We start from the raw sequence: 64,676 nt of genomic DNA on the forward strand, positions 1-64,676 counted from the left end.
AACCGGTCGATTTAATTAATTAATTTAATTTCGGTTAAGGTTAAACCGGGTGGTCCAATTGAAATCGATTTAGGTCAGAGTAAACCGGTCGGTTAGGCTTAATTGATTTCTGGTCAAGGTTTGACCGGGTTGACCTTTGACCAGCGGGTTGACTTTTCCTTAGACACCCGTTTTCACCCGTTCGAAGGGCGTTCTGATTCAGAATTTCGATCTGATTTCAGATTTGGAGCCTATTTGAGCAGCTGGAGTTCATAGACATCACTTCTCTTCATTTGCTAAGGTGAGGGCTACTCCGTTTAAATCCCGAGCTAGTTTAGTACTGCTATTATGAGAAGTTTAGTTTCGAAACATGATAGTCTCTGTGAATCGAGTCTGTTTGAGAGTCTTGCGTGTTCATAATTGTTATTGATTGTTAAACCGGAAATAGGATAATAGAGGGTTCAACGATTGTGTGAAATGTTTGATGCTGAGAACTGTTATATATATATATATATATATATATATATATATGTATATACATAGTTATGAGTAGGGACTATGTGATGGGCGTGAGTTCGGAGATGTCCGAGATTCGACGCTACGGTGTGATATGGGCGTGAGTTCAGAGACGTTTGAGCTTCGACGCTACTGTTTGGGGGCGTGGTGCAGAGACGTTTGCATTCGACGCTACGGTGGGCGGGGGTACAGAGACAGACTGTACTAGCGACGCTTCGAGTATATGTTTATATCCTTATAAGGGAATGCGTGGTGCAGAGATTAGCTGTGTGCTATTAGCGCATTATTTGTCGTTATGTGTGGTGTACTAGACGCCGTGTTTGTTTCATGCTAGAGCTAAGCCTACATAGTTGCAGTGCTATAAACTGAGTCAGTGGTTTGCGGTTTAGCATTCCATACCTCACTGAGCGACTCCCCTGTTGCTCACCCCTCTTTCTTTCCCCTTTCAGGTGAGACCGATGAGCAGGAGTGATCATATCGGACTAGTGCTACTATTTGGGCTCGTGGGCTTTATTGTTTATCGTTTTATCTTTTATCGTTATTGGGCCTTCAGGCCTTTGGACTTCTATCGTTTATGTTATTTCTTATTTCAGCCTTCGGGCTTATATTGTTATTTGTATTTCGGATGTTTATTTTCGGATTTGACTTTATGATATGACGTGGATTTTATTATCCGTATTAATATTATTATTTCTGCTGCGCTATTATTTTATCGTTACTTTATCTCGAATTATTTTATCATATTCGAAAGTGGCGGTCGCCACAATTTTGGTATCAGAGCCGTGTTCCGTCCCGGCTCCGACCCGGGATGGCGATCTTTGGAGACTCAGTTTTTATTCGGTTTTAATCGGTTTTCAAATGTTTATTGGGATATGGGGATTTTTGAAAATAAAATAAAATAGCACCTTTCCGTTCGATATCACTCCTTTAATTGTTGGATTTAGTCAGAAGTTAACTCGTTTGCCTTAATTTCAGATGCCGCCGAGGAGAGCTACACGTGCTCAGATCGCTAGAGATGCTAGAGAGGCTCAGGATGAGCATGTTCAGCCCGCAGTTCCGCAGCCCGATGTTCCTCAGGTTGACCAGGAGGCTATGAGACAGATGGTTCAGGATGCTGCTAGACAGGCTGCTCAGGAAGCAGTTCAACAGATTGCCCAAGAGGCAGCCAGGCAAGCCGCTCAAGAGGATGCCCGAGTAGCTGCTCAGGAAGTTGCTCGACAGATGGCTGCAGCTCAGCATGTTCCGCAGGGTCCTCAGATTCATGTGCAGCAGGGTCCGCAAATTCATATGCAGCAGGTTCCGCCAGTTCAGGTTCAGCAAGATCATCAGGCTCCAGCTCAGCAGGCCCCAGCGCCACAGTATCCGCAGGTTCCTATTCAGCCAGTTCCAGGTGTCTTTCAGGTTCCGCCGCCGCCACCCGTCATTCCAATGCATGTGCCCAAGGTTGATGAAACATTTATCAGGGTGTTGTAACAGATGAAGTATGTGAACTTGGAGCATTTCAGTGGTACCACGGACTCTACACTTGCTCACGATTGGAGGCACAGTTTGGCTAAGTGTTTGAACACTAAAGAAGATAATGATGGGCCGTGATAGGCCCATCACGAGTTCAAAGCCTAAAGAGAGCTAAGCTAGAGACGAAGGCTGAAAGCTAAGGATCCTAACTAAAGAGGTCACGACGAAGAGGAAGCTCACGTCATAACAAGAAGAAGCGCAGGACCCGGTCAAGGGGAAGCTGTTGCGGATTCCACCTCAAGCGGAGAAGATCGCGGAGATCAGTTGAAGACAACCTAAAGAAGTCCAAGGCTATTTAAAGAGAAGGTCGAGGACTAAGAAAGGGGACCTGACGAAAATCATATTTTACTCAACATTCATCGAAAACATTCTTCTTGTAACAATCTTATAATCTTTGTAATCATCGAGAGAACATCTTTTATAACCATTCTTTTACCACATTATCAATACAAATCCAATTCATTCTACAAGTCATTACGGGATTCAGCCCACGTTATCTTTCCCTAACCTTTTCTAAACACTAAACCTGATCTAAAATCTAGGTGTGAGTTTAACCCCTCACAATTGGCGCCGTCTGTGGGGAAGAAACAATCGAATCCCTTACTCTAACTTAAGGATGAATCCTACTGATCAGACAACAAACCCGTCTGACCTTAACCTCCCAATTCAGAGCGATGGCTCACCGAATGACGGAGGCTCTAGTCCTGTAATCACAGAGCCTCGACGTGGCGACCACCGATCTGGGCAACAGCTTCCGGCTGGCGCTCGAACGAGCCAAACTACAACCGGGGGTATTAACCCGAGATCATCAAGTGGAACCACCTCCGGGCTCCCGATCACCGAAAATCCTCAGCAGCAAGCCATTCCGAATCAAACGGAGGCACAACTCTCTGAGATTCGCCAGATGATGATGCAGTTAGTGGACAAAGCTCAGGAAAGTGAGCGCACGATGCATCAGCTGACTGTTCGTCAGCAACAATTCGAAGAGATAACTAGATCTCTAAACTCAACAACCCAACCATCGCAACGTCAAGCTCCGGGGGCCATTTTTCATGATCGATTAACCGATCCCTCATTCCCCCGAGGACGTTTAAACTTTTCCCCTGATAGCACTGCTCCGGAAGGATGCGGATCTGCTTTCCAGACACCTCATACTGGGACAGCCCCCATGTTTAATCCACCTTACACCAGTGCTATGGGAAGTAACATAGCGACAACTAGTTCCACACCCGGTCAGGTTACTGACAGGACTACTCGCTTACCTCCTCCGCCGCCTGATCTTAGGACCGGAGAAGGAATATCCTTCCCATCTGGGGGCAGAGCGTCAGCTTCGGTTTATCAAACCAGAAGCTCGATCCCGAATGGGGACAGCTATCAAAGGATAGATTCCGATAACCCTAGAGCTGGTGAGCGATCTAGCCCTCCAACCGCATGGGAGGATGAGCCAACACGATTCCGCCAGGAACCTGCCCGTCGGGTACCTGCTAACGACCCAAACGTCCTTCCTTTAGAAGGACCTGAAGCTATCCGTAGATATATGGAACGAACTCACGCAGCTCTCCAAAAATTGAGAGCCCAAGTCCATAAAGCTACGAGCTCAGCTCCCGAAATCGATAGCTTGATCGAGGAAACCCGTGGAACTCCATTCACGGACAGAATTGCCAGTTCTCACATAAGAGATACCCAAAAATCAGAATTCCCGAGTATGATGGTACCTCTGACCCGAAGGCCTATTTGAGAGCTTTCCGATTGGCAATCGTTAAAGCCCATTTCACGCAGAAAGAGTGTGAAGCAGGTTACTGCAGGACATTCGCCGAAAATTTGGTCGGAACAGCCCTTGAGTGGTTCTCCGCTCTCGAACCAGCCTCGATAGACAATTTCGATCAATTAACTAACGCCTTCATGAAGCAGTACTCGACCCATATCCTGAAGCAAGCCTCTGAGACCGACCTTTGGAAGGTCAGTCAAGGAATGGGGGACTCGCTACGAGTCTACATCGAGAAATTCAGGGCAATAAGAACTAAGCTCTCGAATCCTAACGACCTAGTCGCCATCGAGGCTCTTAGGAGAGGTCTGATCTATAAATCGAAATTCTGGTTAGAGCTAACACTCAATACTCCTCCAACTATCGATGACGCTCTTCATAGGGCCACCAGATATATTACTCTGGAGGAGGAGACAGCTGCACTGGATAAACTCCACAAGAAACCTCAGAGTCACTCGAAAAGCGAATCCTCTGAGCCTAAGGGACCTCATAAAAAGGGTAACCCCCGAAACAACCAGACTCAGGGAGAACATTCCTACACAATTGAGGAAGACAAGGAGGAGAAGTCTGTTGCAGCAGCAAACAAAACTCCCTGGTCAAAAGGCTTTGATAAAGGCAAACGTTGCTCTTATCACGATCGCGAAGGACACTCAACCGAGGAATGTTGGGACCTCTAACGACAACTGGCAGCTAAATTTGCAGCTGGAGAAATAAAGGGCGTGGACCTTAAAAAGCCATCACCTTATCAGAAAAGAGGTTCCAGGGACACTTCCCCGAAACGCGAGAGGTCACCTGAGAAGGAGACCGATTCGCCACCTCCAGCTCCCAAGAAAAGAGTCGACATGATTCTTGGGAAATTCCCCCAAGGAAAAAGTTTACAAGTCGAAGCTCTCTTGAGCAAACCGTCCCCTCAATCGAGCCCCGACTCGAGGGTGGACTGTATCCTTGGAGGATCGGACATATGTCAAGACTCCGTCAATTCCATTAAGAATCACGTGCGGAAGGCTATATCCAACACTGGACCTAAGCCTCCTAACCCTGAATCCAATACTAAGATTTCTTTCTGGGAGAGCGAGACCTCAAACCTTGACAGACCTCATGATGACGCGTTGATTGTCACCCTGAACATCGCAGGATATGAGGTCCCTAATCTCATGATAGACACAGGAAGCTCTGTCGATCTCATTTTCTATAACACCCTGAAAGGGATGAAAATAGACGGCTACAAAATTATTGCCCAAAAAGCTAACCTCGTAGGCTTCTCCGGAGAAACAGCTACCTCATTGGGAACTATCAAGCTCCCAGTCATAGCTGGCGGAATAATGAAAATGACCAACCTAGTAGTCATCGACAGACCTTCCCCGTTCCATGCGATCCTGGGAAGACCCTGGATTCACAAAATGAAGGCAGTAGCCTCAACGTACCATCAATGCGTAAAATTCCCAACACCCGAAGGGATAGCTACCATACACGGTAGCCAGAAGATATCCAGGATCTGCTATCTGGGAGGATTCGAAATCCTCAAAAAATCCCCCCAATAGCAATTACAGATCCAGGAGGGTCGCGAAATGCAACAAAATATCCGAGGTCCCCCCAAGAACCTCACTGAAAAAGTTTGCATCGATGACTCAGATCCTGAAAGACAGGTGAGCATCGGATCCGAGCTACCTCCTGAAACAAAAAAGGAGCTCATTGATTTTCTGAAAAGCAACGTCAAAACCTTTGCATGGTCCACCAGCGACATGAAGGGCATAGATCCGAACGTCACCACCCATAAGCTAAAAGTAGACCCTACTTTCAAACCGATCAAACAAAAGCGTCGCAAGCTAGGCCTCGAGAAGGCTCAAGCTGTTAACGATGAAGTTGACCGACTTACGAAAGCTGGGTCCATTCGAGAAGTACATTACCCCGACTGGTTAGCTAACCCAGTAGTGGTAAAGAAGAAAAACGGGAAATGGAGAATCTGTGTAGACTTCACAGACCTGAACAAAGCTTGTCCTAAAGACAGCTTCCCGTTACCTCACATCGACCGCCTGGTTGAAGCAACAGCTGGCCATCGACTCCTATCCTTTATGGATGCCTTCTCAGGATACAACCAAATCATGATGGATCCTGATGACCAGGAGAAAACTGCATTCATAACCGAACGAGGAACCTATTGTTACAAGGTTATGCCATTCGGATTAAAGAACGCGGGAGCTACCTACCAGAGGCTAGTAAATAAGATGTTTGCCCGGCAGCTTGGAAAAACCATGGAGGTCTATATTGACGATATGCTAGTCAAGTCCTCAGCTGGAGAAGACCATATCGCCCATTTAAGAGAATGCTTCGATATCCTTAACAAGTACGATATGAAGCTCAATCCCACTAAATGTACCTTTGGGGTACCCTCGGGCGAGTTCCTAGGCTACCTCGTAACCGAAAGAGGCATCGAAGCCAATCCGCAGCAGATAGCAACCTTCCTAGAAATGCCGTCACCTAGGACAACTAGAGAGGTACAGAGATTGACTGGACGAATCGCGGCATTAAATCGATTCATATCCAAGTCCACCGATAAGTGTCTCCCGTTCTACAAGCTTCTAAGAAATAATAAGTTCTTATGGGACGAGAAATGCGAGGAAGCCTTCAAGCAATTGAAAGCTTACCTCTCAGAACCTCCGATCCTATCTAAACCAGTAGTAGGAGAGCCACTGTACCTGTACCTCGCTGTGTCGACTGCTGCAGTTAGCGGCGTTCTGGTACGAGAGGAACAAAACGAACAAAGACCTGTCTATTACACCAGTAAGAGTTTGATAGATGCCGAAACAAGGTACCCTGCAATGGAAAAGCTAGCTCTAGCAGTCGTAACAGCTGCTAGAAAGCTGCGACCTTACTTCCAATCGCATTCAATCGTCGTAATGACCTCACAACCATTACGAATGATATTGCACAGCCCTAGCCAGTCCGGGCGATTGGCCAAATGGGCCATCGAGCTCAGTGAATATGATATTGAGTACAGACCTCGAGCAGCAGCGAAAGCTCAGGTCCTTGCCGACTTCATCATTGAACTAGCATCCGAGCAATTAGACTCCGAAATGGAATCTCCGAGGTGGAGCCTGTATGTCGACGGAGCCTCGTCAAAACAGGGCTCCGGCGTCGGTCTAAGGCTAACTTCTTCAGCAGGAGAAACCATTGAGCAGTCCTATAGGCTCGGATTCAGCGCCTCAAACAACGAAGCTGAATATGAAGCACTAATCGCAGGGTTGAAACTCGCCCTAAGTCTCGGAATTCGGGAACTAAACGCTTATAGTGATTCACAGCTAGTAGCTAGCCAGTTTCACGGAGAGTATGAAACGAGGGACGAAAGAATGGGGGCATATCTCGAAGTCGTCCAGAACCTCACCAAACAGTTCGACAAATTCGAGCTAACAAGGATCCCACGAGGAGAGAACTCCTCAGCAGATGCGTTGGCTGCTTTAGCTTCCACGTCAGACCCCCTCGTAAAACGGATCATACCCGTAGAAGGAATCGAAAAACCAAGCATCGACATAGCTACTAAAGCTGAAAAAAAGAGCAAACTAACAGAGCAACCCGAGGGTACCTGCCCTGAAACGGTAGCTACCCAAGTTTTCACAACATTTTGGTTCCCAAAAACCAAAATACGTAGCTCTAAAAAGCATACCTCCGGGAACACAATCCAAATCACGGAAGGTATTCCTCGAATTTCAGGCTCCCTGGACCCTGATCTCCAGAATACCCCCGGGGGCACCAACTCAGACCCACTCGTCTGCAGAGTTAAAACCAGAAGCCGTTCAGCTCTCCAAAATTCATCTGGAGGTATTCCTCGGAATTCAGACTCCCTGGAGCCCAATCCTACCAATACCTCCGGGGGCACCACGACACCAGGTCCCGAACAGGATCCTCCCTCATCTCTTCATAACAAAGTCATAGGAAGAGAGGATTGGAGAATTCCAATCACGCAATACATCTTAGAAAGAAAGACTCCACCCAATAAATGGGAGGCTCGAAAGCTCAAAGCATTAAGCGCGAGATATTGCGTAACTGAATCTGTCCTCCTCAAACGAAGCATTTCCGGACCTTACCTAAAATGCGTCCATGGCCTCGTTGCTATGAGACTCATGAAAGAAATGCACAATGGTTCCTGCGGGAACCACTCTGGAGGAAGAGCTCTAGCCATCAGAATCAAAAGACAGGGATATTTCTGGCCTACCATTATTGCGGATTGTGAGGCCTATTCCTCTTCATGCGACAAATGCCAGAGGCATGCACCGATTATACACCAACCTGCGGAAAAGCTGTCTAACATATCCGCCCCTTATCCATTTATGAGATGGTCCATGGATATCGTGGGACCACTCGTAGCATCAGGAAGTGGAAAGAAGAAGCTACGCTTCCTCTTAGTCCTAACAGACTACTTCACGAAATGGATAGAGGCTGAGGCTTTCCAGCAGGTAACCAGGGTCGAGGTCGAGCAATTTGTGTGGAAAGAAATCGTGTGTAGACACGGCGTCCCATACGAAATCGTAACTGATAATGGAGGACAATTCATATCCCACGATTTCAAAATATTTTGTGACAAGTGGAATATTCGCCTGACCTTCTCATCACCTCGCCGACCTCAAGGAAACGGACAGGCGGAGGCGGCTAATAAATCAGTATTAGCAAACCTCAAGAAACGCCTCGGAACCCAGAAAGAACTCTGGTCAGAAAAATTACTTGAAGTACTCTGGGCATGTCGAACCACCCCACGAAAAGCTACAGAAGAAACTCCTTTCTCCTTAGCATATGGGATGGAAGCTGTCGTTCCAGCTGAAACCATTGCTGGTAGCCTCCGCCGGGAACTCTGTACGTCCAATCCCGCAGCTAATGATCAGCTCCTAACTGACAGCCTCGATCTAATCGAGGAAAGACGGGACCGAGCTCTGATTCACATTCAGAACTATCAGCAAGCTATGGCACGACAATATAATTCCAAAGTCAGGCTCCGACAGTTTGCTGTAGGTGACCTAGTACTTAGGAAAGTTTTCGAAGGAACCAAGGAACCAGATGATGGGAAGTTAGGAACCAACTGGGAAGGTCCCTACCAGATCATCCACGTGGTACGACCTGGCGTTTACAAGCTCCGAAAGGTGCGAACCGGGGTACCTGAAATCAGATCGTGGAACGCCATGAATCTTAAGAGATATTATCATTAGGTACCTAAAATTCCTGAACTACGTTAGGCTTGATCCCTTGACTGGGTACGTAGGCAACTCCGTCATGAGTGCAGCCCCAACCTCATTTCAACACTTCGTTCACCACAATCAAAGGGGGCATATGTCTGATTAAAATCACATAGCCCACACAGCAAATGTATGATCATTATAATACAGCAATTGTATGATTACTATGATATCATGTATCCAATCATCAATAAAGAAATTATTCTCGATATCTCAATTCTGTAACAAAACAGGTCCCTGCAAACATGGACCTAGGGTCCTAAAAACCCTTCGGATTAGTTCAGGTCTCAACAAACCTGGACCTAAGGTCTTAAAATCCTTGTCAAATCTCCAAGGTCTTAAAATCCTTATCAAATCTCCAAGGTCTTAAAATCCTTCAAGCAATATCAGGTCTCGACGAACCTGGACCTAAGGTCTTAAAATCCTTACCAAATCTCCAAGGTCTTAAAATCCTTGTCAAATCTCCAAGGTCTTAAAATCCTTATCAAATCTCCAAGGTCTTAAAATCCTTATCAAATCTTCAAGGTCTTAAAATCCTCATCAAATCACAAAGGTCTTAAAATCCTTAGCAAATCTCAATAGGTCCTAAAATCCTAAGCAAGTCTCAACGGGTCTTAAAATCCCACAAACAAATTCAGGTTCCCGAGAACCCCCACCTAAGGTGTCCAGATTAAACTTAGGTTCATAAAAACCTTGAGCTAATCCCGATACTCCAAGAATTCCTCTTAAGGAACTAAAAACGACCAAAGTCTTCCAGACTTATCATAAAATTCGATCATGATCAAGTTGTCATATTTTACGACTAAAGCCAAAGACTCAAAATGAAACGAAAACCAAGTTTGAAATTAAACAGGGGTTTAAAAGCCTCCCCAGGCTAACAAAGATTCGAAGTGTAAACAGATAAAGGTTTAAAAGCCTCCTCAGGCTATAAGTCTTAGAAACAAATGACACAAAGCCCATCGGGCAGAAATCCTAGAAAGCATGAAAGAGCCTCAGCTCTTAAACTTCCTTGTCATCCGAGCTCTTCTCAGCTCCCTTACCAGCTGGATCGTCCTCCTCAGGAACCTCCTCCTCCATCTCCTTGTCACTACCTCCAGAGGCGGTTTCGACTGGGGCTGAGTAAGAACCCACCAATCCCAAATTAGAACCAAACTCTACAGAAAAGGAGAGATTAAACATATTAACCTCAAAAGTACCTGAGCTCTCAGAGAGTTGGGGAAGAGGGAGCTTGCCGATCGAGAAGTTCGAGACCTGAGCCTTCTCGTATGCCGCAACAGCTTCCGGCATTATTGCACCAAGCGATCATACTCATCTTGAGTACTCTTAATCTCGCCATCCAGCATGTCTTTCAGGAGCTCGGTGTTGGCTTGAATCTCTTGAGCATGAACCAGGAGGTCGACTTCGTCCTTCTTCTTGGAGAATTTCTCCTTGACAACAACCAGAATTTTGTTGTAGGCTTTGGCTACCTCCTTCTTTCCTCTCCGGACGGCTAGCCTGACCTCAGCTTCCTTGTTCTTCTGGCTGCTCTGAGATGTGGCAATCAGCTCCTTGACTTGATACTCGGCTATCTTCCGAGCAGCATCCAACTCCCCAATCTTCCTATTTTTCACCTGGAGGTCAATCAGCTGGCTCTCGATCGTCCCCTGCTGAGCATCACATTTGGAGCCAAGTCTCTTTACCTCAGCTTGGAGATCCGAGATCAGAGCCCGAGTCTGATTAAGTTCAGTCTTGTTGGCCTTGACCAATTTAGTGACCTGGGCTAATTCCTCGGCACTGGGAGCATTGTGTACAGCGTCCTCAAATTTGAACTGAGCCCTGTTGATAGCACCAGCCAGCTACAGAAAACGGAAAACGATTTAGTAAAAATCGTCCAAATAAAAAGTTAAAAGATGAAATAGACTTCATACCTGACCCATGTGATGAGCAATATCGACGTACTCATCCTTGTGCGTGAGATTGGAGATCGAGGGGAGGGAACACCCGGGACTCTTCATATGCCTCATCAGAGTAGCCAAACCCCACGGATCGTCCAAAACCGACCCAGGCTTCGAATGAGCAAAGTTCCAGCCAACGGTTCCCCCTCTGGAGGAGGAGGAGGAAGACCTCGAAGGTCTGTCAACCTGGTCAGTTCGGGACCTCTTGCTCCTCGGGGGCTCAAACTCCGGAGGATCCCTCACCATTTGAGGATCAGCCTCAGTCATCGGGACCTCGGAGGGAAGACCTACTTCCTGAACCTTAGGCTCCGAAGAGCCAGCACCTTTAGCAGGAGCAGAGCCTCCTTCGTCAAGAGCCTCCTTCACAGAGTCAAGGAAGGATCCTCCCTGGTTCTTGTCACTCCCTCTAGAGGAGCTGGCAGCCTTGGTCGATCTACCCCTGGAACGGAAGGAAGGTTGAATTGGCATCTTCTGTGATTGAGTCTTCGAGGAAGTACTTGCTCCGGAGGAAACTTCGAGAACTGAATCACCCTCAGAAACTAAAACATAAAAAAATTTCATTAATCACACGAGACAAATTCGGATGGTAAAAATCATGAATTAAGAATAAAAGATTACCTTCTAAACCGGCAACCGTCACTGAATCAGGGAAGGACGCCTGGTATCGTTCAGGAAACCTAGCTGATCCGACTCTCGAAGTGGTGTAAGCCACCCAAGTGTTAGGACTATGCTGTAGCTTCCTGTAGAGAGCTCTAGTGAGTTTGCTAGACAACTTGACAGGATCTTTGATTTCTGCAAAAAGAGTCAAAAGACAATTAGCGCAACATGACAAACAAAGATAAACATGCGAATATATCCCTAAAATCCTAACCGGAAATATCAGACCATGAGTTCCTGAGGTCACGGCCTACAGGAACCGTCAAGGGGTCAATCTTGACATAAAAATACTTCTTGCGCCAGTCATCATCGCTGGCCGAGAACTTGAATGCGCCTAGCCCTGGACGACAGGGGAGATAGTAGGTACCGCTCCCGCCATCCTTGGAAGTGCTCTCCTTTATCGAGAAGAGACTCATTAGCTCAGATAGCCCAACGATAACCCCTTCCTCCTTGGCTCTAGTGATGAACCCGTTTATCACTCGGATGACCGATGGGCAAAGTTGAGGAAGAGCTAGCTGGTAATGATCTAAGAGATCCAGCAAAAGGGTGGGAAGAGGAAATCTGAGGTGGCACTTGGAGATATATTTCTCATGAACACAGAACCAACCCTCCGGAACGGTCTCGGGGGTCTCATCTTCAGCACAAGCTCTAACTAGATCACTCTTGCCGTGAGCTTGAACGGCAAGATTGACGACGTCCTGACCCTTCAAGAGGGAAGGAAAGTGAGGACCAGAGGAGGCGCTCTTGCCGCCTTTCTTCTTCATCCTCTTAACTCTTGCTCCGATCGAGTCCTTAACCTTTTTCTTCTTGGCTTCCGTCATCTTCTCACCAGCTTCCCGTTTGACCTTCATAATACGGGCGCCGGAGGCTGAGATCTGAACTTTGCCGGAACCTTCTTTTCGACTCATGATAGTGAAAGAAAAGGAAAATAGGAAGCAAAAGAAGAGAATCGATCTAAGGCAGAATCTCAGAGAGAAGTTCAAGATGGAGAACTAGATTGATCAAGAAGCGGATAGAAAAAAAAATGACGAAAAACAGTAAAATAAAGGAAAGAGGTGAATTACCTTGGAAACCGTCGAGAGGCGTGGAGGAAGTGGAGAGACAAGTAGTTAATTCTCTCAGCTTTATATCCCATCACGTCTCGAAAGTCGGAAATTGAATTTCAAACTCGTTTTAATCTAAACCGTCGATTTAATTAAAGAGAGATTATAGCCGTTCGATCAGATAAAAATGAATACGGTTGAGATAGCTAGTAATCATGATCTCAACAAGAGAATCTAGCTTGGGCGGCTAGGTCTAGCTCCCGAGAATAACGAAACCTCATCTCGAGAGCTGGGGGCAACTGTTGGGCCCGAATATGGCCCGGTAGCTGATTGTCAAAATAATGGAAGATAATGATGGGCCGCGATAGGCCCATCACGAGTTCAAAGCCTAAAGAGAGCTAAGCTAGAGCCGAAGGCTGAAAGCTAAGGATCCTAACTAAAGAAGTCACGACGAAGAGGAAGCTCACGTCATAACAAGAAGAAGCGCAGGACCCGGTCAAGGGAAAGCTGTTGCGGATTCCACCTCAAGCGGAGAAGATCGCGGAGATCAGTTGAAGACAACCTAAAGAAGTCCAAGGCTATTTAAAGAGAAGGTCGAGGACTAAGAAAGGGGACCTGACGAAAATCATATTTTACTCAACATTCATCGAAAACATTCTTCTTGTAACAATCTTATAATCTTTGTAATCATCGAGAGAACATCTTTTGTAACCATTCTTTTACCACATTATCAATACAAATCCAATTCATTCTACAAGTCATTACGGGATTCAGCCCACATTATCTTTCCCTAACCTTTTCTAAACACTAAACCTGATCTAAAATCTAGGTGTGAGTTTAACCCCTCACAATGCCCACCAAGGCACAAGCTTAGGATTGCTGAGTTGTATTTACGCGGAGATGCAGCAGTGTGGTGGGATGGAGTGCGAGTGATGCACCGTGGCGAGATGACTTATGAGGATTTCATGTATGCATTCAACAAGAAGTATTTTCCAAGAGAAGCTTTGGATGAGAAGAAGAACGATTTTGAGAGTTTGAGGCAGGGTGGAAAGTTTGTCAGAGAGTATGAGCATGAGTTTCGCCAGCTTCACCGATTTGCGGGTAATGGTATGGATGAGGAGGATCTTATCAGGAGGTTCTTAAAAGGGATGCGAGTAGAACTTCACGGTAGGTGCAGTATGGTCACCTATACCAGTTTGGAGGATCTGGTTGAGAAGGCCGTTGTGCAAGAGAAATGTATTGCAGCGGAGCAGAAGTTCATCAAGGCAGCTCAGCCAAAGACCGGAGGGACTTCCGGGTCGCAGAAGACGACCTTGGATCAGTCAGGCATCCAGTGCTTTCATTGCGGGAAGTTTGGACATAAGAGTAGGGTTTGTCGAAGCAGGTTAGCCGGTGCCCGTGTTGCACCGCCAGTAGCAGTGGCAGCAGCCCCAGCAGTTGCAGTTGGGAAATGTTTTGGCTGTAACCAGCCGGGTCACATAATCAGGGATTGCCCGAGGAGGGGCAATGCAGCGCTTCCACCACCACCGAAGCGTCTAGCCATCGCTCCACGTGTGTTTACAGTTGGAGATGCCCAGGGAGCCGAGCCGATAGCAGGTATGCATCTTATTCATACTTGTTGTGTTTGAATATTTTGGTTTGTGGTTATCATGTGTAGTTAGTAAAAATCTTGTGTAGGATTGGTTTCGGTTGGAGGTGAGTCAGCTCACACCTTATTCGACTCGGGAGCTTCTCACAGTTTTGTGAGTCCGCGTTTGGTCAAGTCTTGGTCTTTCCGGGGTGTCTTCGAACCGAAGGCTAAACAGATTCAGACTGCCGGCACCGAGAGATTGGGAGCGATTGGAGTTCATCGTGATGTACCAGTTATGCTTGGAGGAGTTGATTTGCTCGGAGGTTTGACAGAGATGGAGATGAGCTTCTACGACGTCATACTTGGGATGGATTGGTTGACGCGACATCGAATTGTATTAGATTGCCCGGAGGCAAGAGTTAATATCCCGAGAGCGGAAGGGAAAATCACATTTGAGGGAATCCAGTCACACCAGGGAATTCCTATTATCTCCATGTTGCGTGCGGAAGAATTATTGGAGAGTGGAGCAGAGGGGTTTTTGGCGACCATTTCAATGGTTAATGATGAGGATCAGCAGGAGTTGCATGATATTCCCGTGGTTGCTGCGTACGAGGATGTTTTTGAGGCCTTAAAAGGGCCACCGCCAGCTAGAAGTGATGTTCTTACGATCGAGGTGGAACCAGGGGCAGCACCGGTTTCACGAGCTCCTTACCGTTTAGCTCCCACAGAGATGGCTGAGTTGAAGAAGCAGTTGGGGGAACTATTAGATAAAGGTTTTATCAGGCCGAGCACTTCACCGTGGGGAGCACCAGTTTTGTTTGTGAAAAAGAAGGATGGAAGTTTCAGACTTTGTATCGACTACAGAGGTTTGAACAAAGTCACCATCAAAAATAAGTATCCGCTTCCGCGTATCGACGAGTTGTTGGATCAGTTGCAAGAAGCTTCATGGTTTTCTAAGATTGATTTAGCATCAGGATACCATCAGATTGCCATAGCAGAGGGAGATGTAAGGAAGACGGCTTTCCGCACACGTTATGGACATTATGAGTTTGTTGTGATGCCATTTGGATTGACGAACGCACCAGCAGCATTCATGAAGCTAATGAATGATGTGTTCCGCGAGCATTTGGATAAGTGTGTGATCGTTTTCATCGACAATATCTTGGTTTATTCTCGGAGTAGAGAAGAGCATGCTGAACACCTACGGATTGTGTTGGGGAAGCTTAGAGAACATCAGTTGTTTGCTAAGTTGAGTAAGTGCAGCTTCTGGCAGAGAAAGATTGGATTTTTGGGTCACGTGGTTTCTGAAGCGGGAGTTGCTGTAGATCCAGAAAAGATTAAAGCTATTTCAGAGTGGCCGACACCTAAGAGCGCGACGGAGATCCGCAGTTTTCTCGGTTTAGCAGGATACTATAGGAATTTCGTCAAGGGTTTTGCTAGCATTGCAAAGCCAATGACAAAGTTAACGGGCAAGGACGTCAAGTTTGATTGGACAGATGAGTGCTCGGATAGTTTCGCAGAGTTGAAGCGACATCTGACACAGACGCCAGTTTTGGTACTCTCGAGGCCAGGGATACCATATGAGGTTTATACTGATGCATCAGGCACTGGATTGGGATGTGTATTGATGCAAGAGGGTAAGGTCATTGCTTATGCATCACGTCAGTTGAGACCTCACGAGGCTAATTATCCTACACACGACTTGGAGTTAGCAGCAGTTGTCTTTGCATTGAAGATTTGGAGGTCGTATTTGTATGGAGAGAAGGTGAAGATCCTCACAGATCACAAGAGTCTGAAGTACATCTTTACTCAGACGGACTTGAACTTAAGACAGCGTAGATGGGTGGAGTTGTTAGCAGACTACAACTTGGAGATTTCTTATCATCCGGGAAAAGCTAATCAAGTGGCAGATGCCTTGAGTAGGCGAAGAAGCGATGTTTCAGGAACCAAGGAGGTTCAGGAGTGTATGGGGACACTTGCTAGCCTCAGATTATGCGCCACTACCATTGACGGAGAGACTGTTGGCCTCGAGGCTGTAGATTAGGCAGATTTGCTATGGAGGATACGCAAAGCTCAGGATGTCGACGAGGCCTTGCGTAAGCAGATTGAGATTGAGAGTGTTGGATATCATACAGCATCGAGCGGAATGTTCATGTACCGGAACCGGGTTTGTGTGCCCAGTGATGAGATGTTAAGAAAGGAGATTTTACGGCAATCACACCACTCGCGTTTCTCTATTCACCCGGGTAATACCAAGATGTATAGAGACTTGAAGCGTTATTATCATTGGCCGGGTATGAAGAAGGATGTTGCTACATTTGTATCGCAGTGTCAGACATGTCAGATGGTTAAGGCTGAGCACCAGGTTCCTAGCGGGTTATTGCAAAACCTACCATTACCGGAGTGGAAATGAGACATGGTGACTATGGATTTTGTATTGGGGTTACCGACTACTTCAGGAGGGAAGAATGCCATATGGGTAATTGTGGACAGACTTACCAAGTCAGCCCATTTCCTAGCGATTAAGACGACCGACGGAGCGAGTCAGTTGGCGCAGATTTACATCGATGAGATTGTGAGATTGCATGGAGTTCCAGTGAGCATTGTATCGGATCGAGACGTAAAGTTTTCATCTATATTTTGGGGAGCTTTTCAGAAGGCACTTGGGACAAAGGTCCATATGAGCACAGCTTATTACCCGCAGACCGACGGTGAGTCAGAGAGGACTATTCAGACCTTAGAGGATATGTTGAGAGCTTGCGTTCTAGATTGGGGAGGAAGTTGGGCAAAGTATTTACCCTTAGCGGAGTTTGCCTACAACAACAGTTATCACTCGAGCATTAAGATGGCACCGTATGAAGCTCTTTACGGTAGGCCTTGTCGCACACCGCTTTGTTGGACAGAAGTGGGAGAGCGACGTGAGATTGAACCTGCAATGGTTCAAGAGACGGTAGAACAGGTTGAGATGCTCAAGAGTCGGCTTAAGGAAGCCCACGATCGACAGAAGAGTTATGCAGATAAGCGCCGCAAGGATTTGCAGTTTGAGGTTGGCGACCTGGTATACCTGAAAATGAGGACATTTCAGGGAGAACCTAAGACTCGGAAGCTAAAGAAGCTTAAACCGAGATATATGGGACCATTTCCTATTTTGGAGCGGATTGGAGCAGTTGCATACCGATTGAAGTTATCGGCAGAATTATCAGACTTCCATGACGTGTTTCATGTTTCCGTTTTGAGGAAAGTCGTTAGAGAGCCAGAGCTCATTTTGCAGCAGCCACCAAGTGATCTTGGCAAAGATTTATGTGCGCCGTATACGCCAGTGGAGATTTTGGATCGCCAAATGAAAACAGATAAGGGAATGATGACCATGTTGGTCAAGGTTCGTTGGGAGAGAGACGAAATCCAGGAGGAGACATGGGAGCCCGAGTTACAGATGAGGATTGACCATCCAGAGTTGTTTCAGGATGTTATGGAACAGTCAGTTGCTGACTCGAATTCGGGGTCGAATTCCTTATTAGTGGGGGAGAATTGTAATGACCCAGTTTCTGGCCCAACAATTTCAAACCCGCCAGGCCAAGCCCACTCGAAATTACCCAAGGTAATTCTATAAAAAGCCCTCTCTACTTTGGTTTCTCCACCATTTGCAACAACAAAGAAAAAAAAAAGATTAAAGAGTTTGAGAGAGAGTGAGCTAAGGAAGTGTGATCATTTTGTAGAAAGAGGGTCGCCGGAGCTCGTCGCCGGAGCCACCACGTCCAGTGATCGCGTTCAGTTCACCACCACCGATCATCCCCCTAGGTAACCCCCAGAAGCCACATGCATTTTAAATTTAGTTTCGGCCGCTTTAGTAAATCGACCATAACTTCCTAACCGTTGCGTATTTCGTGCATGCAAGACCACCATCGCGTTCCTCTCGACGAGGCGAATCCATAGCCACCGAAATCGTCGAAATCGGAGCTCAGACGAAGCCGTACGCACCTCCGGAAGATCAGCCCGCGCGCGCGCGTGAATCGCACGCTCCGCCGTCTCCGACCACCGTTCGCCGGAGCCGCCGCACTCGGCCGCCGTCAGTTCGCCGCCGGGAATCCGCCGCCGCGTCACCACCGCACGCCGCCGCCGCCGGTGACTTTTCCGGTAAGCCACCATCCTCCGCCGCCGCCGCCGGTGACTCGCCGGCAACTCGCCAACTCGGCTGAGTCGACTCGGTGAGTCAACTCGGTGACTCGGTCAACCGGTTGGTTTGACTGGTTTAAATTAATTGCGAATCGGTTAGGGTAAACCGGTTGGTTAAAATTAATTAGATTTCGGTTAGGATAAACCGGTCGATTTAATTAATTAATTAATTTAATTTCGGTTAAGGTTAAACCGGGCGGTCCAATTGAAATCGATTTAGGTCAGAGTAAGCCGGTCGGTTAGGCTTAATTGATTTCTGGTCAAGGTTTGACCGGGTTGACCTTTGACCACTGTGTTGACTTTTCCTTAGACACCCGTTTTCACCCGTTCGAAGGGCGTTCTGACTCGGAATTTCGGTCTGATTTCAGATTTGGAGCCTATTTGAGCAGGTGGAGTTCATAGACATCACTTCTCTTCATTTGCTAAGGTGAGGGCTACTCCGTTTAAATCCCGAGCTAGTTTAGTACTGCTATTATGAGAAGTTTAGTTTCGAAACATGATAGTCTCTGTGAATCGAGTCTGTTTGAGAGTCTTGCGTGTTCATAATTGTTATTGATTGTTAAACCGGAAATAGGATAATAGAGGGTTCAACGATTGTGTGAAATGTTTGATGATGAGAACTGTTATATATATATATATATGTATATACATATTTATGAGTAGGGACTATGTGATGGGCGTGAGTTCGGAGATGTCCGAGATTCGACGCTACGGTGTGATATGGGCGTGAGTTCAGAGACGTTTGAGCTTCGACGCTACTGTTTGGGGCGTGGTGCAGAGACGTTTGCATTCGACGCTACGGTGGGCGGGGGTACAGAGACAGACTGTACTAGCGACGCTTCGAGTATATGTTTATATCCTTATAAGGAAATGCGTGGTGCAGAGATTAGCTGTGTGCTATTAGCGCATTATTTGTTGTTATGTGTGGTGTACTAGACGTCGTGTTTGTTTCATGCTAGAGCTAAGCCTACATAGTTGTAGTGCTATGAACTGAGTCAGTGGTTTGCGGTTTAGCATCCCATACCTCACTGAGCGACTCCCCTGTTGCTCACCCCTCTTTCTTTCTCCTTTCAGGTTAGACCGATGAGCAGGAGTGATCATATCGGACTAGTGCTACTATTTGGGCTCGTGGGCTTTATCGTTTATCGTTTTATCTTTTATCGTTATTGGCCCTTCAGGCCTTTGGACTTCTATCGTTTATGTTATTTCTTATTTCAGCCTTCGGGCTTATGTTGTTATTTGTATTTCGGATGTTTATTTTCGGATTTGACTTTATGATATGACGTGTATTTTATTATCCGTATTAATATTATTATTTATGCTGTGCTATTATTTTATCGTTACTTTATCTCGAATTATTTTATCATATTCGAAAGTGGCGGTCGCCACAAAAATATTAGACAATCCTTGTTCAAGATGCAACATTCCGGCATTCTCCAAAACCTGTCACCGTCCTACGGCATAATCAATCATATCTGAGTGTCAACCACACAAACTTCAAGACAAAAATAGAAAGAAAAAAATGGAAATTTTATATCAATATACGAGAGCAGAAGATAACCTTTGATGTGCAGATTACTTCACGAATATAAATGTTCATCCACGTATCACAATTTACTAAATGCCCACTGTAGGTCTCTCCATTCTTGAGATCGACAAGCTACCAAAAAGGACACGATCATCAAAAAAGAAGTAAAGTTTAAGACAACACATAACTTTCATATAGACTAGTCCTAACACAACATCTCAAACAAAAATAGTGCTTCCATATATTATAATCAAGCGTCGCTTACCATGGGATGATCTTGGAGTTATCTCCACTAACTATCTCCTCTGTTTCAGACATACAAAAAGATTGGTTTTTTTGTTATTTTTTTGTACTTGTCAAAGCTTTGAATAACAGAAAATAGAAAGGGGATGTGTGTACCTGAAGAAGAAAGAAGCTTCGGAGTAGAAGCCAGGATTGAAAGGAACGTTCTTGAAGATAACTCATACATGGCAGCACCAGCCATACCATCCGCAACAACGACAGGTCCTGAAACCTGCATCGCAAAAACTTGTATACATTACCAGTCTCATCAGGAACAAAATGTCAAACCACTGAGCATTATCAGATCAGATCAGAAATTGGCATACGAGTTACTGAGACAATCTAACCAAAAATGATATCAGATCATGATCGTACCTTGCGAGCGTAACCATACTCGCTCTCCTTAAGGTCATGAGCTTCCCTGTAAACCGGTGGAATTTTCGCAGCAAATACGATCCAATCAAATACAGTCAATCAGAAACGGTCAAAACCTCTAAGCGAGAGATAGGAGATCAAGGAAGAAGAAGATAACATTTCCGATTCAAAATCAGAGAGAGATAGAGAGAGAGAAAGAGAAAGAGAGAGAGAGAGAGAGAAAGAGAGAGAGATCGCCGATGGCCGAGCTGAAAGATAACGTCGATGACATAGCTGAAGGAGATCGTCGATGGCTGGCGGAGCTGACGACGACGATGGAGATGAGACGACGACAAAGATTTCAAATCGCGAGTCTCAATTTTTTTTTAATTTAATCAATCAAAAAGATTTAAAGAAATGGCATAAAGGTAAATGACACACTTAATAAAATCTATTTTGGTGATTTTTGACCTTGAGTGCTCTTTTGAAGATAAAAACTTGGATTAGTGCTACTTGAGTCATTTTCTCAATTTTCAAGAAGTATTTTCTAAATATTTTAATTACTATCCTAACATTTTATTTTTAATTAAATATTAAATTTTCAGGAAGCATTTCCTAAATATTTTATTTGCTATCATAACATTTTTATTTTTTAATTAAATATTAAATTTTCAGGAAACCCTTCCTAAATATTTTAATTGCTATTCTAACATTTTTTAGTTAAATATATATATTTAGAAAATTCTTCCTAAATATTTAAGATACAAAAAATTATAATTAAACATTAGTCAAGAAAAATCATTAATTTAAAGAAATATTATGTTTGATATGTGCTCTCTATTTTGTAGACAATGAACTCTATTTGGTGATTTCTATAACCAATGAATTTTCTTATAGATTTTGATTATTATTTTTTTTTTTGGAAGATTAAGTCCCAATTTAGGATAGCCATCCTGGATTGTCTAACTTTCCTTACATACTTTTGATTCTCTTCGAAAACAGACTTATGCAAGAAGATATACTTTTTTTTGGAAACCCATCCTGAAAGTAACAAAAGTTATCATATACCACATTTAACACTTTCTTGATATAATTATTGAAAATGCTTCAATCATCATATTTTAGCGTTCTCTCTTTGATATGTGTTCTCTATGTTATAGACAATGAACTCTATTTGGTGATTTCTATAGCCAATGAATTTTCTTATTGATTTTGATTATATTATTTTTTTTGTTTTGGAAGATTAAGTCTCAATTTAGGATAGCCATCTTGAACAAGGATTGTCTAACATTCCTTACACACTTTTGATTCTCTTCGAAAACAGACTTATGCAAGAAAACACACAATTTTTTTTTGGAAACCCATACTCAAAGTGCCAAAAGTTATCATATACCACATTTAACACTTTCTTGATACACTTATAGAAAATGCTTCAAGTTATCATATTTAATGTTCTCTGTTTGATATGTATTTTCTATGTTATTTTACTTCTTATCCTAACATTTTATTTTAATTATAAATTTTCAGGAAGTCCTTCCTGAATATTTTACTTGCTATCATGTTTCATCGTAGTTTAAAGACTAAATCAATATTCTTACTATATCCAGAATCCAATATGTTCGGCGCTCATTTTCCTTTGAAATCCAAACATTTTCATTTAACTAAATGTTAATTTTTCTGGAAACTCTTCCTAAAATGTTACTTGCTTTCCTAGATATAATATAGGGTCAATTAGGAAAATGGGCAACTTTTAAGTTTGAATTAGGAAAATGGGCAAGCCCAAGTTTTTATTAGGAGATTGGGCAACCTAGTAGAGAGAGAATAAATTTATGACATTTTTAATTTTTTTTCCTATTAAACTTGGCAAGTTGGAAAAGTAATTCGTGGGACCCAAAATCCACTTTGCCTATAAAAAATAATTTTTTTCCCACTAACTTTTAACAACTGACTTTTGTGGACCCCATAAATATTTTTTTATTCATTAAACTTGTGGACCAAATTTAATATTTAAAGATCAATTATGAACAACTATTTTTAATATAATACATGTTTTTTCATATATAAAGTCAACATAAAATCTATACGAATTAATATAAAATCGATGTAAACTCTAAAATTTATGAAAGTTACCCATTAAATTATATATTTTGATCCATAAAAGAAACTTTCATATTTATGAAATCTACCCAAATAAATGATAATTCATAAAATTATGTAAATTTATGGATAATTATCATAAATCTGAGTAAATTTAATAAACTTGGAAACCTTCATAGATCCTTCATTTTTTACCAAAATGGTAGGAAAATAAATTTGTCTACACTTACTTTTAATATATTTGGGTAAATTTAATAAATTTGGAAACTTACGTGAATCTTACATTTTTTTGGTCAAAATTGATCTCACATTTTTTGTTTTTGCCAAAAATAAAAACACTCACGAAATGCTACATTTTTCCCAAAAATAAAATGACAAATTGGGATCTGGCAGCAAAGTGCATTCGTTATAATTTTTATGTTTATAAAATGACAAAAATTGTTAATGAAATGACAAATTTTGTTAATAAAATGACAAACCCTACACCTTTCACGACGAAGTGATCTTATAGCTTTAATTTTCAATGATCATATCTACTTGCTAGAACCAATATAATCTCATATTGAGTACAACCTGCAGATTTCCAATCATCCCAAGTTCTTGATTAGTCATAGGTAGAACCGTGCTTATAGTCTATTGAAAAAGATATCCGCTATAGTGATATTACACCCTAAAAATATAGGATAATTTGGTGCCCTCATGTCAAGTATCTAGTGATTTTTATGTCTTAAGAAGTTAAGACTCAACCTGAGTTTGACCAAATTCTCTCGCATAAAATTTTTATCTTAAATATTTAAAATCATCAACAAAACACTAAACCTAAAATCCTAAACTCTAAATCATGAATCCTAAACCCCGAACCCTTGGGTAAATCCGGAACCCTTGGGTAAATCTGCAATCCAAATAAATTATACATTTTGACCCATAAAAGAAACTTTCATATTTATGAAATTTACCCAAAACCCTAAACCCTAAATCCTGAACCATAAACCCTAAACCCTAAACCCTAAACCATTAATCCTAAACCCGGAACTCTTGGGTAAATCCGGAACCTTTGGGTAAATCCGGAATCCGAAGAAATTATACATTTTGACGGACAATACTTGGGTTCACCCCCTATGGTGAATCTTTAAATTCACCACCTATCTAATAACCAACCAAAGTGCCAACTAGATTAATGCTAAAATAATTAAAAACATAAATAATATCCATTTTAATAATGTTAATATCACTATCTAATCCCCAAACTCAAACTCTATACCCTAAATCCAAATTCTAAACCCTAAATTCCAAATTATAAACCCAAACTCTATACCCTAAACCCAAATCTTAAACCCTAAATCCAAACCATAAATCATAAACCAAAAAAACTAAGCTCTAAACCCAAAACTATACCCTAAACCCAAATCTTAGACTCTAAACCCAAACCATAAACCCTAAACCCAAACCGTAGACCCTAAACCCAAACCCTAGACCGTAACCCAAACCATGAACTCTAAATCTAAACTTTAATTTTTAACCTTATATTTAAAAAGAACAACAGATCAATATTAGTCCAAATATTTAGGGTATAGGATTTGGGTTTAGTATTTACGTTTTGGGTTTAGAGTCTAGAATTTGAGTTTAGGATATAGGTTTGGGTTTAGTGTTCAGGGTTTTCGGTTTATGATTTATGGTTTGGGTTTAGGGTTTAAGATTTGGGTTTAGGGTATAGAATTTGGGTTTATAATTTAGAATTTAAGGTTTAGAATTTGGATTTAGGGTATAGAATTTGAATTTAAGGATTAGATAGTGACATTAGTATTATTAAAATTGACACTATTTTTTTTTAATTATTTTAGTTTTTGAAAAATTATTTAATATTTTTAAATCATTAATCTAGTTGGCACTTTGATTAGTTATTAGAGAGGTGGTGAATTTAAAGGTTCACCATAGGGGGTGAACCCAAGTCTTGTCCCATTTTGACCCATAAAAGAAACTTTCATATTTATGAAATTTACCCAAATAAATGATAAATTATTCATAAAATTATATAAATTTATGGGTAATTTTCATAAATCTGGGTAAATTTAATAAACTTGGAAACCTACATGGATCTTTCACTTTTTGTCAAAATGTTAGGAAGAACAATTTGTCTACATTTATCTTAAATATTAAAAATCATCAACAAAACACTAAACCTAAAATCCTAAACTCTAAACCTTGAATCCTAAATCCGGAACCCTTGGGTAAATCCAGAACCATTGGGTAAATCCAGAATCCGAAACAATCGGAACCCTTGGGTAAATCCGGAACCCTATGCCTAACGTTTAGGACAATCTAATTCACTATAACTCAAGAAATAAGTATACGTATACATAAGCTGTACGAATATCTAAGGTGTACGAAAATATAAGGTGTACGTATACATAAGTATACCTAAGGTGTACGAATACCTAAGGTATACAGAAGGTGTACGAATACATAAGGTGTACGAATATCAACATAACCCATCTAATACTTAAGATGTACAAATACATAAGGTGTACATATACATAAGTATGCATAAGGTGTACAAATACATAAAATATACGAATACCAACATAACCCATCGAATACTTAAGGTGTACGAATACACAAGTATATGTATACATAAGTATACATATATTTAAGGTATACGAATACATCTGTGTACGAATACATAACATCTATGAATACCTTTTGTTTATATCCCTTATTGCATTGGAGAGTTTAAATACATATTAAGTATAAAATTTAAATACATCTACAAATACAACGAGAGCACAGTGCTCTCCAAAACAATTATACGTTAATTATTTAGAACTCACATTTTACTCTATATAAAATTTAAATATTTTGCTAATAACCTATTGGTATTATAATCTAAAATTTTGTCAATCTCATTATAGATGATCTAATTAACTAAAAGGTGGTAAAAACAATGAAATAATTTATAACAACATTTCATTTGTAAAAGCTGATATACCAAAATATTTTCATTAAATTCAATAAAATAAATTAACATATTAGTTTAATTGTGTTTTCATATATGTGAAGCACATTCATTTAGACAACATAATTTTTCATATAAAATTTAAGATTGTTTAGAAATGAAATGTTGAAATAAATAAGTGAAATACATCTTATAATAAAAAACTAAACAATTAAATATTTTTTATAATAAAAAGCTAAACAATTAAAAACTAAACAATTAAAGATTAAACAATAAATAATTGACATTAAAGACATCTAAAATGAAATATAGTGAAAGATTTCTTTAAAAAAAATACATCATACTTTTATTATGAAATATATAATACAGTTACAAAAAAATCAATAAAATCGAAATAAATCTAGATAATTTTTCAATAGAAAAAGACATTTTCTATTAATTGTTTAGTTTTTCTCAATAAAATCACAGCCATGAAAACTAGAATTTTAGATGGATATAAGATGTTTTAATAGAAAATAGACATTATATTATCTTGTATTATTCAAAGATTTTTTAAAAACTAAATTATTAAAAGATAATGAAATATAATTTAAACAACTAAAAGATAATGAAATATAATGAAATATTTTTTTTAAAACCAAACAATTAAGAGAATGTAATATGTAATACAGTTACAATAAATTTCAATAAAATCGAAATCTAACCTAGATAATTTTTCCCATTAGATTACTTTTAAGAAATCAATTTTTAAATTTTAATAAACATTTTTAGTATTTATACTTTTAATAATTAATAAATGATATATAGTATTTTTGTATGATATTAAGCATTCATATTAATCATTTTTATTGTATAAATATTACATTTAGGCGTCATATGTATAAATTTCATAAACATGGGCTTGGAGTGTACATGAGCGTAATGGTTTCTTATTCTTCAGTTAAAGAAAAAATGTTTTTTCTTCTTCAGTTAATTTAACTGTAAAGGTGGTGGTGTAGAAAAGAATGAGAGAGAAATAGAAGATGAGAGGAAAAGAAGGAGAGGGAGATGATTTTCGTAGATGATGGTTGGTGGTGTGGAAAAGAAGGAGAGAGAAAAAGAAGAAAAGAGAAAAATAATGAGAGAGGTGGTGTGACAAATTAAAGAATGAGAGAGGTGATGTGACAAATTTTATTTTAGATATATTTTAATTGAAATGGCAAAGATGAAAATAATGAATCTGACAAAGGCCACAAAGGATATTTAGACATAAGTTTACATGGGCAAATGCAAAAAAGTTGCCCAATTGGCTAATTTAAACTTGAGGTCGCCCAATTTCCTAATTTCAAACTTGCGATTTGCCCAATTTGCCAATTTTTTCTATAATATATATGTAACTGAGACTAATCTCTTACTTTTCAAAATTTTCTGGAAACCCATCCTGAATATTTTATATGCTATCATAAATATGTGATATGTATTTTTGTAAATATATACATTCAAGTTTTGGTTATAAATAATATTTTATCGTAGTTTAGAGGCTAAATCACTATTCTTAGTTCTTACTATATCCAGAATCCAATATGTTCCGCGTTCGTTTTCTTTTGGAATCCAAACATTTTTCATTTTAAACTAAATGTTAATTTTTCTAGAAGCCCTTCCTAAATATGTTACTTGCTTTCCTAAATATAATATATATGTAACTGAGACCCAGGTTCTTACTTTTCAAAATTTTCTGAAAACCCATCCTGAATATTTTATATACTATCATAAATATGTGATATGTATTTTTGTAAATATATACATTCAAGTTTTGGTTATGAATAATATTTCATCGTAATTTAGAGGCTAAATCACTATTCTTACTATATCTAGAATCCAATATGTTCCGCGTTCGTTTTCCTTTGGAATCCAAACATTTTTCATTTCTAACTAAATGTTAATTTTTCTGGAAGCCCTTCCTAAATATGTTACTTACTTTCCTAAATATAATATATATGTAACTGAGACTAGTCTCTTACTTTTAAAAATTTTCTGGAAACCCATCCTGAATATTTTATAAAAATATATATCACATATTTATGATAGCATATAAAATATTCAGGATGGGTTTCCAGAAAATTTTATATGCTATCATAAATATGTGATATGTATTTTTGTAAATATATACATTCAAGTTTTGGTTATGAATAATATTTCATCGTAGTTTAGAGGCTAAATCACTATTCTTACTATATCCAGAATTCAATATGTTCCGCATTCGTTTTCTTTTGGAATCCAAACATTTTTCATTTTTAACTAAATGTTAATTTTTCTAGAAGCCCTTCCTAAATATGTTACATGCTTTCCTAAATATAATATATATGTAATTGAGACTAGTCTTTTACTTTTCAAAATTTTTTGGAAACCCATCCTGAATATTTTATATGCTATCATAAATATGTGATATGTATTTTTGTAAATATATACATTCATGTTTTGGTTATGAATAATATTTAATCGTAGTTTAGAGGCTAAATCACTATTCTTACTTTATTCAGAATCCAATATGTTCTGCGTTCCTTTTTCTTTGGAATCCAAACATTTTTCATTTTTAGCTAACTGCTAATTTTTCTGGAAGCTCTTCCTAAATATGTTACTTACTTTCCTAAATATAACATATATGTAACTGAGACTAGTCTCTTACTTTTAAAAAATTTCTGGAAACCCATCCTAAATATTTTATATGCTATCATAAATATGTGATATGTATTTTTGTAAATACATACATTCATGTTTTGGTTATGAATAATATTTCATCGTAGTTTAGAGGCTAAATCACTATTCTTACTATATCCAGAATCCAATATGTTCTGAGTTCGTTTTTTTTTTGGAATCCAAACATTTTTCATTTTTAAATAAATGTTAATTTTTCTGGATGCTCTTGCTAAATATGTTACTCGCTTTCCTAAATATAACATATATGTAACTGAGACTAGTCTCTTACTTTTAAAATTTTTATGGAAATCAATCCTGAATATTTTATATGCTATCATAAATATGTGATACGTACTTTTGAAAATATATACATTCAACTTTTGGTTTTGAATAATATTTCATCGTAGTTTAGAGGCTAAATCATTATTTTACTATATCCAGAATCCAATATGTTCTGCGTTCATTTTCCTTTGGAATCCAAACATTTTTCATTTTTAACTAAATGTTAATTTTTCTGGAAGCCCTTCCTAAATATGTTACTTGCTCTCCTAAATATAAATGTAACTGAGACTAGTCTCTTACTTTTAAAAATTTAAAATTTTCTGGAAACCCATCCTGAATATTTTATATCCTATCATAAATATGTGATATGTATTTTTGTAAATATATACATTCATGTTTTGGTTATAAATAATATTTCATCGTAATTTAGAGGCTATATCACTATTCTTACTATATCCAGAATCCAATAGTTTCCGTATTCGTTTCTTCGGAAATCTAAACATTTTTCATTTTTAACTAAATTTTAATTTTTCTGGAAGCCATTCCTAAATATGTTACTTGATTTTCTAAATATAATATATATGTAGTTGAGACTAATCTCTTACTTTTTAAAAAATTTCTGGAAACCCATCCTAAATATTTTAAAAAATACAGACCTAGTCAAGGTCAGAGAGTTTGTGGGAGATTATCCCTAAATAGAGGTTACAAGAGACAAATAGAGCAGGAGCAATTAGAACCTAACACAGATCCCCTAAAATATTACAGGTCAAATGCTAGTAGGATTGATGAGTAAGAAGACAGGGCACCAAGGAGTCCTCACGGAGACTATGAGTGTTTGCGACGAATGTAGTTTGTCAATCATGAATGCTATGCTTGTTCGATGCAGAAACCTCCTCCAAGTCAAATTCTATCAGGTCTTCATACCCTCCACTGTTTTCCTCCACCTTGCGTACTGCAGTCTCATAATCAGACAAGCCACCTTTTTTTCCTGTCGGGAGGCCAGGCGAAGAAAAATGAAACAAAACATCTTCAGTCTTTTTCTTGTCTGAAAACAAGGCCTCCTCTGATTTATTTCTCCTCAGTTCTTCAGTCTTGAAACTTCTTTCGAAATCTACTGTAGTCACATAATCATTTGCGGAGACTTCAGAATCCTCTTTCTCCTGCCACTTTTCTTGTTCTGCTACTCATTTAAACATGTAATAAACCCTCACTTGTCTATTCAACGGCTTTGACCTTGCCAAGGATAAAAGTAACTCCTTCAGAATCTGCAACAGAAGCCATACAACGTTCTTCAAGTTTTTTTCCCTAGGAAGAGAACATCATCTTGATTATTAGAAGGGTCTCCCCCTTCCCCCTCACGGATGAAATCCCAGCATTTATATATCCTGGTAAAAAAACACATGCGGGCTATGAGAAACCAGCACTCATTTTCTTTTCAATAGTGCATACAAGTATAAGAAGAAGAAAAGAAACTAAATCAAAATCAAGGACATAGAAAACTAATAGGAGACAGGATAGAGAATAAGCAAAAAAAAAACTACAAGAAACTTACATACAGCACCACTTACTGATATCACAGAGACGTTTATGAGAAAGGCTACCATTAGAGATTTAGAGCCAATCCACTTTCTATTAAGTAAAACCTACAATAAGGCAGAGTTGCCTGTGAAAAAGAGACAGTCGCATAAGATTTTACTAAAGAAAAATCTCTTATGAAAAGAGAGTAGCTTACGGCAGCATAACCATAGCTCCGAGCAAATGACACAATAAGACTCAATATAAAATCTGAATATGAAACAGGTACAGTTAAAGCATAATAAAAAGTACTATTTTTGTCTGTGTTCTTAACAAGAGAACTATCACAAATGAAGAACAACACACACCACTTAACTTTGAAAAAATATCAAATTGGAACAAATTATCAATAAAATGAACTCAGAACATCAAATATTCAAACAAGAAATCGAAATGAGAGCCCAATTGAAATTCCCAAATAGGTAATTCTAAGAAAAAGTCCCCAAATCATAATCTTACTTTGGAGACTGTCACCGCCGTCGCATGAGAGAGAGGGAGCCGTCGCTTCTTCGCGTCGCCGCTGCCGCGTCGAAGAGATCGAGAGAAGACCGTCGCCGCCGTCGCGTGAGAGAGAGGGAGCCGTCGGTCGCTTCTTCGCGTGAGAGAGAGAGAGAGAGATTTTTTATGTTTTTTTAATTAATTATATAACAAGGGTACTAAAGTCATTTTGCCCATTAATAAATGCTATTTTTGTGACTTTCTCCTTCTAGTGCTATTTTTGGGATATAAAACTTAAAAGGTGCTATTATGGACAATTGCCCAATAGCAGACGTATCTGAAACAGATTTAGATAATAGTACTCAAAGTAACCATATAATCTGATTCGGTTCGGATATTTTTTATCCAAACTACCCAAATGTAACAAAAAATAACTAAAATTACTCATTAGACACTGTTTTTGAGTATTTCTATCCAAACTATCATATTTTATCTGCAAATAAACAAACATAATTAATATTTTTAATTTTTAATTGTAATTCTAATTTTTAAAATAATTATACATATAATTATAAATAATATTTTAAAATATATATTTACATTTCAGAAATCTTCGGATACTTATTTGATTCTCAGTTCGGATCGGTTTGAGTACCGGTTCTTCGGATACATAAGTTTAGGATCCATTCGGTTATTCACCACGTGTCTGATCGAGTTCGGGACCCTGATTTTTGGGTCAGTTTCGGGTCGGTTCTTCAGTTCCGGATATTTTGTCCAGTCGTACTTTTTAAGATAAAAAGACATTATGTTTGTTTAATCTGGATATTTGTTCGGTATTACATTTTTTAACCTCCTAAAATATAAATATCATTCTAAATCCATATTTATTTTGTATTGTTCGGTTGAAGTGATCGAGGTTTTTCATTTTTTCGGTGATAAACCTAAAACTATTATATTTGTTTGGTTGTATGTTATATGAACTTTCAACAATTCTTATGTCGAAGCAATGATTTCATTTTTTAATTTCTAAATGCTTGCAAAAGCAAATAAAATATAAATAATATTTTAAGAAAAAGGACATCCAATATTATTTGTATTGTTTGTACAAACAATGTTGGTGACATTTTAAGATTATGTATTTTATATAAGATAATCTAATATTTGTGTTGTTTGAACTTAGACATAATATAAAAAGGTTGTATATTTATACTCATAGAAATTAGTTTTTATTGATTTCAATAATATAAATTCTGATTAATGTTGATGTGAGTACTGCATAATATGTTTCCCATGTCTTCTCGATCTGATCTTGCATCAGGTCCTTCATGTGATCTTAAGAGTTAAGATCATCTAAAACGGTAAATAAAACACATTAAATTTAAATAATCACAAACGAAAACATCATTCGAAGTTAACCACTTACTTTTAACTGATTAAATTATTTATTTTAAATTGTAATAAGAGATATGTCGTATACTTTTTTAAAGGGATGGATATTTAGATATCTGTTCGGATTTAGTTGAGTTAATCAGATTTCAGATTTTTAATTTTAGAGTTAAAAATTTTAATATGATTCAGATACAGTTTTTTTGTTTGAATATGGTATGAATTTGGTTCGAAGCATTGCATGTTCAGTTCATGTTTGAATTTGGATACTTATTTTAATTATGTAATTTTTAACAAAAATCCAAATATACTTAATCCTCAAAATAAAAAAAAAATAATATAAAAATAAATACTTAAATTTACATTAAAATAGTCCAGTTTAAATATTTAAATGGATAAAATATATTTCAGTATTTAGAACATATTTGATTATTTTAGATATTTTCATATTAATGAATATCTAATAGATATAAATTTTAAACTAATATATTAAAATATATAATTGTGTTTTTGATATTTTCAGTATCCAAAATATTCTAGTTTGGATTGGATTCGGGTATGGTTATCTGAATATTAAACTTTTAGATCTATTTGAGTAGTTTCTCTCTTTTAACTTTTAATTTTTGTTTAGTATCTATGTTACATGGAAACGGGAGCGGAAACGTGGAAGCGGAAGTGTATGGAAACGCAAAATCGAGATTTTTCAAAAAATTAGGAAGCGGATACGTGTTGGAAGCATGTGTATATATATATATAAGAAAATTTTATAAAACCTAAACCTAAAGATTATATGATTTAAATTTAAAATAAACCACTTATTCATTTATAATAATTTTCAAATGATTTCGTATTAAAGCTGTGAAAACAGACATAAAATAAGTTTAGATAAATTATTATATTAATTATTTTATTACTTCATAAAAATATATATTTGAATATATTCTATATCTTTAATAAAAACCTTAATACAAAAATATACTTTATAGTATTAATTTTAGAGTTTGTATATTTCTTTTTTTTTGTGCAAAGAGTTTGTATATTTATATTCTCTCTATTTCATTACTATTAAATTTTAGATTTTATATAAATTAAAAAACTATGATTTTATATTTTTATTGACTTATACCATTGTGTCTTAAAATTTGGAAACGTGATTCCAAAACGGAATCGTAAGCTTCCAAAAGGTATTTAAAGAGAATATTTTGGAAGCGTCTTGGAAGCGAGATTCCACAAGTTTCCACAAAGTTACGATTCCGATTCCGGTTCCGAAGCGGGAAGCGTACGTCCGATGAAGCTTCCATGCAACCTAGTTTAGTATTACTTTCAAATCAAGTTCAGTTCGGTTCTTTGAATCCAAATATTTTATCCATGCTTACTTTCTTCTACTAATATAAAGAAAAGTAAATAAATGTAAAGCTAATATGTTGGGATTATTCTACATACATAATCATTGGACTACATTTTAAGAATACCAATAAAAATAGTTGGGCATCGTATCAATGCTTGTTACAAAATTGATGTAGTCTATAACCAATAACGTGTACTTAAATTTTTTTTGGAAAAACATAATAAAACATGATATAATCAAGTGAAATGAGTTAGAGTTGCCTCGTAAAGAATGTGATCTCTTTACTCGGTACATGAATTATGTTTTTCAATTGATTTCGTGAATTTTTTTATTTTCTGGTTTTTTTCTATGATCTGATTATGTTCCTAATTCTTGGTTTGATATGAAAATTCTGTAAAGAAAAATAATATTTTGCTAAACTAAATATCTAACTTTGTGTGCTGTTTTTCACCTATTTTTTTTCAATCATAACCAATCATAATTATTTGTTGCTTTTGTATGCATAAACTTCAATCATGGCCAAGTTCGGCAAAATACGGAAATTTTAATTTCTAAAAACATTCGCACTCGATGTGAATCTTATTGTAGTTTATTCCTTTCAATAATTATATTATTCAATAATTGTCTCGAGTGAACTTGAATTTAATAATACAAAAATTAATAATACGAAAAACAAAAAAAAGATGATCAAAAAGAATTAGTGTGTAAACACATTAAATTGTCTACGATATAATTAAGAAAATAGTGTGTGAACACATTAATTACTAAATAAATGTGAGAGTGACACGTAAGTATTTTGTGTCAATGTGTGTGTGAACACATTTATTACAAAAATTGCAAAATGCTTCTTCTTTAATATATACTAGGTGACATTGTCCGCACCCTGTGCGGGCAATGTACAGTTTCAAATTACGGTCAAAATAGTGGTCAGGTTTGGACGTAACGGATTTTATATCATAAGACCACCGTCTTTGGGATAAAGCATCAGGCACAGTGCATATGATGGTAGTCAATATTTTAAAACGAGGAGATGGAAGAAAGTAACTTCGGTATCAAGAGGTTGTTATTGTGTGTATGTATAATTGCAACGTCCGAAAAAAATTATGTGTTTAAGAATCAAATTATTTTTCTAAATCTATAATTAATAGTGTATAGTTAGAGACGTAAAATATTTTACATTATCAATAATTAGAATTTGATGGAATATATGTTGTAATTATTTATTTTAGGTGAAAATTATTTAATGAATAAATTTGGCTCGTAAAATGTATGTAGAGACATTAAAAGAAAAGATAATAAAACAGAAGAAATTATCCTTAAATTGTATAAAGTATGAAGTACAATTCTCGATAAAGAAAACAACTTAAATGAGAGACCTGAAAAAAAATCAATTTCATTTTGTAAAATATTGGACGGGTTAACATAATTTGAAATATTTACAAATTTGTAAATTTTATTAAACAGAAAACAATATTAAATTGACATACCATGATCGAAATAGTCAGAAAACTTTTTTCCGAAAATGAAATAGTATCGATCTTCATAATCATCACCACCCATCTGACAAATACAAGAAATAAATAATTTTAACAATTTATATATTTTAAAAAATATATTGGAAAAAAATAGATAACAATTACGTACCCTGCCTACGAAATATTTTGAAAAACTTGTTTGTAGACAAGATTCAATGTTTTTGTCTCCGGCTTCCTTTCTTTACCAGTTATTAGGATTTTTAATCCAGATCTCGACTTAACTCTTGAAAGTGCAACGTAGAGCTGACCATGAGAGAACACTGGCCTAGGCAAAAACAAACCAACACTTTCTAGTGTTTGACCTTGACTTTTGTTGATGGTCATCGCGAAAGCCAATGTAACGGGAAACTGTCTTCGACGCATTCTGAAGGGAAACTTTGTGTCAGGTGGACTGACATACATTCTAGGAATCCAGACTTTGTCTCCGGCAATACTGTTTCCGGTTGTAATTCTACCTTCTATTACATGGGGGAGTAACTGAGTAACAATTAGCCTAGTACCATTGCATAAGCCATCTGCCAAATCCAAGTTACGGAGACACATAATAGGAGCACCAACCTTCAGCTTCAAATTATGTCTAGGCATTCCTGCCACTTTAACACTGTTCAAAAACTCTGTTGGATATACCACATTTTCTTCTACATCAACATCGGATGGGATTATATTGTCAGAGATAAGGTAAACCTTGTCTTCACCTGAAAGCATGTGTAAATCCTTTACTCTAGCGACATGTAAAAAGTTACTGGAACATAAGAGTAAACAGAATCAAATGTTACCTGGCAACTACGAAAGCATGTAATCATTTATTTTATCAACCTCATCATTTGTGGGTGTGAGAATGGCTCGATATCTATACAAATCCTTATCTTCTGAGGTTTGAAAAGCTTGTCCATAAACCTCCTTTGCAATAGTCTGAATAGGATCTTCTCCTATATTTTTGATCAACAAATCAGAAGGGATGTCAATCTCAACTTGACCGTCGTTAGGCAAATTTATTTTTCCATCTCCAACATCCAAAATCCATTTTGAGAAGGATTGAAGCTCTTTTGCTGCATCATCAGTAAGACCAGCGAGCAATCTCATGTTTTTTGTTAGCTTCAAAACTGTGCAGTGCTCCCAAAGATATGACGAATTCAGAGCCGCCAAAACAGTCTCTGCTCTACCACCTCCAGGTATAACCGGTAAAATCTATCTGAAATATCCACCGAAAATAACAACTTTACCCCCAAAAGGTTTGTCTTCAGAAGATCTTATAAAATCACGCATAGAACGATCCAACGTCTCGAAACAGTGTCTGCTCATCATAGGCGCCTCATCCCATACAATTAGATTTGCTGCTTTAACTAATTCTGCACGATCTGATCCTAGCTCCATTTTCTTGCAAGTAGTGAACTCGTCTGCATCTATCGGAATACCAAACCTGGAATGTGCGGTTCTACCTCCTTCCAACAATAATGCAGCAATTCCACTGGATGCATTATTTAGAACAATCATACGTCTAGATCGGATTGCTGATGAGAATGCTCTGTATACGAAGGTTTTACCTGTGCCTCCATAACCATAAAGAAAGAACACTCCACCTCTATCATTTAAAACTGCATCCAAAATCTCGTTGTAAACCCCTCTTTGCTCATCTGTTATCATCGCCATAAGTCTTTTATTTTCCTTTAGCTGATCTTCCACAACATACTTAAGCTCATCATCTATAAGGCGATTGCCGTTGTAACTACCAAAATCTTCTGGTTTTGGCATTAGGGGCTATTTCTGGAGGCTACGAGCATTGCTAAGCAAATGATTTTCGATCTCGGTAAGAGCAATGTTTTTGATCTGATCTATGGTCAAGTTCAAATCTGCAAGTTTGAAAAATTTATTAAATAACAGAGACCTGATTTAAAACAAAATAGTTTAATAAGAAAAACGCTCACCAGAATCTCCAGTTTGTCGCCGTTTCTTGTAGAGAATATCGTCGGTAAGATACTCCCAAGTAGCTTTCCACACAACATGAGGCTGAGATAATGTTTTGGATACCAACATTCTCGAAAAAAGCTTCCTCGCATACGTGCCAGAACTATTATCACTGCAATCTTTGATAGCTTCTATGTATTCCTTGTCATCATCCATCAATCCCAAAGCATAGCAAGCATCTTCGTATGTAGAATATACAACACCATCAACTGTTCTTATAACCTCGCTATCGCAAAGCCTCGTTTACGTGGTACCCATTCTCTCATACTTGCTTTCCAAACAAATTTTGTTGGAAATTCAGCATATGTCAAATCTCTTGCCTCTGGGTATTTATGATTTGCTATGAACCACGCCAGAAACATGGATTGGTTGACAGATTTTTTCTTCAGAATATTCTCAATAGATTCATCTTCATAAAAAAACACCAGTTCCTGATCCGGGAGATGAAATCCAAGTTTCTCTACAGAAGTAGTACGAAAATGTGTAGGAAAAGCAAGAATCCGCCACGACGACTCGCATGCAGTAATATATCTAATTAAGAAATACGGTAAACATAAATTAGAAACAACAATCGTAGACCTTAAAATGTAAAAGACAGTTTAGGTTCATGCAGTAATATGTCTAAGCGTATACATTAGTAATTTTAACTAATATTAATAGATTATTCATGTATTTTAGGTTCATGCACACATAGATACTAACTAATAATAATAAATATAATAATACATGCAGTCGTAATATGTTTTGATTTCGTCAATGACGCCATCTTCATCTTCTTTATCCATTGCAGCTGAAGCATAATCAGGTCCCTTATGGATATATTTGAAAAGATACTTAACAGCTCGCGTTTGGATGCACCACTCAACATTCATATGCGCGTGATATCGAAGCATAAGGTTTCTATTGTAAGGTACAACATATCCATTGTCTAATCTGATTCCATTTTTCTCAATGAACCTACCATCAATACGACGCATGTAAGCTGGAAATCCATTTGCGTCAATCGATGTCCTGATGTTCAGTGGTTTCGGAAACATCTTAGAAAATTTACCGTTAACCATATATACATTATCCTTCTTTGCTGGACCGCAAGGACCATGCATCATACAATACCCCAACGATTGCATACAGGTCTGGATCTACCGTCTTGTCCGGTATTTCAGCCGATATAACCGTGTCTATATGATCGGCTGTTGGAAACTTAGCTCCATTTTCCATGAAGACGAGAATATGAGCGTGTGGCATTCCTTTTTTCTGAAACTCAATCGTGTACATTACTGACAAAACAAAAAAGAAAACATTTAAAACATTTTAACTTATGGAAATACTATCTAAAGTAGTTCTTTCAAAAACAAAACCATCAAACACCGGCATCACTGGAGAATATTTGTTAGGAGATTTACCTGCAGAAACTGGGCCAAATAAGGAGCCGTCCTTTTTTGTCAAAAACTCGATAAGATTATCGAGTTTCATCTTGAAAACTCTGCACAATATTTCAGGTCTGTCTTCGGTGGTCAGGTTATATTTTTCAGATACCTTGTAACTTCAGGCCATTTTGGATTGCACGTAAAAGTGATGAAAAGATCTGGAAATCCATAGTACTTGCACAGAGCCATGGCATCGTAGTAATGTTGCTTCATATATCGTTTTACTCCGGTGAAAGTTTCTGGGATGAAAATTCGGCTCCATTGCTCAGCCATCTTAGCTCCGCCTTTTGCAGCTGCTTTCTGGATTGCATCATAACTAACTGACCGGAGTTTTTTCTGATTGAGCCACAAGTAACGCAGTCTACTCGATTCTATCATTGTGTAGGCGTCCACAAGAAACTGATGAAACAATCTGCCTGATCTCGTAATCGTGGGTGCTTCCCCTCTCTTCTCTAAAATGCAAAATGCAAAGTATACACGCATAGTTACATTTTTGCTTTTTCTCCCAGCCGTGTTTTCAAAACCAATTGGAATATTTAATCGAAAATCATCCTCTCCATATGGAAACAATAGTGGATACTGCAGAGGCAAATACGACGGATGTAATTCACTTATCCTTTGCAACTTTCCACTTGTACTCTCTAGAACAATATCTCGAGCTCCATATTTAAAACAAAATCTCCAGGTATCAAAGCAGCAACTTCATTTGCAGTCGGCAGATTATGGGTCCGTCCATCAGATTGCCGACTTTCAATCAACCTTATCCTATAACCTGTTGATCCTTCCACGTCAAACCTGTCTCTTGCAGACCTAAAAGCCTTAACATGAGGATTATACTGATCTAAAATATTCTGCAGAAGAAGAACAAGTGATTTTCTTAGTTTTTTAGCGCTAGCTCCTTCAGACCTGGAAAGTATATTATATATCAAAACTAAGTTAACAAATTGTAGACAATAATGCAAAATCATAAAATATAATCATAGTAAGTTCAAAAAGTCTACAAAATTACCCGGCATAAGCGTCAAGTCTATTTTTTATCTCATTTAAAGTGTCAATGATATACAGCTGTGAGAATTTTGGAGCTTGTCAAGGCTCGGGAACTATATCATCAATATGATGATAGTTCTCACCGGACATTCGGAAAACAAATGGTCCACGACCATTGTTAATAGAATGATCTATCTTCCCCCCAAGTGATGTGAAAGAGAACATCATATTGTAAGCTCGTATGAACTCTCGATAATGTTTACTTAATTCGTCTCCTTTGCATAACAAATACATTAACTCCATTGGAGGATTCGCGAGCCGAGGAAGCACAACTTTACCATGTTTACAACACATTGAGAAGACATGTTTCTTGCTACGACGGCGTTTTGCAATTCTTTCACCATACCACATGTATGCTTGACAAAATCTACAATTCCAAACTGGATCTCCTTCGTCGTAATAACCTGTCTAAAAATTACTCCATTAGGAAAAAAAACAAACTAAGAAGTTGTTATTTATTTGTAAGAGACATTGTCATATTTTGAAGTCATCACCGTTTTTTTGTAACCCGATAGTAATAGATGAAGTAACGGTATGATTCTCTTGTTGTGGGATATGTTGTGGTGATGGGTTTATCAAAGACTCTCCACCAGGATAGCCACTGTAAGTCTGATTCTCGTCATCTTCATCTTCATTTTCAGATTCATTCTCCATTTCATATCGATTATTGTAAGCTGCGTGAAAAAGTATATCACAACATATAAAATTGCATATCATCAATGAATATAAATAAATGTCTAAATATAGATGGAAAAGACTTTCTACCTTCAGGATGGTCCTGTACGATTAACCTTGGTGGAGGAATGAATTCATTTGTTTTGGTTTGGTTTGGACACTGAGTAGCTAGAAAAGATTGATTTAAACATATAAATGAATGTAAGTATGTTAGAAATTCCTGAAATTGGTAAACATCTATAACATTTATCATGCGGGCCGGTCATCATATTATTAGGATTAAAACAGGGTAAAAAATACCTTCAGGATTTGCATCTGTTTCAAACAATGGTGGAAGACCAGAAGTTGATGGTCCTGTGATGTTGGAACCTGGCCTTGCTGTTTTGGGAGATGTTTAAGTTTAGTCGCACTTTAGATATAGTACAATACAATATATATACCTTCGTTATTATTTAAAACCCGTTGTTACCTTTCTTTTGTTTTGTCTTTGAATTCACCGATGGAGGTGATCCAATTATCTTACGCTTCCTCAACGAAATGTTGGTACTCCCGATAATAGATTTCTGATTACCAATTGTAGCTAAAAGATGACATTGTTTTATTATAAGAAACTTTTTATCAATCAGAGTCCATTATTACTATTGTCTTTACTATTTCTATAAAATAATACTACATCAAAAATAACTTATGTTATCTGCGGTGATTAGTTACCGGTTCCTATACTCGATGAGTCCATGTTGGTTCCAGAGCCACTGCCATTTGAAAGATTTAGTGAAGTTTGGGTTGAAGTATAGGAACCTGCGGACGTAAGTACAATAACCTTTAGAAATAAGTAAGTTAATTTCGAGAAATGTTTGCATAATTGTTTCTATATAAAAATTGTAAGTATCAATGGAAAAGAAACTATTACCGAAATTTGGCTTTGTTGGCTTGAAAATCCTTGTCACTGTGGAATTTAATGAAAATGAATTGGTCAGAAATGTTTTTTTCTTTGCCATATTAACAAAAATCAACGTAGGGAAAATCAAAGCGCAAAGAGAGTAACCTCTATTTGAGGTAGTAAGGCCTATTGTTCTTTTGTTATTCAGTATTTCCTTTCTCGCAGATCTAGCTTGCTGTGTTAATCCAGGTTTAGGCTCCGATGGCTGTGGATTAATGGGTCGAAATACTTGATTCGTAACATTATATAAATTTAGCAGAAGGAACAATAAGTTCCACAAAATAAGATGATTTTAAAACTGGTTCACAGAACCAGATGATAAAAACCGAAATCAGTAGCCGAATGAACACACAAGCTTAAACATTCGAAACATGGAGAGATTATTCAAGCAAAGAGGTTAATCAGACATTTGTGGCTCACCCAATCTAAACCAATTAACGTCAGGAATCTTAATCCTATCCATCTTCTCCTTTGCGAGAACAAGATCGGTCTCAAGTAACTTCTTCTCCTTCGTCATAGCGGCCAGATTGAAGAGTTCCTTGAGTAACTCTAATTTACCTAGAATGTGATACACTTCACGCTATTCATCATGCCTTGCTGTGATGGCTTCCAATCGGTTCTGATACACAAAGAGCAGGCCTCTGTAGCGCTCCCTAGTGACAATCATTCCATTGTTGAAAGCCTCTTCAAGGTCTTTGCGACTGTGTTCTTCAACCATCGGTGTATTGAGATTAAGATCCCTGTTGAATGCCATCGCGAGATCTTGTCTTGCATATGTACAAAAGAATTTGCATTAACATATATTTCAGACGTATTCAGATGTAAAAAGAGACAAAGCTATAGTAACACTAAAATAAATCTATTTAGTCAGATCCTCAAAATTATAGAATAGAATAAAATCGTTAACTAAATACCAATCCTTATTATATATAACCCTACAAAGATGATTGTAATGTATTGTCGAATAAACATATACACAGAAGTTGTGAATCTAAGAAACCGTGATTCGATAATAGAATAATTGACTGATGATCTACATGTGTTGATAACATAAAATATAAAACAAAATCTTACCAAAGGATATGTCCAGGTTAAGAGAGAATTGTAGAGAAAACGTCGGAGAAGAAGACTGATATTAGGTTTGGTAAGATAATAATAAAGTTAAAAAAAATGTATATAGAAAGACCACCGATTCCCATATAATGCCTTTCCATTTGCCCTTTAAAGACTCATCTAATTAGATTTGAATACAATATTTATTTAATGCATTTTTTTTGGAAAAATGAAAGTTTGATTTATTAAGAACCGCAAAAGGTATTTGATCAATTAGATATTTTGGATGGTAAAAAAAGATTTATTAAGAACCGCAAATCGAAGCGAAATCTTTGTTGAATTTCAATGGATTATATTTGATTTGTCTTTGAAAACTATAATTTCCTATCTCTTACGATGTAATTATACGAGATGATATATATTTCCTTATATATAGATATTCGACACTATTAACAGAAACAATTATTTGTAATGAAATAAATAAGACATGGTCACGCATATAGTTAGCTTGTAAAAGGAATGTTAAATTATTGCCTGTCAAATTTAGGTAGATACGTTTCCATATTTTTGCATGCGATTTAATATCGAAAAAATTAATAACTCTTGAAAATTGTCCATACTGACATGTCAAAATCTTTCAACATGTCTGCAAATAAAGTTCAAAAGATATCAAACAGATCATCATTACCATACCTCGATTGCATATTTGACAATACAATCACCTAGACTCTATTAAGTTGAGACACAAATAATTTCATTTAAAATATTTGTATTTATAGTTCGGATTATATTGTAAGATCTCAAAATTTATTAACTTATGATTATGAAAATTAAATTATTAATTGAAGACACAAAAAGGTAATTAAATCTTACATTCAATTGAAACTAATATCTCAAGATGTTAAAAACGGAAACTTATAATTAAAAAATAACTTTGTTATATTATGTAAATAATATATAATCAAATCAATTATCAACTTCATAATATATCAAATAATTTTGTTTAATTGGCATTATCACCTTGAGAAATGTGAAAGACTGCACAAATCTGTCCAACTACTATATCTAACAATATACGCTAATATTTATCCTTTCTATGCAAAAGTCATGATTAATTTCATATATAGTTTTCTAACTATAGAAACAACCTAAACAAAAGTCTAACTAAGACATGCTAATGAATTATATTCTATGCAATAACAAACACAAAAAATAGATAACCGAATAGATTATAAGCACAAATAAGTTGTTGAGTTTAATTTTCCGACCACAAAGAAAGGAAAATTGGTTTGAAAAACCAGAAAATAAGTTCTGAAACACATAAACATAATATTAAAAAAACATTAAAAGTTTTAAACTTGGAGAGATTGAGGAACCGCCGAGATTAGTCAAACATCTGTGGCTCACCCAACTTGTATCAATCGATGTAAGGAACCTTGACATCAGACACCTTCGCCATAGCAAGCACAAGTTTGGACTCCAACTTCTTTTTCAGATCAGTGAATGCAGCCTCATTGAAGAGTTCTTGAATGAGTTCCAATTTACCTTTTGTGCGCGAGACTTCAAGCTCTGCATCATGTTTCTTCATGAGGCCATCTTGTAGTTGCTTGTACATGAAGAGCTTGGCTCGGTAATGCTCAGTTGTCTCCACCCGGCCGTTGTTGAATGCCTCTTCTACGGTTGAACCATAGTCTTCAACCATGGGAGCCTTCATTTTAAGATCCTTGTTGAATGCCATGTTATAGATCTTGTTCTGCATGTTATCGTAAACAGTAATGGTTAGAAAAATAAAATGATCTAAATGAAACAACCAATAATAACTATTTGCTTACAAAAGATGAGTAAATTCTAAAAATACTATGACAAACAAAATCGATGAAAACCCCTGAAAAATATTTAAGCATTTGCCAAATCAAAATTATAATAACCCTAGCAAGATCAATATGCATAACCTACAGAACAAAAATAATAATGATGGCTACAAAACCTAACGAAATATACAGTTTATGATTCGAAATATACGTAACGGAATATACAGAAAAATAAAAATGATGGCTACAAAACCTAACGAAATATACAGTTTATGAATCAATTAACAATTTTTCATAGACAGAAAAGGAAAAGCTAAAGAGAAAGAGAACTTACAAGCGTAATAGTTGGAGAGACAAAAACAAACGAAGAAGAGAAATGATAGATTTGGAAAGTTTCTCGGTCAGTGTACAGTTTATATAGAAGAAGACATGATCGAAGGGTCGTGAATTTTCACATGACAACTGGACCTCGTTAAAAATCCAGTAACCGCAATACATTATACTTAATAGCATTTTAAGTATATGGGCTTCAGTTTGTAGTTAGTTCGATATAGCTCATGGGCTAAGTGTATTAGAATGTAAGACCACCCTAAATCGGTTCAAGTTTTTCCTAAACATTTATGAATGTCAATCGATTAAATTATGAACCAAGGCATGTCTATAAAAATAAAATCATACGAAAAATTAATTCACTTTTACAATATAAAATCCGATAACCTAGATTCTTATGAAAACATTTGAAAGATATACGTGGAATTAATTCATAACAGAACCAACATAAAAAACAATTTCATAGATTCATAGCAGAGTAGTAAAAAATATATATTCACTCTCGACTAACAATCTTTTTCTGACAATTAGTAAACCATGGATACTGAGATTTAAACAACCATGGATAGCATAATTAATTCATAGCTGATTTGCTTATAAAAAATATAAAAAAATTCATAGATTCATAGGAGATTTGCTTATAAATTATAAATCTTCACTCTTGAAGTAGAATCTCTTACTCACAATTAGTAAACCATGGATAGTAAGATTTTAACATCCGTGGATAGAAAAATAGTAACAATCTCAATGATATAATGCAATATTCATAAAAGAGTTTCCAACGAAGGTTTAAATAAATAAAAACCTTTAAACAAACGTACTTAAGCAAATTGTAAAAGTGATTATAAGAAAATAGAACCAAGACAAAGCCACGACAGTAGATAGTAACGAAACATTAGCTATCTTAGACATTAGCTATCTTAGACATTAGCTATCTTACTCTCCCTTGACTTTCTTTAGAAAAAGTTTCTTGTTCACGGAGTGTTGATCCTCAAGGCTACTCTCTTGTTCATCTTGGCCTTTTCTTTTAGACAAAGGAGTTACTGATAAACCGCATGAACCAGAAGAAATATCATCTGAAGACTGCAGCATTAGGACCTGGAAAAAAAAGTATACCCGATCAGTATTATGATAATGTAAGAATTAGTTGTACGATACACACCAATCAGTGTAATACCTGTTTCACTGGCAAAACAGCAAATTCCTCAATCATTTCACGGTCAGCAGTAGCCATTCAGACAACATACTGAGAGCTCTTTCCTTTCATGTTATCAGCGTCAACTGAAACCTCAAAAAGGATTCTCTTGCCAAAAAGGATTCTCTTGCCAAAAAGGTCGCTAACTGCTGCTGGTAACAAGTCTTCATCTAGATTCTAAAAGTACAAAGGGAAAAGTGATATAAATAAATTTTACCTTCAAAAAATATATATTACTATTTAAATTATACGGTACCTCATCATAGAGTTCAGCGGCAGAACGACGCACAAGCACTTGAGCATTGCCATCAAACAAAAGAAAGTTTGCATCACCGGTATCGTCTTTAAAGTGGACAATTAATTTAAACCTGAGTTACCAATTCAGTTTAATGTCAGATAATAACTGGATGAATTATCCAATAATTAAACATAATATACCATGGTTCAGAAGAGTAGAAAATACATTTATATACATTTAAATGTCATCAATGTGTTCTTTATCACATGTATTGCAGAAGAACAAGGGACGGTTATCATCATCAACATTGGTTGTAGGCAATACTTTTTTGTTGTGGTATTTGCAACTTAGATATTGCCAACCACGTTCAGTATCTACGTTTTCAATAGTCCCAGAGTGACAAAAGTCCCAACCTATTCAACACGACAACATGTTAGGATCAGTATATAGAAATTAATATTTTCTTTATAAAATATCAATAATAGGGAATGTCTAACCAGAGTACTATCAACGATATCTCTTATTGTTAGCCTCTCATTAAGAACAAAAAACCGGGCACGAACAGATGTAGCACTAGCAACAGACCATTGGCTACTATCTTTGTTTGTAATAGCAAGTGAATCATCAGGAAGACTGCATAAATGAAAAATACATAATTTTACTTTAGTAAAAAGTAAATATCACATTTAAAAAAGAATAACTAAGTATTATGTGTTACGTACCAAGCTTTAAACTCATCAACCAATGAACACGTTGGGTTTAGCAAAATGTGGGTGGAGTTAAACCCGCTAGATATGGAGTAAACCCCTGTAGAACATTCATATTATTATATTGTATGCGAGTAATAATTAGAAACCTTAGCAAAGTCTCATCACATACCTTTCCACTCTTTAACGGAACAGAACCTGATAACACAAATAATCATTATGGACATGTTACTCATACTGTAGTCGTAAACTTGTTTAGCATAACCACCCCCACAGAGTACACATCATCTTCACATTACTGTATAATAAAAACTCATCATAAAAAGCAGAGTTTGGATATTTAACAAAAAAACCACAATAAAAATAAAAACCTCAGCTTACCTATGGTCACGTAGCTCGATCAAAAGCCTCATGTTATCTTTTCCTTTAATGCTTTTGTTTTCCAACGACCCAAAGTTGACTATTTGGCCAATAACATCTACAATACACAATCTTAAAAAATAAGAACAAATTTAACATAACAGAACCGACATTTAATTGTGTAAAAAACTGACTCACCAACTAAGAAGTTGCTATCAATATTTCCTTCCAAAATATCGGTAAAGTCCGCAAAATTCTTTTCAGGAACTTCACTTGGAAACTCATCAGCTTTTCCAACATAAGTGGTTGGATAGAAACCAATTTTGTACGGATGTGGAGTTGTACGATATTCACCAATTGCATCGAAGACCTTGAACAACTGGACGACAATTGCATCTCCCTCATGTAGCTTGTCACCATATTTTTTTATGAGTTGTTCACCAACTGAAGCATGAATTATTGTCCCCTGAGTACCATTTAAAAGATATGGTATATTACTAATCAGTACATATAAATGTTAGGACTATTTGGTTAAGAGAGGAATATTTAAACAATATCAGTAATAATATTAGTTATAACCCAAACCAACATGAAAAACGTTAGGATTATGAGTAACAAACAATATTAGTAATAAACAGTAAACAAAATCTTAACAAAACTGTGTGATCTTCACTTACTTCTTTATCAGCAAAAACCATTTCAATGGTGTTTCCTGATTCTTTGTTGTAGTTCTTCCACAACCGAATAATCCTAACTTCAATACGGGACGTATCTTTACGGGGTTTTAATTTTCGAACCAAAGAAACAATATTTTTTGAGGCTGCGACCATTGCCATTTTCCTTTCAAAATAGAAGAATGGTTGTGTTGCTTGAACGCGACTTTGTACTCTATATATAGTCTTGTGATGGCGAAGAGTATTAACGACGCAAAGAATAATACTTGCGAGACTTGCGCAAGTAATTGGTTATACTAAGGTATGTAAATTAAATTACATTTGATTAAAGGAAACATATTTAATTTGTAATGTTAAAAACGATTATGCATATTATATGATGCGAGACTTGCGCAAGTAATAAGTATAAATAAGGTATGTTGATAATAATAAGTTTTCTAATTAGATATAAAACGTATTATGCCATTAAGACATTTAATGATTAGTCGACATTTATTAAAATTGTTCTACAAGTTATGATTAATGAGATTAAGATTTAAGGAGGATTGTCGACATTTATTAAGATTCTAGCGCAACAAATGATTAGTGCGATTAACAATTAATGTGACTTTCCAATTAGTAGCTCGATTACAAAAATAAATCAAAAAGAAAAATTAAAAAATTCAACCAATAGAATCGCTAGATTTTTCATGAGAAGTCTTGTATGAGTGCCATTTGTCAAATGTACTTCTCTTTTAATATATAGGAGGATGGGATATTAAGGCTAATAGGAAAGAAAATAAGAATGTAAATGCTAAATTACATTATGTTAAAAATATCTTATATTAGTTATTTTTATGAAATTTTCTTCTTTTCGTAGATATTTGAAACTTGTTAAGCAAGAAAATAAATATTGTTATCTTTACTTAAAAAATTTTTAATTTTAATTAATAAAAAGGTCCTCAAATAAATCCCACACAAAATGCCAAAAAATACCAAGGTCGAAGATTAATAAAAGGGTTAGATATATACAAAGTTCATAACGTAAACAATTGTTCTCGATCTTCTTCTTCTTCATCTGTATACCATGGAGTTCCTTTATATCGTTCTGATATACCATCTTAAGATTATGTTATTCAAACATAGACGGTCGTCACGATAACGTCCATGTTATTAAATAAAAAATGTGTTTGAAGATTAAGTTATTCTAACAGACCAAACTCATCAATTAACAAAACCGTTCTTGCATGAATTAAAAAGGCAAAGGAACGTGCATGAATTGATAACAAAAACAAATTGTATGAAGTTATTATCTCTTCATTTTATATAGTTGATCATTAACTAAACATAAGAGAGACCTCGACCAACCAACCTCGCAACTCATCAACTGACCACAAAACTATATATTTACGTGAAAAAACAGAGAAGATACTGAGAAGAAACTGAGACGATACGGAGAAGAAACAGAGGCAATTGCGCGAGGTTTATATATATAACTCATCAACACGATTGGCATGATCTTGCTCATGTCTCTGCGTCATCCCATTGCGAGAGGTTTATATAGATATGAGAAAAATTATTCCACGTCCCAAGCTCAAGACTCCTAAACCCTCTACATCACATCCCTTTGGATTTTTCTTTACAGAACTAAAGCTTCATGATTTGAACCCGAAGGAGTGCAAGAAGTTGTGCGTAAGTCTCAATAGCATCCTTAACTTCTCCTTTGGCTACACGAACCTTTGCATTCAGACGTAAAAGCTTCCCTTGTTCCCACTTCCCTGTCTCGTTAAGCGCTGCATCCACGATAAAACCCGAGCCAGAAGCAACCATACTTGAAGGTCAGACTCTGCTCCAACCTTCAACGCTTGCATAGCGTATTCTAACGTTGAATAAAGCTTCCTCTCCTCTCCATTCTCTAATGCAAGATGGTATGGCAATGCATAAGGGAACTCAGAAGAACACGTCTCGCTTTGGGTTATGTTCGCTATGAACAATGGTTGTTCCTTTACATCCTCGCGCCTCCTTGTCTTTACACCGTCTCTTCCTCCTCGCTTAGTTACCTTGACAACTAAAATTAAAGCGAGATACGTACGTTTACATACGCAGAGAAAACGTTCAAGTAGTGTTTCAGAGAGACAAAGAGACATGAAATAGAAACAGAGAAATCTCACCGAAAATGCTTCTAAGTGTTTCTGGTTCGTGGTGGTGAGTTTGGTACGATCTATATCCCCTTGCTGAGATGGGGATTGAAACTATATGTTATTATTGTGGTTGTTTCTTGTCGTTTGACGTAAAAGCTATGAAAAAAAATTTGTTATGTTCCTTGTCATTTAAGCAAAAAAGGAAAGAAAGTTAAGCATTAAATGTTGCGTTTTTCTTCAAATTGCTCACAGAGTGACACGTGGAATGGAGCCTTCTCATGCATTCTGGTGAAAACCGTTTAAAGAAAGCCTTAAAAATGCTTTTCCTTTAATATATAGGGGATAAAGTAAACAAAAGAGTCTGACTTTGTCTTTTTCCAGCTTTGCGATATTCAACTTCAACTTTAATCTCCGTCATCTTCCCTATCCCGGGGTCCTTTATCAAAACCTCAGACTTTTCATAATCCATTCAAAAACCCTTTATTAAAACTCAAAATAGTCTTACATATAACCGAAATTCAACACAAAAATAGATTATTCAAGAACATTGATAAAACTCGAATGAAGATAGTTCTGAAAAGCAAATGAAACTTGAAAACAACTTGCACCATACGGACTCCTACTCATGTTCTCTCCCAGCCATACCTGAAAAGAAGGAGAGGTGAATACAAAATACTCAGTGAGGACAGGCTCCAGGAACCCACAAACTCACTCAAGCCGAGTAACAGACAACACAGTCATAAGTTATTAAGATCCAAACCACAACGATAGACAACTGACTCCAATTACCCTAGACGTATAGAACTATGGTCGTTTACGGATGTCCCTACACGTTCCGACCTATCCTGGGCAGGCGCCTCTTTCGAGAATCCGTACCTCCCAGCTTCCTAGAGGCTACCCGGATTGCAGCACGTTGGCCTCACCGGCTCTGTCTGCCCCCGGCCATTCATAGCCTTGCAAAGCCACGACTAGGCTTGACTCGATCCTAAGGCGCCTCTACACTTCCTTGCTTACTTATATCCCGCCCTCGCGCAGTACCTTCACATCCCATCACATCCTAGACTCTAGACGCCCACCCCTTCTCGGTGGTCCAAGCAGGACTACAGACAAGATTCATTGACAACTACACTTTCTCATGTTCTTACTCATTCTTCACTTCTCATTTTACTCATCACCATTCACATTTCTCATTTCAATTAACACTTTACACTTAGCCTCAAACTCATCATCACACTAGACACTTTCAGTTCAGTTCAACATCACCCTAGTAGATCTAGGTGCTTCATCAATCACACAACACACATCACAGTAAACATAGATCTATCACAAGTCACATCATCCACACACATAAGATCTAGATCTGATCACAAATGACTATGTCTATAGTTTACTCAACAAGAGACAAGTTCACATCCAAGTCCTCACCTTAGTTTCTTGGTGTGGTAGATCTGGATCTAGGAAATAGAAAAGAGATGATCACCTCTCCGGATCTGATCCACAAAGATTCACAAGGGGGTTTAGGTTTTTAGATCTTGTCATTCCCAATGACATGAAGGTTAGAGATCTAGATTACCTTAAAGTTCGGATCTGAAAAGGTTACAAGAAAAAGGAATCAAGGAGGCGGCGGCTGGGGGCTCGGTATCGACGGCTCGGACTGCGCGCGGGACGGTCAGCGGGCGGCGAGCGGGCGGCAGTCGTCGGCGGCAGCGGTAGCTGGTCGGCGGTGAGAGGTGGCGGCGAGGTTCTGGTCGGGCAGGGCTTCGCTTGCTGTCTCTCTTGTGTCTGAAACCTAGGAGTGATGCCACTTTTATAAGAAATGGGAGAGCCTTGGGGTAGGGTTTCACTCTCTTGGGCTTGCAGCTCTTGGGTTTCATTTTTGGTCGGGCCCGAGATGTTACATTTCTTCCCCACTAGAAAAGAATTCGTCCCCAAATTCTGAGTCTCGTCCCAATCTCTTTCGAGATCCTCAAACATCCCGGGGTGACTACTCCGAAACTGCGATTCAGGCTCCCATACATCTTCATGGATTCCATCCCTTTCCCAATGGACCAGCACCATTCTTGTCTTTTTTCCCGCGACTACTAACTTCCTTTTTATCCATGATCCTTACCGGCTCACTAAACAATTTCAGATTACGCTGTGCGTCCGCGTGTGGATGTGGTAGAATTAGTTCAGGTTCTCGTACAACTCTCCGGACTATCGACACATGAAACACGTCATGAAATTCTGACAACTCTACCGGTAAGGCGGTTATTACATACGGGCCCATATACCTAGGCCTCAGCTTCTTCAGCTTCCGGTTTGGATCACTCCCTCGGAAGGTCCTCATTTTCAAATACACTTCGTCTCCCACCGAGAACTCTAAATTCTTCCTATGCTTCTCGGCATAACTCTTCTGGCGGTCATGTGCTTCCTTCAACTTTTTCTTGAGAAGTTCCACTTGTTCTTTCGCCTCTTGGACTAACTCCGGTGTCATATCGCGTGTCTCCCCCACTTCTGTCCAACATAAGGGCGTGCGGCATGGTCGACTGTATAACGCTTCATGGGGAGACATTACGATGCTCGAGTGATATACCATGATTTTGACCCGCTTTTAGGCATGGTATATTGGTATTTTGGATATATTTTATCCATTCTAGGGTCTTTATATTTATAGGTACAGGAGCTAATGGGAGAAAGATGATGATTTTGGAGCATTTTGGAGCACTTTAGAGATTTTACCCGAGAAGGACCAAATCGACCATCCGAGGTCGACAATGAGAGAAGTGCGTCGATCGATGTACACTCAGTACTATCGATCGACACTCAGCCGCAGAAGCCCACATTTGGTCACAGCTGACTTGAAGCCCAAGACACCGTCTATTTACCATAATGCCCCTGACGTGTTTTAACCTAATTATTCTACTATTTATGTCTTGCCTATGTGTTTTGGCAGACAACGGTTTTTCTAAGATAGTTTCTAGTTTCATAGTTTTGGTGTGAGAGGGAGAGTTGTCAAATCTGAGAGCATTCTTAAACACCATTTATTCACATATTCTATTTACTGAGCCTTTTATGATTTTGTCTATGTGTTGCTTAGCTATGTCTGAGTAAACACTCTTGTTAGATTTAAGGTTCAAATAGGTATGAGGGATTAGCCCAAAATATGATTACCTGAGCATGTGATATTCATCTTTGAAGATAATGCTTAATGCTTGTGTAGGAGTAGCTAACCTGCAGATGAATACAAAGATACAATCCTTGGATCTATCTTCTTAGAGCCAGCAACTCACCTGGAACAAGCGACAGCTGACTGGGTGATTGTTTGGTGAACTGGATTCAACCTACGATCGGTAAAGCTTGCTAGTAGCGCATTGATCGATACTCCTATAGAGTGATCGATCGATAGACGCGGGATAAATGACAATCGATTCATGCGACATCATATTGATCGATACATGCATAGGTGTGGAAACCGAAATTCGCACCGTCAAATTATCTTATAAATAAGGGAACTAGGAAAACCCTAATATCCTTGAGGTCCCAGATTTCTGCGGAGCCAACGACAAGTGACCAAATAGACGCAGAAAATATGAGAAGATAACAAAACGAATTTAGAAAGAACAATAGATCTTATTTCGAATCCGCGTAAGAGCATTGCGGGCATTACAAGGGATTATAAGGGCTTTAGCCGCAAGTGCAGTCAGCGAGTTATCTAGCTCTAGCGACATAAAACCTTAAACCTAGTAGAGTCGCAGCTCGATTAACAAAATACGAAAAAGATACAGAAACGGTTTTTGATTGATTAGGGACTGAACCTTATTAAAGGCTGCCTACGTACCCCTTTCGAGGATCAAGCCGAACGTAGTTCAATTGATAGAGCTGGACAAGAGATCGAACTGCCTGGGCGAGTTCGTCTAATAATTGAGTGTCAGTCATAGAAACCGAACTTGTCGAGAATAAAGCCTAAGTTTCTAAGTGCCGAGAATTATGAGTCTAAAAGAGTTGTCCCCTTTTGCCTCTCATCTTGAACCCCTTATATACTCCCTCCTAGGTCGGTTTACGTCTTCCTCTTTTGCCCTTAAGCCGTCATAGTCTAAAAAATGGAGATATTCCATTTTTCCGTCCTTCATGATTATCTGCGGAAACTTTCCATTTATCCGCATAATTTGATGTTTATCTTCCAAGCATAATCCGTCATAGGACTTATGGGTTTGAGAAATCGTAAGTGGGCCTCGAATCAAGTTTAGGACTCTTTGGGCCGTCTTTTGATTCGAGCCGTTCGTTACGGTTTCTTCGATAAAGTTAATTTTCCGTGGTTTTATCGTAAACCTGACTGATGACCCCATTTGATCAAGAATCAAGAAATGGTTAAGCCGTGGTTTGCTGAAGGTTGTAGTGAGGGTAGTCGAGACTGTATAGTTTTATTTCATATTATCGTTTCGGAAGATTTCGGATGCTACGGAAAGACCGTGTGGTACGCATGTTCGGTCGCTATAGCGACCGAGCTTGTGCTTGGGCTCGGTCACTATAGCAGCGACCGAGCTTGTGCTTGGGCTCGGTCGCTATAGCGACCGATCCGGGCATTCCTTTGGCTGCTTCCCGATGATTGAGTCAAGCCTTTGCCGTTGTTGATCTTTTGTTGTTTCGAGTGATCATGTTTTTTAACGAAGATAGGATCTAATCGTAGAGCTCTTCGCAAGTAGTCGATCTTTACGATTTCTTTCGTAAAGAAAACAAAGACGTATATTTTTACCGAATGTTTTGATACTAACTTCGTTGTCAACACGAACCATTGGAGCTTGTTTCGACGCTGCAGACAAATCTATTCAAGAATTTTATCGTAAAAATTGGTTTAAGTAATTTTTACGAGAATTATTTCTTCGAGAAATATTTTCGAACGTTATTTCGTTGTGACCGTTTTTGACCCCAACAGTTAGCCCCCCAGCCCGTTAGAACCGTGGATCGTAGATGCGAGGTTCTAGCGTACGAAAAGACAAGTTAGTCAAGTTAGGCGGAATTAACGGTTGAAAATTTCCGTTGAAAGTTGTTCGTTCATTCTAAGAATCGTGGAATCTTATAAGATTGAGGCTGGGCTTGATGAAAGCTGCCTACGTACCCTTTGTCAAAATGGATCAAGCCATTCGTAGTTCGTCTTGGAGCTTAAGATCCTTATGACCTGTTTTCCAGCAAGACTTTATCGTCTAGTTATGTGTAGTGTAGTGAATTTCGAGCATGTTCCTGTCGATGGTATTTCGTATTGGACATTTCTCAGCCGCAAGAGTAGCCTCAGAGGCTTTTTACCTGTAAAAAATATTTTGCTCAAATCTATAAAATCGTGGTTTTTATAAATAAAGAGAACTTCCGTTTATCGAAGTTAGAGGGACAGGGTGTGAGTTGTCGTCTCATTCCTGCCTCTCAGATGATAACCGTATTCATCGATTGTACAAAGCGAGATTTTTCGCGGTTTACTGATTTACACGAAGGTTCGTGAAACGGATATACTTAAATGAAGAGACAAGTTTTGGAATCTCGTATCGGGTGTTGATACTATGTTTGTGAGATGTTAAGTACCAGCAAGGCTGGGTTTAGGGCAAGACCTAGGTTTACTCTCGGACTGAGGCTTTGCGATGACAAATCGGCTTTCGTTTTGCCTGTTTGCGATTTTAACCTGACTCGTACCGTTTTAAAATCCGCGAAGTGTTATCGGCTTATATGATTTGTCTGGGTACGAATCGAGCTACTTCCGTTAGGAAGCGCTAAACCAAATTTCGGTTTTCTTGTATAGCGCGCTATTTTATCCTTGTCGGATGTAAGAGAGCCTACCCTTTTAAAGATGACTTGTCTGTTTAGGACGTTAGAGTTTGTTTGTTGTGATCAGCAACAACGATATGATACCATTTTGAAGGTGTGTTATATTTTAGAGTTCCTGAGATGAGAATTTCGTCTGGAATGTTTTGAGGAAAAAATATCCTTCGAGTGTTAGCGTTGTCTCGCAGTGCCGAAGGTTGAGTTTTCCTTGTGCCGCATTTTGTGTTTGAAATGTTCGCGGGCTTGGAGGTGTTTTGCGATTGTTCGCAGCCAAAAACTGTTGTTTCAGTTTTGGCGCTGAATTGTTCGATTTTTGATCGAGAAACTAGGACCAAAGAGTCGTGTAAATTTGTTCCAGGGAAGTCGTGTATTTTTAAGAATGACTCGTATAGCTCTAGGAGCTTTGTTATGAGTGTTTCTTTCTATGCCGCGTTTTACGGGGCGTATAGAACTTAATCGATTGATGATAAATTTAAATATTCCGTTAACCATATGGTTGTTACGACTGAATTTTGTTACGAAGAATTCATCGTATGATTTCCGATTCCGGGTTATACGACAAACTGCTTGCATAATAGTTACTTGGCGTTTCACGACAAATCATGGATTGTCGTTTAGGCGTTAGCCGTTAAGCGGTTATAGCGGTGGTTGTGTTCAGCCGCATATCCGAGGATGTATTTGGTAAAGGATTAGATCATAAGGTCAAGTCAGTCAAAATCATCCTTAAAAGGGATACCGTAAACCAGTTCGGCTTCGAAGGAAAGGCGTAACTGGACGAGGACCGAATAGTGTTTATCGAGATTGATAGAGACAAAGCCTAAGAAGCTCGACAGAAAGCCCGTGAGGATTCAATTGCGGTGTGATTTCCTACTCAAATGTAACCAAGGGAATGAAAGTGGATGCTGGTGAGCCGCAGGAATAAAGAATGAGATCTGCCAGAACCTGCTGTGAGGAAATAAAGGTTAGATTGATCGTCCAGTGTCGGATCGTACAACTTTGTTTTTTCTATAAGAAAAATACTTTCTCGTTAAACCTGTTATGTTTTCTTTCGAAAGTTTCTTGGTACGGTTGATTTGATTTATACGAAGGATTTTTGCGTAAGTAACGGGCGACTGGTTTTTACGAATTAAGTAAATAGGTGCGATTTATGAAGATTCAAAAGTAACAATGTTTCTGTAGGTTTCTTGAGCGAAATGAATCAGTTAAACAGCTAGATTAAGCAGACGAGCGGGGAGGACGTGTTCCCTTTGTCGTATTTGTTGCTAGTTGTGTTTTCGATTTCTTTTCGTCGCAAAATGGTTTTGATGCTTTAGCTAGCGATTAGACGAATCTTAGATTGTCATTTGCTTTGATGAGGAATCGCATATGTCAAAATATTTTTCCGCTTATCGCTGCGAGAATTGACTTCGTCAAAAGCGGTTTTTTTTTTATGCCGAGGAAAACATTTTTGAACTATGGGAGTATACGAGTATAGTCTACGTACTTACTCCCTCCTTTTTTTTTACGAAAGAAAATGGATGAACTGTTCTTTCGAAGAGTTCTGTACGCTTTTTCTTTCGAGGATTGGGGTGATCGAAAATCTGGGTCGATTTTTGAAAATGACGTTGGATTGATGACGATTTGGAATATATCCGTTTTTACGAAAATTGCTAGGAACGAGTCGGTTTTAAGACGACGTTCGTGCCTCTAGTTTTTTCTTTCTTTTGGAAGCGAGATGAGTACGCTCGAATGCGTGGCGATCGTTTTTTGGTTGTACGAGAGATTGGATCGGTTAGCAAGATCTGCCTGAGCAACAAGAAAAATTGCCTACGAAATAGTTCACTAGACTATCCACCTATGTTTTAAGTTCCCTAAAATCTATGGCAGTCTCAAGAGCGTTTTATTGCTTAGTACATTCCTACGAAAATTCCAAGTTTGATATTAAGAATTTCCAAGTCGAACATACCTTAGTTTTTTCGGAGATGCAGTTTTGTCTCTTCTCAGTTTTTCTCGCTTATTTCTCCTTCCTTTTCTCGTGTACGTTCACCGTCCTCGATATTAGTGTTTATCCTTTGAAACTCGACAATTATCTTCCAAACTTGATTGACATCTTCTCCTTTCGATACAACGTCAATAAAAAGGTTCAACGTAATCGTATAGTTGAGGCGGCTAAAGTGTTAAGCTAACTGCTGCCGTTTTATACGATCAATTTGAATCTCTGGGAACCAAAATTTGCACTGTCGATTTTAATGAATAACAAACGGAGGAAAGTTAAGTAAACCTAACTTCCCCTGAAGGTCCCGGATATCTGCGGGGCCACGAACAAGACAATCAATATATCGAGAAGTTCATATTAAAATCGTAAGAGAAAAAGAAATGAGCAAAGATGATTTTATTTTCGAATTCGCGTTTGAGCGTTTGGACAACAGGTAAGGACGTCGGCCACGAGAGCTGTCGGTCAGTTCGCTAGTCTAGCAACCTAAATCTAACATGTTTGAGTCGCAGCTCGCTTGTAAAAACGGAAATAAAAATGCCTAAGTTGCTCTGGAGAAATTTTGATGATGCCTCTGCTCCTTGCCCCAAGCTTTCTTATATACTCATCTTAAGACGGTTGATACACTAAAAATGAATCCTTGCTACTGCCAAGTTAACAGTTGCAATTGTAGTACTTGAGATTCAAATCCAGAGGACCAGTCTACACTCTAGTTCTATAAGTTCTGAAATCAAGCTAAGAAGAAGATATGAATTTGGTTGAAAGAGACTAAAGTTAACAAGCAAAATAAACACGAGATTGATTCAATTAAACCAGAGCTAGCCTAGGGTATTTCATTGGGTGTTGAATTGGAGCCAAACAATTATTCAAGCGCGATGAAGTGCTTTCTAGAACTCGGATCACTCAGCTGGAACACTTCACTGTCGTGGCAGTGATCGCTTTGCAGATCGATCTCACCACCTACTGTCGTTGGGATGAGGATCGATTGCAAGCATTAGAGAACATGTCCGATCATTTCACTTACCACCCTAATATCTACTTTCGCTGATTAGGGATACTAAGCTCATTCAATACATGTCAAGTTATCTCCTAAGCGGTTAACTAGGCGATGAACTAGTGATCTAACATCAAGTGATCAGGTTAATGAAAGCAGTAAGAACAGTATGAATGAAGAACAGTTATGGATCGCTTATATATGTTTAGCTCATGTCTCAACACCCTAAAAACCCTTGGCGAGCAAGGCTACTACTCGATCATGATGCAGATAATCAAAGACATAAATCCTGAATAAAATTGCATAAGAGAACAGAGTATGAAACAAAAGGGTTCAGATGATCTTCTCTATGAGAGGATGGATTCTTCTCCCTTACAAGTTGCAGATCGCAAATCACAGTGTTCTCTTGTAAAAACTAGCGTAAGAAAATAGTAAAAAGATAGATGGCGTTTTATATGGAGGCGCCCATCAGAAGAAAAGAGATTAGGGCAACATGGCTTTAATTCCCGAAATACAGAGTTTCCATATTCGTCGGGAACAATCTCCGGATCACTCCGTCTGCTTGTTCCGCTTGAGAGAGAACAGTCTCGGGACTGTTCTACTTGAGTGTTCTCCGCAGGATTGCTCCAAAAGGACATCTTTTCATCAGACACCTTCTCTTCTCCCTTCTACTAACTCCAGACCTGTAAAAGGTCAAAAAGGACTAGACTACTAGACTGACACGAATTAGTGACTTGAAACAAATGAAAACATATATACAATGATGTGAAAAACACCATATATCAATTCCCCCAGACTTAGATCCTTGTTTGTCCTCGAACAAGGCAAGTACCAAGAACAGGGAGAAAGGTTTGAAAGCGTGGGAACTCGCTTATTCTCAGCGACCATACTCTTACCACAAATCTTTGAACCATACAAGCTGTAGATTAGGACCACACACACTTACTGAGAACCCCCTGATCGTTGTTCGAAGATCGGCTCCTTACTCTACATCTCAACCTGAAAAGGCAGCACTTTCGTGACAAAACTCCTTATGTTCTATTAAGATCAGCGTGAGCTTCTTGTCACATGCTCTACTCAGAGAGAACGGGCTAGGTATAGAACAGGCTAACTTTTATGGTGGAGTTCAAAAGTTTTTAGAGTTTACCAAGAGTGGATGCAGGATATCGCACAAAATGGTCGTGAGAGGACGGCTCCATTGAGGTCCACAGTCCTTACTCATCTCTGCTGATCGGACTGCTCTCCGATAGATCGATCATAGGACTGCTCTGCGCGATTCAACTTCCCCTTCAGAACACTTCACCGAAACTCCCCATCACTTTCTCAACTTCCCCAGCGGCATGCATCATGGATGGATTCTTCCCCTTCTCGTCACCAGTAAATCAAAGCAAAAACAAGAAAAACCCTTTTTTTTTTAATTTATATATATACTGAATACAAAATGCTGGGGTGACGAGTAAGGAGGTAACAAGTGATGTACATGATGCCACTGGTGATTCATCCTGGTTCGTTCTAGCCATTTACTCCTTTCATTGTTCTCTTGTGTACCGGAACATGCACTCTGGTTGTTCTCTTGTTTGCACTGATTGTTCCGCCTTCTTCTACTGTGTGAGCATTGATGAGTAAGAACTGCGTCGATCCTTTCCTCTCCGACCTTTTTGCACATATCTGCACATATCTGCACATAAAGTACTAGAAAAGGAAATGCATGAGGGTGGAACAAAAGGTCAGGGTTCAAGGTGGGAACTAGCTAAAGATGAGCTAGCCACTCAGGAACAGCAAGAGGGATAGAATCGGATAAGAAGTCCTGAGTGTAGTTCTCATTCTACCCTGATCTAGTGCCCATGACAAGAAGAATTAAAGTCCAGATTAGGTTCAGATAAAGTGGAGTTAAGTCTGCCCAGTGTAACCTTATCGGTATAGAACTTCTGGAGTGTCAAATGAGATAAGTCAGGGTGTTCCAGGTCCATGTGTGGGTCTTTCATCACTGCTAAGGTCACTGAATAAGAAGGTTAAAGCACGAGGTGGTTAAAGAGCATCACAAAATAAGGTCCTGATTTCCACAATAGTTTTGACTGACTCGATCCTAAAACTGACTCGATAAAAAAACATGAAAATGACACAAGGACTGACTCAAAAATCACACACGCGAATATAGTACAGTCGCTCCCCCAGACTTAGTTCACACCATCCCTGGTTGTGAAAATAAATCAGAGGAAGCTGAAACACACTAAACAGAAACAAATAACATGAAAAATAAATAGTTCAGATGGATAAGACAAGGGATAGAAATAGTCCTTTCGGACTCAGTCTGAATCGCCGCTACCGGAGTGACCAGCTGTCCTCCTGTTCCTCGGCAGTCTCTCTGCTCCAGTCGATGTTCCCGCTTGCTCCTTGCCTGGGCGCCTTGTTCTCTGCGGTGTACGCTCCTCCTGTGCCCTAATGCAGCCGCCTGTGATCGCCCTGAGTATCCTCTTCATGAGGCTGTTGTTCTTCTTCTGGGACTCGACCATCCAGCGTCGGTAGGCGTGATCATCAGCCACATCGGTGAAGTCCTCCAGGTCATACTCACCATCAGCCGGTTGAGGCACATGCTCCACATCGTCCATGTCATCGTCATCGTTCTGTACCGGTGCTCGCGGATCATCGCAGAGGTGCTCTTCACTGAGTGAGAACACAATGTTCTCCAGGGACAAGAAGTCTGTGAACCCAGGCATAGGGAGTTTGCAGTACAGAGGGTTCCCTTCTTTGTCTTGGAACTTGTAGGTGTTCTCATCGCGCAAGATGTGGCATGCGATCAGGTAAGGAGTATCAATGTACTCCATCTCAGAGACAACCGTGTAGGAGCTGAGGTTGATGTTGAAGCGCTGGAACAAGGGAGTGAGCAGACTGTCGGAACGATCCTTCTTGTCATCTGTCCGAATCAAGGTATCCTTGCGCTCAGCGAACATGGAAATGAGATGGAACCCTGGGTTGGTCTTGACTTCCTGAATCGGAGTGATCTTCTCTCTGCGCATCTCGTCCTCAAGACCCGTGTAGAGAACCTGGAGCTCTCCATTCGTGATCTTGGAGGTGTACTCCTTCGCGAACAGGATGTTGGATACGATCTTGGCAATGATCCGGATAGCAGGGTTCCGGATCTGCGACTGGTATGCCTTGCGAGAGGTGAACTTGCCGGATGCAATGAGGTCCCAAAAGATGTCTGCCGGCTTGAACTTCTTCTCCACTGAAACTCCCTTAGGCGTGTCTGCAATCTCAAGTAGCTCGTTCAGATCGTTGAGAGAGATTGAGCAAAACTTGCCATCAGCCATGAAGGAGAAGAAGCAGTTCTCGTATGTAGGCTCATTGGGGTTCAGATAAGTGATCTTGCACGTCGCGAGCACTTGCCTAACCAAATCCGGGTAGAGAACCTGGGCTTGGAAACAGATAGGCACGATTCCCATAGCCTGCATCGTATCGAACACCTCAGTGTCAAGGCCGAGATCGCCTAGAGTCTCCTGGTGAGTGAACCGCCTGGGCAAGATTTCCGCTAGTAGGAGCCGGTTGTATCTCCCCGCTGATTCCTTGTCCTATCCCTCAACGTTGTAGTCAAGGAGCATCAGATCATTGAGGTCAATGGGTTCGCCCTCAATCTTGTTCAGCCATGGGTAACCAGGTGGAGCTCTCGCGGCTGGAGAAGCTGTGCTCTTGGCGGCTCTAGCGTTTCTCATCTTTGGAGGCATCTGCAAAACAACAGCAAATCCAATATCAGCACAGTTCATCGGTTGTTCTAGAAACGATGGAACTATCCAATCTTCTTGCTTAACCCAAGTCCATCGATTACTAGACAACCTACACAAGCCTCAATCTCAACAGTTCAAATCGCAAAGGCCAAGAATCACAATCAACAATTGGTTCCTCTTCCATTCAAAATCAATCATGAATTCAATCCTAGTAGCAAGTATACTATCAAGAGCTACAATTTAGGATGAAATCGCAAAGCATAAAGGAAAAAGAGGATCCAAGAAATCACTCCCAAATCGCGATTTGCATGCGCAAAGAGAGGGAGAGTTCTTGTCCGATTACCTTGATTGGAGAGGTGATTCCTGCAAAACAACCCAATCTCAAGAGAATCCCAAGAGGTTAGAACCAAAATCGATGAGAAAGAGGGGGAAGGTGAGTTCGCGATTTTAGGGTTCTAAGGGGAGGGGTTTTGCGGCGAGAGAGATGAAGTGGGGGAGTGGAGTGTTTGGGCCTTAAATAGGTCCATCCAAACCGCTTCCCCCTCTTTTTTTTATATTTTTTTTTATTTTTTTTTGTTCGAGCACTTACCTGGGAACAATCGGCGGAACAACCGCGGGAGTGCTCTCCTGGAGTGATCTCGAATTTTCTTTATTTTTCAACCTGCAAGTTAGTTCCTAGAAAGATAAAAATAAAAATAAAAAATATTTACACTCACCAGTGGGTTGCCTCCCACCAAGCGCTTGTTTTCTGTCATTAGCTTGACTTCAGTGAGCCGATTAGGCTTGAGGGGGATCACTTAAGGGTATCTCTACACCTTCAGCGGTTGTTGTGTCAGCAAGATATGGCTTGAGACGCTGACCATTGACAACAAATTCTCCACCTCTTGTGTCCAGCAACAAAACAGCTCCATAGGGGCGAACCTCCTTAATGGTGAAAGGTCCAGACCATCTGGACTTAAGCTTTCCAGGGAACAGCTTAACCCGTGAATTAAAGAGTAGGACCTGATCGTTCGGAGCAAAGCTTCTGCTGATGATCCGTTTATCATGGAACGCCTTGGTCTTTTCCTTGTAGATCTTAGAGCTCTCATAGGCCAGATGCCTGATCTCCTCCAACTCGTGGATCTGAATGGTTCGCCTCTCCTTGGCGGGTTTGATGTCGAAGTTGAGTAGTTTGACAGCCCAAGCTGCCTTGTACTCTAGCTCAACAGGTAGGTGGCACGCCTTGCCATAAACCAGATGATAGGGAGTGGTCCCTAAAGGGGTCTTGTAGGCTGTTATGTACGCCCAGAGAGCATCGTCAAGCTTAAGGGACCAGTCCTTGCGGGTGGTGTTGACAGTCTTCTGCAGGATGTTCTTGATCTCTCTGTTGGAAACTTCCACTTAACCGCTTGTTTGGGGATGATAGGCGGTTGCAACCTTGTGTTTCACACCAATCTTGCTCAGCAATCCTTGGAACAACTTGTTGATAAAGTGAGTTCTGCCATCGCTTATAACCACTCTAGGCACTCCAAATCTTGGAAAGATGATGGAGGTGAACATCTTGGTTACAACTCGTGCATCATTGGTTGGACTAGCAATCGCTTCTACCCACTTGGAGACATAGTCCACAGCAACCAAGATGTATTCATTCTTGTGAGAGACTGGGAATGGTCCCATGAAATCGATCCCCCAGCAGTCGAACACTTCAACTTCCAAGATGTAGTTCTGAGGCATCTCGTTTCTCTTGCTTATACTCCCCATCCTTTGGCATGAATTGCATCGTGATATGAAAGCGTGAGCATCTCTGAACATAGTGGGCCACCAGAAACCGGCTTGGAGGATCTTGGAAACTGTCTTGAAGGTGGCAAAGTGACCAGCATAAGAGGAACCGTGGCAGTGATGAAGGATCCCTGGAATATCAGCCTCTGGAACACACCTCCTGAAGATTCCATCTTTGCCTTGCCGATATAGATACGGCTCATCCCTGAAGTAGTGCCTTGCCTCCCTTAGAAATTTCCTCTTCTCATTCCCAGTGAACCTCAAAGGCTCTTTCTCAACTGCCAAGAAGTTGGCAATCTCAGCAAACCATGGAAGGTTCGGATACTCCTTCTGGATCACTGCAACGAATGCTCCTTCTACGCGGGAACAGTCCTTGATGACAAGTGACGACTGTTCCATGTTGCGCAGACCAATCGCATTGACGTACTCCATCGGTTGTTCCTCATCAAGAACTGTCTCATCTGACACTTTCATCCTGGAGAGATGATCTGCTACTCCATTATCAACCCCCTTCTTGTCTCTTATCTCCAGATCAAACTCTTGGAGCAAGAGAATCCATCTTAAGAGCCGCGGTTTAGCATCCTTCTTCGTGAGTAGGTACTTGAGAGCCGCGTGGTCTGTGTGCACAATCACCTTTGATCCAACCAGATAGGATCTGAACTTCTCAAAAGCGAACACGATGGCAAGGAGCTCCTTCTCTGTGGTTGCGTATCGGCACTGAGCTTCATCTAAGGTTCTGCTTGCATAGTAGATCACGTAAAGCTTCTTGTCTTTACGCTGTCCAAGGACTGCTCCCACTGCAAAATCACTTGCATCTGTCATGATCTCAAAAGGGAGATCCAGTCTGGAGGTTGGACCACTGGTGCACTCACTAGAGCCCCTTTGATCGTGTGGAATGCGGCTAAGCAGTCGCTGTCAAGCAACTGAGCTTCTTTGCAGAGCAATCGAGTGAGTGGTCTCGCGATCTTAGAGAAGTCTTGGATGAACCTCCTATAGAAACCAGCATGTCCCAAGAGAACTCCTGATTCCCTTCACTGAAGTTGGTGGTTGCAGACTCATCATGACCTCGA

The 64,676-nt window shown here is 38.9% G+C and overlaps 3 protein-coding genes across 4 annotated transcripts in view; all 3 read right to left on the reverse strand.

Moving 5' to 3' along the window:
• Window positions 1-20,951, reverse strand: part of LOC108829010 (uncharacterized) — a 21,776-nt gene extending 825 nt beyond the window's left edge. The window contains exons 1-8 of one of the 2 annotated variants that reach the window (XM_057007355.1): window positions 20,560-20,951; window positions 20,302-20,416; window positions 20,168-20,207; window positions 19,936-20,034; window positions 11,550-11,723; window positions 10,905-11,470; window positions 10,194-10,832; window positions 9,820-10,112 (exon numbers count right to left, since the gene is read on the reverse strand). In XM_057007355.1, coding sequence (XP_056863335.1) covers window positions 10,284-10,832; window positions 10,905-11,399 — 1,044 coding nt within the window. In that variant the 5' untranslated portion in view covers window positions 11,400-11,470; window positions 11,550-11,723; window positions 19,936-20,034; ... (1 more) ...; window positions 20,302-20,416; window positions 20,560-20,951 and the 3' untranslated portion in view covers window positions 9,820-10,112; window positions 10,194-10,283. Of the gene's footprint in view, window positions 10,113-10,193; window positions 10,833-10,904; window positions 11,471-11,549; window positions 11,724-12,652; window positions 15,204-19,935; window positions 20,035-20,167; window positions 20,208-20,301; window positions 20,417-20,559 lie in introns of those variants that run through there. The other variant, XM_057007354.1, reaches the window with a different exon arrangement.
• Window positions 20,952-34,842: 13,891 nt separating this feature from the next.
• LOC108829015 (uncharacterized) lies at window positions 34,843-36,580 on the reverse strand. The gene is made up of 4 exons (XM_057008073.1): window positions 36,052-36,580; window positions 35,685-35,931; window positions 35,014-35,570; window positions 34,843-34,853 (listed from the first exon to the last, which is right to left on the reverse strand). Exons 1-4 carry the CDS (start codon window positions 36,578-36,580, stop codon window positions 34,843-34,845), a joined length of 1,344 nt encoding a protein of 447 aa, XP_056864053.1.
• An 8,730-nt stretch (window positions 36,581-45,310) lies between these two features.
• Window positions 45,311-49,059, reverse strand: LOC108829014 (uncharacterized). Its single transcript, XM_057008074.1, has 9 exons — window positions 48,898-49,059; window positions 46,775-47,042; window positions 46,598-46,694; window positions 46,389-46,414; window positions 46,232-46,316; window positions 46,015-46,142; window positions 45,793-45,922; window positions 45,528-45,639; window positions 45,311-45,448 (listed from the first exon to the last, which is right to left on the reverse strand). Exons 1-9 carry the CDS (start codon window positions 49,057-49,059, stop codon window positions 45,311-45,313), a joined length of 1,146 nt encoding a protein of 381 aa, XP_056864054.1.
• Window positions 49,060-64,676: the final 15,617 nt, after the last annotated feature.

Source organism: Raphanus sativus, chromosome 4 (genome assembly GCF_000801105.2).
Source record: "Raphanus sativus cultivar WK10039 chromosome 4, ASM80110v3, whole genome shotgun sequence".
Classification (NCBI taxonomy): Eukaryota; Viridiplantae; Streptophyta; class Magnoliopsida; order Brassicales; family Brassicaceae; genus Raphanus; species Raphanus sativus.

Bases quoted from the DNA above. Each gene is read 5' to 3' on its own strand.
- LOC108829014 (XM_057008074.1), bottom strand. From the start codon at position 49,059: ATGGTTGCTTCTGGCTCGGGTTTTATCGTGGATGCAGCGCTTAACGAG. The intron at 46,317-46,388 runs GTATGTGATGAG...AATGTTCTACAG, and splicing joins TTCCGTTAAAGAGTGGAAAG to GGGTTTACTCCATATCTAGC. The intron at 45,923-46,014 runs GTACTCTGGTTA...CGTGTTGAATAG, and splicing joins AATAAGAGATATCGTTGATA to GTTGGGACTTTTGTCACTCT.
- LOC108829015 (XM_057008073.1), bottom strand. From the start codon at position 36,580: ATGCCAAAACCAGAAGATTTTGGTAGTTACAACGGCAATCGCCTTATA. The intron at 35,932-36,051 runs GTAAAGTTGTTA...AGCACTGCACAG, and splicing joins TGAAGACAAACCTTTTGGGG to TTTTGAAGCTAACAAAAAAC. The intron at 35,571-35,684 runs GTATAGATATCG...CTTATGTTCCAG, and splicing joins ACCTCAGAAGATAAGGATTT to TAACTTTTTACATGTCGCTA.